Below are 71596 nucleotides of genomic sequence, written 5' to 3' on the forward strand. Positions count from 1 at the left end.
CCCGGCGAGCCACTTTGGATGTATCTCTCGGCCACGGATTCGGCTGTCAGCTTAGTCTTGGTCAAGCAAGAAGGTCAGATTCAACATCCTATTTACTTCTCCAGTCACTTATTGAAAGATGCCGAGACCAGATACACTAGTCTGGAAAAGTTGGTGTGGATCCTGGTTCTGTCAGCTCGGCGACTCTGACCATATTTCTTGTCACATCCCATTACCGTGCTGACCAACAGCAACCTGGGGCGAGTGCTCACTCAGCCCGAAGCCTCGGGGTGGCTCATCAAATGGACGGTGGAGTTAGGCGAGTATGATATTTGTTATCAACCCCGCACCGCCATCAAAGCTCAAGCTCTTACCGATTTCCTCGCTGAAATGCCCGAGGGCGAACCAGAGGAAGATTGGAAGGTCTATGTAGACGGATCCTCCACTAAACAGGGAAGCGGAGTTAGAATTCTTTTAATCTCTCCCAAAGGTGAAGAGATTCGGCTCTCTATTCGGCTAAGTTTCCATGCTTCCAACAATGAAGCCGAATATGAAGTCGTACTTACCGATCTTCAAGCAGCCAAGCGGGTCGGGGCGACTCGGGTGCAGCTTCATTCTGACTCTCAGCTAGTATCGCAACAGGTGGAAGGAAATTATGAAGTCAAAAGTGATCGACTCCGCCGATACGCAGAAGCCTTTATGAAGCTTAGAAGCCGAGTTTAAAGAAGTCTGCCTTCAGAAGATTCCCCGAGCTGAGAACATCAAAGCCGACGAACTCGCCCGAATGGCGAGCTCCCTTACCGAGTGGGTGGAAGCTGAGCCGATTACTCAAGTAGCTCTGATAGCTCAGATAGACCAGCTGGCGCGCCTGACGAACCCGCCGACTGGAGGACCTCCATGCTTGCCTTCCTGCAGAAGGGAGAGACACCTTCAGATCCGGACCAAGCTCACCTTCTCAAGAGGAGAGCATCCCGATTCACCATGATCGGAGATCAGTTATATCGCCGGGCCTTCTCCCGGCCGCTACTCAAATGTCTCGGCCCGAAGAATGCAGAGTATGTGATGAGGGAAGCTCATCAAGGCTGTTGCGGGAACCATCTTGGAGGTCGAGCCTTGGCCCGGAAGGTCCTTCTGGTCGGATATTTTTGGCCGACTCTTCAGGCGGATTCGGCAAAGCTCGTGTCGACTTGCATCCACTGCCAGAAATACCAACCTTTCACCAAGCATCCGACTGAACAGCTAAGGGCAGTGACAATTTCATGTCCCTTCGACCAGTGGGGAATGGATATAGTCGGACCCTTTCCGACTGTACCACAACAAAAGAAGTTCCTACTTGTCGCCGTGGACTACTTTTCCAAATGGGTGGAAGCCGAGGCCTTAGCGCGGATCACAGAAGAGGTGGTGCTCAAGTTCCTGTGGAAGAATATTGTGTGCCGATACGATATTCCGCACCGACTCATCTCGGACAACGGGCGACAATTTCAAGGGAAGAAACTTCAAGAGTGGTGCAAGGGACTCGGCATTCAACAGGCCTTCACCTCAGTGGCATATCCGCAGGCCAACGGACAAGCCGAAGTCGTCAACCGGGAGATAGTGCGCGGACTTAAGACCAAACTTGATCATGAAGGAGGCAGCTGGGTGGAGGAGCTTCCCTGCGTGCTCTGGGCCTACCGCACCACACCAAGGAAAGGCACCGGTATGACACCTTTTCACTTGGTATACGGAGGGGAAGCCGTAGTACCCATGGAAGTAGGAGTCACATCGGATTGGCGGTAATTTTACGATGAAGACAATGATGACCGAAGACTCATGGAGCTGGATCTCGTTTCGGAAGCCCGAGATAAAGTTGCCACCCGGCTAACAGTATACCGACAGCGCATGTGCCGCACCTACAACAAGTGAGTCATCCCTTGAGCTTTCCAAGTGGGTGACTTAGTGTGGAAGAAAGTCAAACCGGTAGGAGATGTCGACAAGCTTGAGTTGCCTTGGGAAGGTCCATACCGAGTCATCAAGAAGACAAGCACGGGCGCCTATTATTTGTCCGACTCCTCTGGCAAAGACTTGGCAAGACCATGGAATGCAACTCATTTGCGGCCGTATCGAACTTAACGAGCTCTCGGGGAACCCCATCTCTCCTTATCTTCCCTTGTAGTTCTTATCCTCCCTTGTAGTTCTTATTGTAAATGTGTCTAACAATAGAAGCATCTTTCAGGCTTCATTTCTCCCATTTTCTCAGGACTTCATTTCTCCCAAATCCTCAAGTTCAACCTCTCCCGACTCGGACATAATCGGGATTGAGCTCCACTTCTAGTCCCGGACCAGCTCCATCGGCAATTGCCCTTTTCAGGGTTCAACCTCTCCCGACTCGGACATAGTCGGGATCGAGCTCAACTTCTGGTCTCGGACCAGCTCCATCGGCAATTGTCCTTTTCAGGGTTCAACCTCTCCCGACTAGGACATAGTCGAGATCGAGCTCAACTTCTGATCTCGGACCAGCTCCATCGACAATTGCCCTTTTCAGGGTTCAACCTCTCCCGACTTGGACATAGTCAGGATCGAGCTCCACTTCTGGTCCTGGACCAGCTCCATTAGCGATGGCCCTCTTTGGGATTCAAACTCTCCTCAGGTATGCGCATCACACACTCACTCTCTCATTCTCCTCTGTTCTTCCTTCTTCTTCCTCCTCTTCGCCTGCTGACTTAAGCGTCAGAGTGGTCGCACCAGGGCACCCCTGGCCTTCCCTCTCACATTTATTTTGATTGTAGGACTCGATGGTTCAACATCCTTCAATCCAATTCCCTGCTGGTGAGACGACCTGGTTGGTGGCACGTCCCTGGGTGGTTCTCAATCGGAACATAATTTGGCGCCGTCTATGGGAAAGACCATCATTAAGACAGAAAGATAAACAAAAAAGAGGAGTCATCTATTGATTCAAAAGGGTCCGACAGGCATTACAAAGATTCATCTTTACATCACTCCCTCCCTGTCCTCTTGGATTCGGACAATTCGGCCCACACCTTCTCGATGTCTAAACAATCTAGAGAGGTGTCGAGGGGAAACAGCCCCGCCAGGAACACTTGCTTGATCGCCCCTTCAAAGCCGTGCTGCAGTATCCGGATGGTCCTCTCCTGGAATTTGTCGTTGTATTCCTCAAACTGCAGCCACGCTTCTTTGACGGCTTGTGCCCGACCGTCCTCCCCTTCCTTGTAGGCGGTCAGCTCGCCCCGAGTATCATAGAGTAAGCCCTCAAGGACCCTCTGCCCCTCGGCCAAGTCTTCCGCCTGCTTCTTCAGAGCGGCCGACTCCTCGAGTACTCGGGACAGTTCCCTGTCCCGCTGGGCCAGCTGGTCCGAGGCTCGTTGCAGCTCTTCTTGTTCCTTGGCCCGGGCCACAATCAGCTCCTGCTCCAGAGCCTCCGCCTTCTCCTAAGCCGCGAGTAATTCGACTCGGTAGTGGTTGACCTCTTGGCCGCTCTTGGTTGCTTCGACCCGAGCCTCCCCTACCTCTCATACCAACCCCGAGTCTCGAGCTCTCAGTGCCTGCAACTCCTGCTCCATGGCGATGAACTGGCGGTTCAGACGGAGCAGACGGCTGTGCATCTCCATGTGCTCGGTCCAGATCTGTGTAAGACAGAATAAGGCCGGTTAGCTATCTGATAAAATGAATTCAAAGAGGGGTAAGCAATCTTACTCTCATAAAGTTGTAGTTGGCGTGGTAGCTCAGCTCGGAGGTGCTGATCCCACGGTAGGAGTCCGCGCCCCGTATTGCTCGAACTCGGTTCATCATGCCCATTATCTCTTCTGGAGAGAAGGGTGCGTCCGCTGGTACCCGAGTCGTCCGCATTCCTCTGAAATCTGTTGCGGAAGAGGAGGGTCGTGCCTCTCCCGAACCAACAGGGCTAGACCCTGTGGGTCCTCCGACGCCCGATGCTAAATCCGCAGCAGTCGGCTCTGCCCCGGACCTCCCATCATTTGATGGAGTCGGCGCTACTTCTATCCCCCTCTCGAAAATGGGTGTCGGTTTTGCCGATCCCGACTCCACCGCTGCCGCTACTACCAGTATCGCCATCCCCGTGTCCGGATCCAGGTGGACCACCTCGCTCGTCGCCGGTTGCATTGGGTGCTCGGGCTCGGCGGCGAGGCCGGATATGTTTGTGTCTGTCGCACTCGGGGCGCGGGGATGGCCCTTGGAGGCGCGTGACTTCTTAATCCACCTCTCTTCTCTGCGGGGAGAGTGTGAACAACGATGCTTCTTCTTGGACCAGGAGGATGGAGGCTTTGGGAGTTCACTCTCCTTTTCAGTCAGAAGCTCTCGGGCAACCGGCTCTTCCTCCACAACAATCTATTTTCCTCGAGTGGAGGTCTTGGGCTCTGCGGACTCGGCACTAGTGCCTACATCTTTGGGTACTGTGGCCGCAATTGCCCCTTCAGATTTGGGCACCTGAGCAGCGGCTGATGTAGTTGGCGTGATTAACGCCTCAAGCGACGCCCGATTCCACTTCAGGAATTTGTTGACAGAAGCAACCATCCAAACGTTGTCTGCAGGTAAAGAAAAGAACTTGAGTTAGTTCTTATAAAAGTCCGAGTGATAGTGAGACTTATCGAGTGACTGGGAGAGCTCGGCTACAATCAGACTCAAGCGCGCTCTGTAAAGCAATCCTTCCTCGCCCACCAGTTTGTTGACGTCGAGTTTAAGGCCCTGCAGTGACTCGGACGCTTCCATGAAGACCGAGTTCTTCTTATAGGGCTTCAGAGGTGGCGGACTCGGGAGCTCGGGCTGCCACTCGGTTGGGAAGTCAAGCGGACTTGGGGGACAGATAAAGAAAAACTTGGGCTTCTAGCCCATGTGAGAAGTCGGGTACTTATCTAAGAAGTTGAAACCCGACTTCACGTTGAAGAAAAAGATGTCATCTTCCTTTTTCTTCGAGTAGAAGAAAAAATGGAAGATGGCGGGGTCGAGAGGAATTTGATATAGATGGAATACAAGGACGACTCCATATAGGAGTCGGAAAGAATTGGGAGCGAATTGGTTCAAAGGGATATTGAAATAAGAGGAAATTTCTTGGAAAAAGGTAGGAATCAGGAATCGAAGGCCACCTTCCAGCTGGCCGTGGAAGAAAGCGAGACAGCCATTCGTCGGAGCGTTGGGTCTCTGATGCGGCTTGGGGACTTTGATCCTATAGTCATTGGGTATCTCATAAGTTAACCTAATGCTAGACCTCGACTCGGAGGTGAAGGAGGAGACGGTGGACTCATACCAGTGGCTCACAGGCTCCTCAGACGCCATTCCTAACCTTAGTTCAACCTCTATGGACGCGAAGGAGGGAAGAAATGAAGACAAGAAGGAGAGTAGAAGCTTACTTGGTGCAGGGCAAGGAAGAAAGCTAAGAACGTAGAATCGTTGGAGACGAAGGTTGGAGGAAGACGAAGCACGGAGACAAAGATGCAGGTGCACGGCGCCTGCCCCTTCACGCTACTTATACACCAAACCCTAACAATCCTTAACCGTCCGATGGGGCGGCGGAAAAAAAGGCAGGATCTGCTTACAACCGTCCGATGATCATGATTTCCCAGAAGGATTTTACTCATCATGATGATGATCCACTTGTCCCATTGGACGTCACGCCTCATTAATCCACGTCTTGGAAAAGACCCCGGCCATGCTTATCACGTGCCCACCACCACAGTGAACCACTGTCACGCCAACATGTGATTGTCTCATGTGCCCGATAAGCAGGGTTGACTTGCTCGCCTCTTTCAAAAGCACCATCTGTTTGTGTTCGACTCGGACTCGGGCACAACTTGGTTTAGTCAGTCTGGCTCATGCTTCCTTCGACTAGACTCGTGGGGAGGCTTGTGTTATGGGTGTTTAGGAGTGTAGACCGACAGAACAAAAGGGGCGGCTCGACCTCCAACCTAAGTCCCTTGTCGGCCCAAACCTACTGACTTTAAGGTTGGACTGAGTCAGCCCTCGACTCGTGATCCTCTCCCCTGAGACCTGAGCTGGGACCTTAATTGAGTCGCCCATCAAGTCGAATCCGTGCTCACTCTGAATCGACTAAATCGAGTCAAAGACCGAGTCTGAGTTTCCCGAGATATGGTCTCCCAAGCCCGAGCTGAATCCTTACTCGGACCCTCTTATGTAGCCGAATCCTCTTATGTGGATGATTCCCCACAAAGCCGACTCCTTGGTACCCCACGCACAGCTCCAAGCTAAATCCTCCAATCGGCGTGGCCACCTCACCCTCAGCCGAATTCGGTTAAGGTCCATGCAAAATGGTCATCACAGTGCCCAACTACGTCGATTCCCATCATTTCGTCTAACAAGTCCCCTACGCTGTAATTATGATTGCCGCCCTGACATCCACGTGCGACGTGACCTTACAAACGTATGTCAGAGATGGGACTTGTAATCTGATCATTACATATCTTTTCTGACAAGGTAATAACTAACGATGGGACACTTTCCTTAATTAAGACATGACCTCACACCCCTCCCCTGTATATAAGTGGCCACTCCCCTCCGCCCTCAAGTATGCGCACACACGCGATCACACACTCACTCTCTCATTCTCCTCTGTACTTCCTTCTTCTTCCTCCTCTTCGCCTGCTGACTTAAGCGTCGGAGTGGTCGCACTAGGGCACCCCTGACCTTCCCTCTCACATTTATTTTGATTGTAGAACTCGGTGGTTCAGCATCCTTCAATCCAATTCCCTACTGGTGAGGTGACCTGGTTGGTGACACATCCCTGGGTGGTTCTCAACCGGAACACTAAACTTTGGTATTAAGTTAGTTGAGTAAGTAATTTCTTTAATCGATTTTGTCTTAGAATGTGGTCCCTCCAAAGAAGGCCCCTGAGTCTTGCCAAAAATTGAAAGTCAATTTCAGAAAAATCCCCTTAACTAATTCAAAACTAAACTTGAATCTAATCCAATGTTAAACTTCCTTCCCAATCATCACTAATTAATCAAATAAAATTGAGCATCTCATAAAACTCATAAGGTTACCGTATTTTTGAAAATTTAAAATTGATGAGATGTAAATATAATATAAATGACAACTTGAACTCATAGGATCTCACAAACTAATTACCTATACCTTATGTGTAGGAACATAAAAGTCTTAATCAATGGATATTAGATAGTGGGTACTGTAAACATATGATCAGAGATTGCTAAAAATTTATAAAGTTATAACTCAAGAATTTAGGATTGGTAGTTTTTGAAAATAATGGAAAACTTAAGGTAATTGGGTCAGATGATATTGAACTTAAGTCAAATTTTATCATTCATAAAGTATTACTTATTGATAATTTTGATTTTAATTTACTTAGTATTAATCAATTGTGTGACATTAGATATGCAATAGAATTTCACTCTAATGAATGTTTAATTAATGGTTTTGATATAACTCTAAAAGAATTAGATAAAATAACATCTATACAATTAATCTATCTAGTTCTTCAGTTAAGTGTCTTTTGACACAGTAAGAGAAAACTTAATTATGGCACAGGAGATTGGCTCACATCCACTTTAGATGTATATTAAAAATAAATAAGAATGGAACAGTTAAACATTTATCTAAATTAATAAATTTAAAAAATAAAATTTATAATGCTTATCAACAAGGGAAACAAATCAAATCCTCACATAAACTAACTAACCAAAATTGAACTAACTCTATACTTCAACAACTACACTTAGATCTATTTGACTTACATGGCTAAATCACTAATGATAATCAATACTACTTAGTAATAATCCATGACTTCTCAAGATCTATTTAGGTAAAATTCTTAAAACATAAAGATGAAATATTTAAACAACATATTAATTTATGTAAATTAATAGAAAATAAAAAGGAAATGAAAATTCAAAGAATTAGGAGCTACCATGGAGGAGAATTTGAAAATCATAGGCTTAATAAATTTTGTCTATAAAATAAGTATCATCATGAGTTTTCAAATCCTAGAGCTCCTCAACAACTTGAAATTGTAGAAAGAAAAAATAGAACATTACACGAAATGACAAAAACTATATTAAATGAATATAAACTACCTAATCACTTTTGGGCGAAAGTAATATGTACATCATGTTATATACAAAATAGAATTACAATCAATAAAATCCAAAATAAAATACTATATGAAATCTATTATAATAAAATTCCATTATTAAATTATTTAAGTATTTTTAACTGTAAGGTACATATATTAAACAATAAGGACTATTGATGTGGTCTATTTTGTATGAGGTTTATTTATTTACATTTATTCCCTTATTTATTGTCACTCACACCCATCAAAATTATTTATTTATTTACCAAACTCCTAATTATTGCTAAAGTAGTACAGAGATGTCCGGGTCTTCTCTCTCTCGGACTCAATATGATGAAAGTCATCCTGACAGTTAGTACAGGGGTTATCATCTTTATTCCCTCAATTATTTACAAAATTTAAATCCTACACTGTACAATAACAATCAACAATCAGAGATACATACTATACAATTTACACACTAATCCTAAACAATTAAAAATATATGTAAAACCTAACTTGAGATCCACACAACCAATACACAAATTTACAACTAAAATTCATTCCCACAACTTACAACATGCATTTTAAATACAAACATGCACAACATCGGTTTACAAATCATCGTTCAAGCATTATTCAAATCTACACTTCCTCATAACTAATAAAACAATTACACTCGTATAGTTACAATGATTTACAAAAAATACAATTTACATATGTCTATTTACACTACAAGCATACTCATACAACATACACATCAAGTTGTAGATAAACATACTAATTGTTATACAACGTATACAATCAATTCCCAATCTAATCTACATCTACACACAACAGCGAACCATCATAGTATACAAATTATTCATCCACATCAAAGTAAACATGTTCAACACAATCACAACTAAATTACAACATTCTATCTAAATACAACAAACAACTCTTTATTCAATTAAAGAATTCAATTTACAGATTGTTGCTATTTATAAGGATTACTGAATAAGGATGTTATATCTTCAATCAACCACAAAATCTCAACACCCGATTAACATCAAAATGCATCAACCGAAGACCATAACTATCACACAGAACAAAAACAGATTTACAAATAACACTCTGTTCTGTTCAAACAATCGAAACAACACAGTTTCACACTTCAATTAACATGGGGGAATTGCAAGTAAACGGTAATCACAGAATAACCAAGCAAGATCAATTTGTAATTTCAGCATAGGCTTACGGATGGATCAAGATCAGCTAGGGTTAGGGATGAATAACTTCCCTAAATCAACCCCTGAAGACAAGCGGTCAAGGACAGTGGTGGAGGGTGAACTCGCCGGAGCAAATCGCTCACGGAGAGCGTGAACGGAGAAGCTCAGCGTCGGAGGAACATCCCAAGTCCTGCTCCCTGCTACAAATCGCCGCCAGAGAGTCAGAAATAGAGAATGAACTTCTTACCTGTTCCTCTCCGGTGGTGGATGGAAGATGGAAGGCGCGCGGTCATCCACTGCTACAAATCGCCACCAGAGGATTGGCCGCCTCTCTGCTACAAATCGCCGCCAGAGAGGTTAAACCGCCGCACGCCACTGTGGTGCGAGATCTGTTGTCGTCGGCTGCCTTTCAAGGTTAAAGGGAGAAATCAGAAGAGGGATGCGGAGAGTGGAGGCAGGATGGAGGTCGGAGATGGATGGAGGAAGAGGGAGATGGACGGAGACAGTGCGATGGGAGTCGGAGACGGCAGCAGAGAAAATCGCGTGAGAAGAGCCTTTGGAACCCTAGCGCCGCGCGTCCCCCCTCATCCGATCGAACCTTTTCCTTTTTATTCCCTCATGAACCGGTTCAGCTCAATGTGATTGGGCTAAACTTGTGTTTTGGTTTTGGTTGAGTCAATTTAAATGGTTGAGCTGAACCAAGCTTTGGGTTTTGGTTGAACTGAGCTGATTTAATTGATTGAGCTGAATTGAGCTTTAGGTTGCACTCGAGTTAAATCCAACAGCTGAAACCAAGCCAATTTCGCAACTGACTGAACCAATTTGACTCCGAATTGACCCGGACTCTAATCAAAATTGCAATTGAGCCCTCCAATTATCATTTCTTACATTCTAATTCCTGCAAAATCAAAGATCACAAAAATTAATATCAATAAATACCAAAAATTCATGAGAAAATAGAATGAAGGCATAATTTCACCCAAAATACGAATCAAGCTCAATAAACCCAATTTAGACATGAAATGTAATCAATTTAGTCAAAAATAATCTCTAACTGACCCTGTCAAATAGCAACCTGTCAAATCCCCCACACTTATTCTTTCACTTCTCGTGAAAGTAAACCTAATGAATAAACTTTCCACCCTAGCAATGATCCATCAAATTAAGAGTTCATAACAATAAGCTAAATAAGAATACCAAATCTTAAAGATACAAGCAATCTAGAACTCATTTCATGCATAGATCAACAACACAGAAATTTCAATCTACTCTGAATCAATTAAGAATAATGACCATAACCTCACAGGGGAAATAATGAAGTAGCTCATCCTCATAAACGAGTAGCAAGTGGAGTGCTCTCAAGCTACTCATGGATCCTGTATTACCATAGGCTTGCTCTTCTTCTTATCTCCACCACTATGTATACACAAAGTTTCACAATCATGAAGGCTTATTAGAATTTCAAAGATAACATGCTAAAAGGAATAAAGCTCAACAATGATGTGTAATGAAAGATGGAAAACAATGCAATAAAGAAAATAAGTGGAAGAATTGGAAACACATACTATGTTTCATAAATGAGTATGGTAAGCAATGCCCAAGAGAACATATCATCCAAGCTAGCATGGGGAAAAGTTAATAGCAAGAACATATCATTTGATCTTCTCCTAAACTCAAACCATCTCTAATGAAGCTCATAATAAGAGAATCATAAAAAAAACCTTGCTACCAACCATCTTCCTATGCATTTTCACTCATTCCAAACTTTATTCTTATTTCCCTATCAATAAAACACAAACAAAATAAAAAACCTATCTACAACCATATTATTTTTTTTCAAAGAAACAGAAGTTTTTTTCCTTTTTTTTCAATTTTTTTTTCAAATCTGTTCTTTTCAATTTTTTTAATTTTTTTTCTTTTTTCTCTGTTTTTTCCTTTTTCTTTTTCTTTTCTTTTTTTTAATAGAATTTGTTTGAATCTTTTTTTTTAATTTGAAATTTTTTTTCAACAACCTACACAACAGATAAAAAAATTACATAAAATAAAATAAAAAATAAATCTACCAACAAATAACACAACCATACTAAAATTACTAGCTTGTTCATGATGAAACATGTAAGCATACCCCCACACTTAAATTATTGTCCGTCTCGGGCAAAAACTCATCTCAATAATCAATGTTTCTAATTCCAAGGGAATAGAAAATCAAAGCATGGTATGGAAAAAATGAAACACATGATGGAAGAATTTATTGAGCTACCTAAACTAAGAAAAGAGAATGGATGTGAAATAATGGAATAGCCTTCATAATTCATGTAACCCCATGTTAATATGATTTTAACAGAATTAGAGCAAGTTCTAGCTTAACATTCTCTTTCCCGTGCCAAGAGCTCGCCTCTTTGACCCTCTCGGACTTCCCTTTTGCCTTACGTCTGGTCTTCTCACCCGCAAGGACTTTCCTCCATTTGCCTTACCTTGTAAGGACTTTCGCTCATCAAGTGTTCGGTCAACGTTGACCCACTTTGACTTTCCTCTTGCCAACTTCCATATTGGACTTTCCATCTCGTGCCAAGTGTTTGGTCCTCCATGACCTACTTGGACTTCTCGCCATTAAGTATTCAGTCAACCTAGACTTACTTGACATCTTATCAACATATTGATCAACATCAAAATCCAACTCGAGTCAAACCAAGCTTGGCCAACTTGATCAACATTGACCTGAGGTTGATTACACCAATAATCTCTCCCTTTTTGATGTTTGATAATATGTTTAAGTTAGACTAACTCTCCCCTGTAGGATCGAGATACGCGCTAGAGGGGGGGTGAATAGCGCGTATTGCTTTTTGAAATTAGTTCGTTATCTATACACAAACTTGCAGCGGAATATTAGAAAACAAACAGAAGGACACGCGGGATTTTTACTTGGTTCCTAACCCCCCAGGGTTAGTACGTCCAAGGCCTAATTCGGGAGGCGCCCGTCCACTAATGGTCTCCTTTTCGAACAACGTTCGGAGGCGGAGCAACCCGTCTTACAGTCCAAGAAATACAAACAATATAAGTGCAGAAAGAACAAGTAAGAAAGATTAAACCAAGCACTTGTCGCCGATCTGGAAGTCCGAGCGCAGCGCACTCCTCCTGGATCTTCCCCGGTTGCAAGCGTCTGGTTTTGTTCGCGTTTGGTAGCAGCTCTTGTCGAAATCAAGGCGTATCAATTGTTGTCCTGGCTGCTGCTCGCGGGCACCTTTTATAGCCTTCCTGAGTCGACTCAGATCCCTATCTGGGTCGACTCCAGATGACGTGGCAGATAAAGCTTTATCCCGTTCGCCGATTTCCTCTCTGAGTCGACTCATCTTAACTCCTGGGTCGACTCCAGCTTGTGTGGCGTCAGCGGCGATAAGATCTTGACTCTGCGTCAGCCTGAGTCGACTCAAAACCCGATCTGAGTCGACTCCAGTGCCGAGTCGACTCAAAACCCGATCTGAGTCGACTCAACTCCGGTTTGACCAGAGTTGACTTTGAGCTTGACTTTGCGTTGACTTTATTCGCTTCACCTCTGCTTTTTCCTCTTGCTTCCAGCTCCTGGTTCCTGCAAGACAAGCATACAAGCAAGCAAATACAACGACCTAAAGTCTTACCTAGTGGGTCTAACTTCAGATTTCTACCGAAACCTTGGGTTAGCCTAACCCACTCCATTCTGGAGAATTCATGCCAACCAAGTCCTCCAGACTTGTTGGACTTGTGCTCGGCTCTGTCCTAGCCCCCCAGGATTTTTGCTGCGGTTCGGTTCTCTCTAACCAACCCAGACTTCTGCTGCGACTCGGTCACCTAGACCAGCCCAGACTTCTGCTGCGACTCGGTCACCTAGACCAGCCCAGACTTCACCTGGTGCACTCAGGACTCTGCCAAGACTTCCGCCTGATCCTCCAAATCAGGACTTCCCTTTGCCTAGCCTACAACTAGGACTTTCCCTTGCCCAGCTTCACTCACCAGGACTTCCTTGCCCAATCGTCCAGATCAGGACTTTCCTTGCCTAGTCTAACCGACCAGGCCTTCTCGCTCACTTCCACACATCCAAACATCAAGTCCTGTTTGGATCAACCCTTGGTCAAACTGACCAGACTTAGGTGTATTGTCAAACATCGAAACTCTAGGCAAGATCTTAGTGCATCTTGCACCAACAATCTCCCCCTTTTTGATGTTTGACAATTTCTTAAGTTAATATAGGTCAGGATTTAATTTTCTGGGAGAAATCTAGATTATTAACTTAAGGTCCCTTCTCCCCCTTTTCATACATCAAAAAGATTTAATATTTTAAGTCCACTCTCTCTTGCACCAACAATAATGGTAATGCCTATGGTCACGTCTAAGTCTTGATAATTCTTGAAAGACCATAGTAGATTGTAAAATTATTTTTCAGGGTGATTTTCAAATAAGTTTGGAAACATAAATTTTGTATTAGATTTTCAAAACAGTTTTCAAACTTAAGTTTTGAAAGATTTGTTTAAAATAGTTTTTCAAAAGAATTTTCAAATAATTTTTCAAAACCCAATTTTTGTAATATAATTTTGATTTTCAAACTAGATTTTGAAGATGTTTTTCAAATTAGGTATTTTTGAAAAATACGTATTTTCAAAAGTGTTTTGCAAAATATGTGTTTTTTGAAAAACTAGTTATTATTCTTTTAAGTCCGAATCTCTGTTGAAGATCGTGAGATGGCTAGAGGGGGGGGGGGGTGAATAGCCTTTTATCGCGAATCGAACGTTTTTCTCCTACAAAATGTTAGTACGCAGCGGAAAAATAGCAAACAAGAAGAAAAACCAAAACAATGCTAACACAATTATATACGAGGTTCGGGGATAACTTGCCCCTACTCCTCGGCGTGTCCGTGAGGTGGACGATCCCTTGATCTTCGGTAGATCACACCCCGGATGAAACCGGCTAAATAATGTCTCCTTCTCGGTGGAGAGACCTCTCCACAACCAATCTCAAATATACAGATCAAGCACAGAGATTATAAGAAGGAGAACTCAAAGAGGCACAACTAAATGAAACTTACAGCACAGCCTCAATGAACTAAGGAAAACAACAGAAGGCTTCCCGGAAGACAATGTAGGAGCAGAAGAACACACAGCCAAGCAAGCACAAGCACACACAGCTTAGGGTTTTCCGAGAGTAAGTGACTCCTCTCTTCTTCTTCCTCTCTTCCTTTTAGCCTGCTTGTTCAAACGGACTCTGAGTCCACTGCACCACGATCAGTCTGAGCCACTGAGCTTACCAGCACCATGCTCTCCTCTCAGCTCACTCACTGATCGCCTTCCCGTGCAGCTCAGGTCTCGCCATTGTCGTTTACCTGAGAAACCAAACTCGACAAGCTGACAAGGATAAAAGGCAGCCCTTGACTCTTCCTCTTCTTAACTTGAATTCAAATTCGAGCTGCAAGCTTCAGAGATGGTTAGCAAAGCATATCAGAACAATCAGAACAATCAGAAATCAGAGCAGAAACGATCAGGTATCTTAATCGATCAAATAATCGATTAAACATCGTAATTTTTCCTCAGTAAGGCGTGTAATCGATCAACCAGTCGATTACCATTGCTCTTAATCGATCACCTGATCGATTAAGTCATGGTAATCGATCAGGTGATCGATTACCATCCGTAACTCGGTTTCTCAATAAAACATGTAATCGATCACCTGATCGATTACAGTTTACCATAATCGATTGCCCAATCGATTATGGTACGTTCTGTGAGTTTTGCGAATTGTCACAGAATGCTCTGTAATCGATCAACTGATCGATTAAAACACTAACGCTGGTCTCACAGAATGATCTGTAATCGATCACCAGATCGATTAAAGGACTGTAATCGATCATCAGATCGATTAACCCACTTAACCTTGGTTAATCGATTCACTGATCGATTAAACCAGGCTAAACATTAAATCTTGATCAGGTTAACTTGGGTCTCACCCGAGCCAACCGCGCTGGATCACGTAATCAGAGAACAAGCTTCCAAACCTCCTCTGATACTGATCCGATCCGAAGACAGGCTACCATACCTTCTTCGACCATAGTCCGGCACAGAGAACGAGCTACCGAGCCCTCTCTGACCTAGTCCGGAGAACGAGCTACCGAGCCCTCTCCGACTCCATCCGGTCCAGAGAACGAACCGAGCCCTCTCTGACCTAGTCCGGAGAACGAGCTACCGAGCCCTCTCCGACTCTATCCGGTCCAGAGAACGAGCCTAGTCCGGAGAACGAGCTACCGAGCCCTCTCCGACTCTATCCGGTCCAGAGAACGAGCTACCGAGCCCTCTCTGACCTAGTCCGGAGAACGAGCTACCGAGCCCTCTCCGACTCTATCCGGTCCAGAGAACGAGCTACCGAGCCCTCTCTGACCTAGTCCGGAGAACGAGCTACCGAGCCCTCTCCGACTCTATCCGGTCCAGAGAACGAGCTACCGAGCCCTCTCTGACCTAGTCCGGAGAACGAGCTACCGAGCCCTCTCCGACTCTATCCGGTCCAGAGAACGAGCTACCGAGCCCTCTCTGACCTAATCCATAATTCTTATACAATTAAACTGAACTTAAATCTGTGTCAACATCAAAACAACAATCGGGACAAGACTGCATCAACATTTTGGGTTCTGTTGATTGGATGCTATTTCTTATCTCTTGTGAAATCTAAATGTGAAAGAATTGGGCTTGATTCGAAGAAGAAATGCAAAATGGCACATTTGGGCGATGAAGAGAAAAGAAGAAGAAGAAAAGAGGAGTTTGTATCAAGAAATGGAACCTCAAGAGAATTTTGATGTCTGATGATTGGTTGTCATTTGTTAACTCTTGCAAAACCTAGATATGAAAGATTTGGATTTGATTTCAAAAGAAAAACGAAAATGGCACATTTGTGGTGATGTGTTGAGGAAAAGAGAAAGTGTGAAGGAGTTTGTATCAAGGTGAAGGATTTTGGAGATTTAGCTCAGATTTGTTTCATGGATTAGTTGAACACACCGAAACAAATGGAACTCAATAGGAAGCAAGAAGAAAGAGTGGCAAGGATCATTGATTTACATTTAAACATACTCATGTCTACCACTTCATTCACTCTTCTCTTGAAATTTCTTTTGTCTTAAATTCTCTAATTCCTTTGTTTCACTCATTGATTCCTTACATTTTCAGTAAGCCTAGTATATGTGGATTCCAAATCATGAATGGTAGTGGAGAGTAGAAAACACACAAGCCTATAGTAATGCATGAAACCTAAGTGCTTGAGTGAGCTCCATCTCCTTTTTGATCATGAATTAGAATTAGGGTGAGAGCCACTGATTTATCTATTGAAAACAACCTCGTGAGATTTTGTGTGATGCATTTTTCTCAATTAGTCAAGAAGGGTGAAACTTACTATGCGGTTAACCAAATACAAGTCTAATTCATGGATTTAAGTTTTTGAGACTTTACAAGCTTAGATAATTTTCTTTTAATTGTTTCTAATCATGATTGAGGATGATCTAGGGGGGTACAATCCTAGTTTATTTTGTTGACTTGAGCGGGACGCTCAAGGGTAAGTGTGGGGGAATTTGATGAGCTAGGGTTTTATGCATTTTTAATCGATTCAATTTTGGGTTTTTACATGAAAATAAATTACAAAATGAATCGATTTGATCTTAATTGTCATTTATTGCATAATCTGAGGCTTGATTATAATTTTCATGATTTAATGGTAATTTTTCTATTAATTTGATTTTAATTGATTTTAGGGCTCGAACCGGACCCAACTCAAGCTCAACCGCGGTCAAATCGAGTCAAAATTGTCAAATTGATCGAGCTAACACGGAGGACATGACTTAGATCGAGCCTGATCAAAATTTCGAATTTTTTGGAAACCCTAAGAAGCCCTAGAGCTCAGATCAAATGTGCACCGTTGGATCAGAAATGAAAGGCCCAGATCTGTTGATTAATCAGAGTATAAAAACAAAAACATTAGGGAATGAACAGTGGCTGGCCGCCACTGTTCACCTTCGTCTACCCGCGTCTTCCCCTGCCCCGCGACGTACCAACCAGGCCAGCCCCTTCCAATTCTTCCAATTCTATCGTGTTCTCTGATCCTTGAGGAGGCCGGAACCAGTTCAGTGGGCAGCAATCGGCGGCTGGAAGCTCGACGCCGGAGAGGGTTTCATCGGCGCGGCATTCCTCTGATTCCTGAAATTCCGGTGAGTTACGGCGTCTTCAGCAACCAGAATCGGAGGAGGGGTTCTCCGAAGGTTTTGGAGCAAGATTGAGGGGCCTGAGACTTCACCGGCGTGAGGAGAGGAGCACCATTCCAGTTTGCAACTTCAAATTTTACCGGCGCCCGACTCTATTGCCTGGGAAAGGGTTTTTCTCCGGGTTTTTGGAGCTGTGGACGCTGGCACGAGCTCATTTGATTGCATTCCAGCTTCTTGAAAGAATTTCGGAGACTCTCGTGGTTAATGGCGGTTTGTTTGACACCAAACCGAGGAGCACGAAGAGGAGGAAGATGCGGATGCGTTTCTGAACATTTCCATTTCTGATTTTCTGCTCTCATTTCTGAAATTTCCAGCTTTGAATCTTTCTGTTAACTCAGATTTTTAATAACCTGGTTGAATTAGTTCTTCAGTTCATGTTAGCTGTTGTTGTTTGGATTCAAATTTACTTAGGATTTTCTTAGCTTAGTTGAGCTTTTCTTTCAAATTTTTGTCTGATTTCAGTTTCTTCATACTGTTTCGTGCCAAAAGTATACTGTTCTGTGCCAAGTTGATTCCGTGTATTAGTTAGATAGGTTAGATTAGCTTAGTCAGTGAGCTTGCTATTAGTCAAGTGGAAGTTGATGATTGGATTGCATAATTGCCTTGCTAGTTAGGTTTGTTGCCCTTAAAAGCAATTGGTGTAGCCTTAGCTTAATTTTTGCTTTTCCTTGTTCTTGAATTGCATGTCTTGTTTCATTCCCATTTGTTTCTATTCATTGATTGCGAATCCACGATTTTTCATTACTTGCCAATTTGCATTTGTATTTCATTTGAAAAATACCAAAACCCCCCATTTTCATAGAAAACCCCAAAAAAGAACGACACACGATAAGTTTATTATTATTATACATTCCCCTTTATTTATTTGTCACTTACACCGATCAAAATTAATTATTTATTTACCAAACCTCTTTATTATCGTCCTAAATAGTACAGAGAGGTCCGGGTCGTCTCTCTCGGACTCAATGACTGGATGTTTATTCTAGATTGTTGGTACAGGGATTTTATTATGCCTTATTCGTTCCTAATTAATTATAATTCATTTATTCATAATTTAACTTACAATTAACAAAGAATCCTAAATATACAGAATATACATTCCTAATCATGCATTTATTTGACAATGATACAAGAGTAACATTATTACAAAATTCAATATACAAATGAATTATATACATTTAATATACAACATCATACAATCTATAAAATTATTAAGTATCATACAAAAATATACATTATTCAACCTGCACAACTATACAATATGAATTCTAAATCATACAACATGATTTGTTCAGGAATTTTGTCATTCATGCATAACCGGTTCCCATTCAATTCTACCAACTAAAAACATGAAACATTCCAAACAGGCACAACATGTCATTAACCTCACAAACAACATATAATCCATGGCCCATGAATCATAAACTATACAAAATCACATGGCTAACATTTCCATAAAACATATCATCCATGACATAATCTACACGATTCTAATCATTTATCACAACAACACAATCTCCCTTACTGTTCATATCAAGCCTAGTGGACAGCTTTGTTCATTACAAATACTACAAGATGTTCAATTCAATTCCACTCCTACAACACCAACAATTCTCAAGTCACTACAATTGTTAACAACAATTCAACAATCAATATTCCCCACATAACCTGACCAAATACAAGAAGAAAGGTCCCATTCAATTACACATTCCAACCGTGACAAGTTATCCACTATTCGGATCATCTAAACAACACAACCAAATGACAAGAAACTCAAATCAGCATGCACCATTAAAAAGGGGAATTTTGAATCAATGAAAGCAAATAACACAGGGAAAGCAGGAATGAATCTAAGGAAATAGAGGGATGAAATTGAGCTAGAGTTAGTGTCAGGGTATCAATCCCTCCTTTATTCAACACCGAACAGAACCAACGCCCAAAACCTGAGCCATTCACTTCAACAGGACTGCTTCAATGGATACAACCTGCTAGCAAAACAACACAAATAGAACACATTAGAAGTTGTATTAGAAACCAAACAGAGGTTAGAATCAGAGTTAGGATTAAAAATGAAGTTAGGAATTAGTGTTAACAGTTAAGGTTAGTTGGTATTTACAGCATTTACAGCAGTTTAGGGGGGTTTTCAGTTGAATGCAAAGAACAGAAAAGAAAACAGAACAACAAGGAAACAGCAAAAAAAAAGAATAAAACAGTGGATGACAGTGGAGGATTAGGGTTCTTCCCTCTCTAAACCAACACAGAGCAATGAACCACAACCATCTACGGTTGCTAGCACCCACGGGACGGCGGAGCTTCGCTGGAGAACCCCTCACAGCTTGGCACGATCGGAGAAGACACAGGCGGATCCTTCAGCCGCTGATCTGACACCTTGCTGAACCACAGACAAAGCATTAGGAATAGGAATCTGGAAACCGATCCTTACCTGGCCCCATTTCCGGTGACAGCGGCGGCGAAGACGACCGGTGACCTCCGCTGAACCCCAGACGGAGTCCGGATGCATTCCCTGCTACAATCGCAGACAGGGCTCCGACAAACCTCCGGCGCTTCTGAGGAGATGGATGAGTGGGCTGTCGCCGGCTGCCACCGCTGGAGAACCCCTCACAACGGAGCCGGCGACAGAGGGAAGAAGGGGCGACGTCGATGCTGCAGTCGGAGGAGCTGTTGACCTTTATCTTGCGCTGATCAGAGGAGGAAGAGGGACGGCGGTGCGCACGGCGGGGGCTCAAAACCGCGGCGGCGACGAAGAAGGGAGAAGAGAAACAGTGCTCGCGTGAGATCGCGAGAAGCCCCCCCTTGCATCACTGAACCGGCTGCCCTTTAAAACACTGCTGCTTTGCACCGCTGAACCGGCCTGTGTGAAGTGAACCGGCGTGGTGTTTAGGGTTTAAATAGAATGGACCGGGCTTTGTTGGTTTAATGAGAATGGGCCGGATAAAGGAAAGTGGGCTGGGCTTGATTAATGGATTGGCTTGATTAATGGTGGCTTTGGTTCAGCTCAATCAACTTGCTGAACTTGAATCTGAATTGAGCTTGGGTTGGACTTGAGCTGAGCTTGGGTTTAGCTGATTTAGATTTGGCTGAGCTCAATTAGACTTGAGCCGGATTGGATTGGGTGCAAGCTAAACCCAATTTGAACCCTGATTGAACTTAAGCTGAGTCCAAGTTACACTCACATGGATCAAAACCAATTTTTAACCTGGTTGAGTCAATTAAACTCCAATTCAAACCCGACTCGAACCAGAATTAACTTTCCTTCAAATTGCACCTCCAAATATCATTATCTTCATCCTAATTTCCTGCCAAATTAATTACCACAAATTAATATCGATAAATACTTCAAAATAATAGAAAATAGAATGAAGACCACAATTAATCCAAGATAGAAAAACAAGATAAAAGCCCAATTCATGATATGAAATAGAATCAAAATCAGCCCAATATAATTCTAATTTACCCGGTCAAATAGGCAGTTATCAATAAGCTCGAATTAAATGATTTTCTACTAGTCCTTGGAAAAATACGACTCGAGGCCCCTATACTTGATTTATTCGGATTAATTGTGGGTTTTCGATAAAATCTATAAATTCTAATTTGCAGCCCTACTCGTGACATTGCATAGCAAATCTAGGGTTGTCAATAGTCTTGTAACATCCACGTCATCAAATTAAAGATAATATCCATAAAAATCATAATAATAATAGCAGAACAAGGCGAACAACATAAACAAAAGGAAGATCTAATCCTCGCCATCTCTATTAGTTGGGGAGGAGCTTGCTCCTTCGGATGCCAAGAATGCAAGAACTTGAACATCTCGAGCTGCTATTGTCGGATAATGTCAACACTTTTGTTTAATTGTGAAAATTCTTTGTTTAATTGTGTAAACCCTTGATCAACCAAGGATTGAAATTGTTGATGCTCCAAACTAACCTCCTCAAAGTGTGTATCGATGAACTCTTTGAACTTAAAAAAATGAGACTCAAGTTGGTCGAATCAATCATATAAACTGATCTCAGTCTCATCCTCTAACATAGGCTCTGCATGGTCCACATGTCCTATTGCATGCTGGCCACCCCCAGGTCCAGTCTGGGTCTCTCACCCACTTGTCGATGATCAATCCACTTCATTTTTCCATGTACTTCTATCATCCCTGCTAAGGGAGAATGTCCACAACGACATATTTCAAATTTAACAAGTTGCAAAAAATGCATATAACATAATTTTATTCTATAAAAAAAGGTTGACATATCTTATATACAACATGCATGATATTCTCGATTAAATGTATGCTTGAACAACGTTTAGCATCTTGTCTTGCAATTTTTCCTTTCATATTTTTAGCTTCTTGTCTGAATAGGAATGATAAAATGATCCAAAATTTACTTCCAAGTTTTCCTTTCTCTATTTAGCATCTATGAACTTAAACAAAACAACTAGTTTCATGAAGTAAACGTTCAAGTTTTATTTGTATCTCTTTGTACCACTGGTTGACTTCTTACTGTCTTGATTTCAAGCCTCTTGTTTCAAATCCTTTTACTATCCTTAGTCTTTTGCAAAAAGAGATAAATATTCTATAAATAATAATTAAAGAAATTCCTATTAATTCACAAGAAAAAAAGAATAATTCCTCAAACACACTCAAGTTAGTGCATAACATTCACTCCAAAGAAACATCTCTAACTAATATAAAGTCACCATTTTTTTCCTTTGTAAATGATGGTATATTCACATTCATTGTAACTTTCTTTTTTTGATATTTCTCCATCAAGATGTGAGAATCAATAATTTACAATAATAATTATTGAGAAACATAAACACATATCCATTTGTGATGGTAGTAGCTATTAAGTCATGTTTGCTTACCTAAGAAAAAACATTTAAATATGTTGTCCAAAGCCTCCCTGAGCTCCTTGTATCCTTTGTAAACTTTGAGATCAATCTTCTTCAAGTAACCCTCAAAACAACCCGGCAGCATTCACCTCCGTCTTCCCCTTCCTTGCTTGGAAGTTGTTCTTCCTGTATGTCTGGATCGACGACCATCCAATCAATTGCACCTTGGCATTTCATCAAATAACTATCGGTCAAAAAAATAGGACCACCCTAAAATAGATAAAGTTTGCATATTTGATCCGAAATCAAAAACTCACTTCACCGCCTGGGACACACTGACATTCTTGCGACCAGAATCTCCCTCCAGCTCAAAATTGATGAAGTTAGTCTCATCCTCCGAAAGTGCTCATTTTTCGCCTTTCGTGATCAGCTTCTCTGACGCGTCAATGCCCGACAGACCAAGCCACAGCTAGATGTCTTTGACATAGCTTGCCACAGCTTCCATGTTGCTTGTTTTCTTTCAAATCTCAATCAAAAATACCACTAATTCTGAGAGGCACCACGAATTGATTCAAAATTTTAGGCTCTAACTTGATATCAAATTGTCACCGACTTGTCGTATCTCTTTGCGTCGTCAAACGGAAGTGAAGGGGACAATGACGAATAGCCGTCGTCAGTGCTCCTCCAAGCGAATGACGATGGAGGAAATTTATCGGGACGAAGACGAACGAGGAGGGTTGAGAAATTAAGTTTTTTAAGGATAAAATAAAATAATTCACTTTTTTTCCAAATGAACACGTGAGAAAGAAAAGGATATTATAGGGGGAAAATATATGATTTGAAAATTTTAAAATTTAGTATATTAATTTGAGTATTTCTTCTGTATTTTTTTAGTGATCGGTGTCATGATACGATAAATCCTACGATCACATAAAGTATATCAACAAATATAATTGATAAAATTAATTTGAGTATCTCAAAATTTCATTTAGTGGTTCAGTAAATTAATGGTGTTTAGCAATAATAATATTATTTCGACGTACTAATGGTGTTTTGAATCGTGAACTCACAACGTTTACGATACGCCACGTGTGCTTCATAAAGCGCTTCCTACGCCGAGCAGCACCACGTCACGTGCATGACACGCAGTCATTAAAGTACTGGATTCGGGATTCCCGTGGAGAGAGGCGGAATAGTAAAAAATAAAAGAAAGCGGAGGAGCGAAATCGGCGGTAGAAAGTATCGGATCGTTCGATTTCTCGCTCTTCCCTCTCCTTCTTTCACTCGCTGCTGTCCCTTTTCACTATATGTAACTGGATCTTCAATCCGTCTGGATTGCTTTACCAGGGCGTGGCTACGATTTCTGCTCCAGATTTTGTGACCCCTAATCGCTGCAAGTTTTTCCTTTTTCCGCCGGTTTTTGAACGTTGGCGATGAGGTATTTCTGGACGAAATTCCCTCCTTTGCAGTTGTATCTTTTCTGATCTTTATGCTGACCTCTACCGATCTCGAAGTCATCTTAGTTCAATGTCTGCAATCGGGAAGTCGACGAACATCTTCTGGCAAGAATGCCAGGTCGGGAAGGTCGATCGGGAGAAGCTGCTCAAGCAGAAGGGTTGTGTCGTTTGGATCACTGGGCTCAGCGGCTCAGGTTTTTCATTATACATGCAATGGATGTTTTATTTTTAATTTTCTCTTTTGCTTCGTGGAAATTGAGAAAGGAAATTGTACGAGTTCTTAATCGAGTAACAATTTAATCTGAAAGTATCGTGTTTCTTTTCTTTTTATTATTTTAGGAGTTATGATTTTCCTCCTTCAGTGATACATCTGGTACATTGGTTGTCATTTTCAAAATATCAATTTACTTATACTTTGTAGGGAGTAAGACTAAATCAGCATATTACATATTATGCACCATTTCTGCAATTGAAGACTGATCTTCATTGACACTTCTTAAGCACCTATCCATCACAATTTTCATGATTGTCATGACATCATGCATAGGTAAGTTTAAATAGAATTTTCAAATATCAACTGAACTTTTTTTTTGAAAGGAAAAGAATCAAGAGAAATTTTTAACTTAGTGATCTCTGTTTGTCTTCCGTTTAAAGCCCCATGTTCAAATCATAAACATCTAGTATTACTATGGACTAGCTGAATATCCCATTTAGTTTTGCTTGGGGATGAAAGTGTGGTGAATTCCTCATCCATCTGGTTTTCTCTTCACTTACTCCACCGGTATACTTCCCTTCCTCTTGCAGTTAACAAAGAGGAATGCAATAAAAGCAGTTAAGAACTTAGTAATGTGATAAAAGCAATTAAGTCTCACCATCTAAACATGATAATATCAATCTATGCATTCTGAACTCAATCTTTCTAAGGAAAATAAAAAGGAAAAATGCAATCCAATTAATTGATAAAGGTGGGCTTCATTCTGTAGACCACTAGACCTTGTAGGCACTTTCTTTTGTTATTTGATGGTTAAGATTGTTTAAAAAATAGTGGGGGTTGCTATTTCTAGCCTTGCTTGTGTCTGAAACTGTTTGATTTTGTTAAGAGTGTGCATTATTTTAATTTTGAAATGGATCAACTAAAGTTTACTAGAAGATCTCATCTATTTCTCTCTAGATAAAGAAAGAATAAACAGATAATATTTTTTTCATAATTCTTTTCTCTTAAAAAATATTATACTTCTAATTTGCTCTAGAAATGTTCAAGTAGCATAGTATATTCATATAAAAAAAACAATCATTTGAGCAGTTATAGATGTGAGTGTTTGTACATTTCTCTCTTGTTGTTGTTGCCTCATCTAAAGTGTAGTCTCCAAAAGATCATTTAAGCGAAGAAACAGGGATGTCAGTTTTATTCTTGTGATTGCGATCTTATCTAATGACGAGTTTGACTTGAAACCATTCATGTGCAATCTGTGACAGCTTTGTGTAGGCAGCTATTGCTTGATGCATCAGAAACTGTGCCTTTCCATATTATGAATAATGAAAGGTTGACTTCTAACTTGTTTGTGGATCTATATATGATATTAATAATCATTTTGCATGACCATCCATATACCTAGGTCAATTTCTTTGCCACTGCATGACAACCTCATTTTGCATGACCTTATGAAGTGCGACAATCAGATGGTGAATTGTGATAACATTGGTTTGCTTATAAGCTTCATTTTCCATCTAATTGGTTTCTTGGCGATGGGAAACCTCAAATGAGGTGCCATCTTTTAACAAAACCAAATTGTTTCCTGTATAATCATTTTAAATGTAATACTTCCAATTCATCCAGGAAAAAGTACTTTAGCATGCACATTGGGTCGAGAACTGCATTCCAAAGGAAAGCTTACATATGTACTTGATGGAGACAACCTTAGGCATGGGTTAAACAAGGATCTTGGCTTTTCAGCAGAAGATCGTGCTGAGAATATACGAAGGGTTGGTAAGTTTTTCTTTGTAATGACTACTTTTGGGGAAAATGCCATTAGTTGTCCCATAATTTCTTATCTAGACAAATTTCTTATTTTGGTTTTTCCCCTTTCCTCCTGGAGTCTATTAAATGCTTGTATATTTAGGTGAAGTGGCAAAGCTCTTCTCAGATGCAGGTTTAATTTGTATTGCAAGTTTGATATCTCCATATAGGAAGGACAGAGACTCTTGCCGTGCAATTGTTCCTGACTCTAGATTCATTGAAGTTAGCACTTCCCCATACAACTTTTTTTTGTCACCAGACACTGAACTTCTTTTCAGTTATTTATGGTTTATTGCTAATATCTTATAGGTATTCATGAATATGCCTTTGGAGCTGTGCGAAGCAAGGGATGCAAAAGGCCTGTACAAACTTGCTCGAGCAGGAAAGATAAAAGGTATGCTTTTATGTATGCAGGTTATAGATAGATACAAAGATTCTCAGAGTTAACATCTAATTGATGCTAGCTTAGTTGATTATTGTATAGACTATACTAGGATATTCTACTTGACGCTTCACTTAGCATAAACCTGAGTTGTCCTGGTCTTTTCATAAGTCTTTTTCTTTTTTACTTATCTGACATATTTGCTCATGTACTAAGACATTCAACGTGCAATTTCCATGTAAAAGTTGGAACTCAGCTTGTGTGCATACACTTTAAACCTGAGTTCTATGAATGGAAGAATAAGTATCCTTGCAAGCAGCTTATGATAACTATTATCTGAGGAATGCTATTGTTCTTAGGGATGAGAATATGTAAAACTGATTGTTTTTAAACGTCTAATTGTCATTTATAAAGATACCCATCATGAAGAATTCCTGTCAACAATGAGAATATTAATTCTTTGAGACTGTTACTGAGAGTCTGTGGAAAACCTTGACCATATAACAATTTCAGCCTAAATTTGTGAAGATATTGTGTGGCCAGATGCTAATAAATTTTGTTATCCTTATGCTAAAGGTTAATCTCCTCATTAATCATATTGTACTGGAAAATTATGATATCAGTGCAACTCATCACATAAATAAGCAAATTGGCTATAGATTTATATGCTGATAACTAGATTCCATGATTAAAAAATGATCAGAATTGTTAAAGGTTTCACGCCTTATATTTGCATTTCAGATAGGGATGGAAAATTGGTCATTGTGTGACTAGGAGTTCATTTTTTCTGCATCATCGATCCTTACAGAAGTTAGATTTGCATGCAGGTTTTACTGGGATAGATGATCCATACGAACCACCTCTGAACTGTGAGGTACACATCAATTGCTTACAAATGTTACCCTTTCGGCATTACCCCAGTATTTTTTTATATAGAAAGTTCATGCGCTTTTAAAATGGCAATCCAATGTAGACATGCTAGTTGTTTAGTAGCATACATTAGACAATTTAGGCATCGTTATGGCTCAGGTAAAAACACACGTGATATTTTGTAGATCATTCTTAGTATCTCTTGTAGAATTGTTCAAGTAGTCCTGGGTTGTTCCAGCTTCCATGCAAGTTGTCCCTTTGTGAACAAAGTAAGCTTGATGCTGTACTGAAACCAAATGCAGTTTTTATTTTTGAATTATACTGCATATTGTGCTATCTGTGAAGCAATTATCAAACCAAATGGGTGAGTTGTGGTATAGATATGCTACTTGTGGATCACCTCCTTCATTCCTGAATATAGTGTGTTATTATTAAGGTCTATATATCTTAAAGTTGTCAAATATGGTCTAAAAATAAATTGAGAGGAATTCTAGATGTTTCTTTTGAATTGTAATCGATTCATTTACCCAAGTTATGCCAGGAGTTGTCATGGTAAGGAAATTACTACTTGAGAACCAGAAGTGACTAAGTTGTCTGAGTTCAATTATTCATGTAAGATATAATATCACAATCCCTACTTTTGTTAACATATGCTGTGCTACAGTTGGAGCAAATTTAAAGTGAAACTTCTCAGTTTGACTTAGATTTTAGTTAGTAGGATTGATGACAGATATATCTAGTTAGATGTACCTATATCTAGTAAAGTAGCACAGTTCTCCTTTCCATCACAGGTTTACATATAGGTAGATAAATTTAGCACCATCACAGTTCTTCTTTCCAGTATATTATCTTTGGTTGAAATCTTTTGCTTATGCTCATACATGAACATTCCTTTGCTGATAGATTTGTATATGCATATAATATGTACTAGGGGTAAACATGGGTTGGGTGGGATCAGTTCGTGACTAAAGTTTAACCAATTTAAGTTTTCTGGATCAAGGAAAATTGATCCAAAAGCATGTCCAAAACCCAGTATAGTAAATTCGACTCAATCTGAGTCAAGTTGGGTTGGCCAGTTATTGATTTTTAGGTCACTGTCAAAATATTTATTATGCCAATACCAAAACCTTCGTGCAACAAAACTTAAATTCTAATAAAAAGTTCAATGCAATGAAATTTAAATCTATATTATGAGAAAATTCCACAACTTAAGATATCAAAAGGCTTGCCAAATGCAATATGATTATAAATCCAGACTTAAAATATAACCATTACAGTGGTACGATACTAGAGCCTCCAATACTAAAATGATAGGATTTATAATTTGTAATAGTGCTCTTGCATTATTAGTATTATGGTTTTAGTTATTAGTATAAACAATTTTCATGGAGTAAATTACTACTGTTACTGTGATAGGGGGGTAATGAGTGACTGGCTATTTATATAATTAAATTTTGAGTAGATTATGTATTTATATAAACTTGGGTTACTTGGGTTGGGTCGGGTTAGTTGGATTTTGAACAAGAATCCATATCTGACCCCAGTTGAAAATACATTATTATTATTATTTTTGGCCCGTAAACAACCCGAGTCCAAATTAATCTGAATTTTGGAGTTTGACTGGATATCCATTGGAACAAAGTTGTTTGCCGACCTTTAAACTGTAATTAATATATTGGGTAGGTCAAGTGATTTGCCATGCAGTGTATCCAGATTCTTTACCAAATAGAAGATTATTTCCCTTACTTTATTTTGTAATCTGCATAAAATAACCATATGTGATTAATATAACATTGTATAATTGTAACTCAAACACAAGAACAGTGACAAATTATCCAATTTGTGTCTCAATTATTTGGGATAGGCGTTCAGTGTCTAATTGTAAAATGAAATAGCTTTCTCATATGGATTAATAGACGATCATTCTTCTTTGTTATAAACTTTAAAAGCCTCTATTGTTGTTTATCATATGTAGACTGTACTAGTAAACAATATTGCAATCAAACCATAAGATGCTCATTGTTTCTGTTTTACTAGATATAAACTCATTGGATATCTGTAAATTCATATACCGTCCTTTCATTGAGTTCACGCCATTACTTAAGAATCATACATCAATTACCTGTATAGATTTTAGTTTATCTGAAAGGTTAATTCGTCACCTTTAAATAATTGGATAAACATTGTTTGATGACGACGACAACTAAAGATCATGCATATATCGAATTCTCTACCAGAAAAAACCAAGTAGCTGATACTAATATGCTTGCAGCAGTAGCGTGATATTACATTTCCTTGCAAATCGCAACGAGCTGCTGATGATCCTCCTGCTTCTCATGGCTTGAAATCTTAAATGAGTGCTTGTTGAAGAGTAGAAGTTTATGTATAGTTGTCGTAGGTCTCATCTTGAAACATACCACTTCATCTTTTTCTCTATGCAGATAGAGATCAAACAAGAAAATGGAATCTGCCCTACCCCTTTTTCCATGGCTGGTCAAGTTGTTGGTTACTTGGAAGAGAAAGGCCTTTTGCAAGAGTGATAAAAGGTTCATGAAGTCTCTTTGTAGTCGAATAATACCCCCTCTTTTATTTGCTGCAAGGCTTAGCATTCTACTTATTCAAGTCTCCAATTTATGGATTAAAGTTAGTCCATTAATTGATTTGTTTGTATGAAAATATTAATCAGAGATCATTATTTCGATCGGCCAGTTGTTCACCCAAATAGATATGTGATGGGCATGTGAAATCCAGCTCAGGGAAGTGGATTAAGGAGATTTCTTTTGACCTTTAATATTTGGTGCTCTAGCATTCAATGGATATCCTAAACAACAGTTTTAACAAACTGGCATACAACCAACAGCAGCTATACATAGTCTTACAATAAGTTATTAAAACATTGCAGGTATTTTAAAAGAACACACGGAATCTAGCTGTTAACAATAAGAACTTAATTATACAAAGAGAAATTGTCTGATTTATTGACTGGTACTTCCCTCTAGATAGATATGTTTGCACTCATGAAACAAATTTAGACATATAGTTAATTAATTCAATGGTTGTCATTAAGCTGAGATTAATGGGTTAATAATTATGTAGCTGGAATTTATGGTCATAATCTTCATTAATGGTTAGGCAGCTCAGGGTCGGATTAATCTAGGATTAACTGATATTAATAGCTGATTTAAGATGGGAAATTCCTATCAACTCTCTAAATTAGAGTTGTCAAACGGACAATTCACAAGATCAATTAATTCATCAGAAATTTATCATATGGCAAGATTGGACCAGTCAATCCACTAATTTGATGGGTTGAAAAATCTCCAATCCAATCTAATTTAACCTAAAGCGGGTTGAGGGTTAAGCAGGTCTGCCTATGAACTTGTCAAAAAATCAAAAAATATTAAAAATATTAAAATTTTTAAATTTGGATTACAGTTTAAACGGGTTAAATTAAAATTGTTAAGTTTGAATTGCGATTTAGACGAGTCAAGCCCACTAAACGACCGTGTGGGGCCACTAGTACATTGAGTTTTCTATTTTAATTTTAAATTTTAAAAAAATAAATAAATTTTTTCATCCCAAGCCAATCCAAATCCGTCATGGGTTGATCCACACGTGTTGCAGACCTAAGTGGATCGGCTCATCTGAACTCATCTTAAAATGGGTTGATAAAATTTCAATCTAACTCGTTTAAATTATTTTACAGGGTGGATCAATCCGACAAACCTAATAATTGACGATTATACTCTAAACATTTAATTTAATGAGGTATTTAAATTTATTTATTTAATTAATTTTATATGTATTAAATAAAAATAAATAAATTTATATCAAGGTGAACATCAAACTTTGAACATTTAGTTCGTTTACACCAAACTTCAGCCCATGTGGGAGCTTGGATTGCACCAATTGTAAGAGGTAAGTGGCTAGGGGAAGAACGTGTGCACATAGTCTCGCTCTTTCATTTCTCTATTCTTTTACCACCCGTGTCAGTCTAACTTAATTGTTGGTGGGATTTTACCGACTATTATCGATGCCCTCTTATCGGTGTTACTATGTAGGAAGCGAGACAACAGAGATAGCGAAGTAGCTAGCTTTACCGGTCAAAATCCAAGAGGAGAACAACCGCATCATGAACTCAAAATTATCTTGAAATATAATATACACAAATTACAACTAAATAGTTGTGAATTGGTTAAAAAATATAGAATTGAAGAATCATTTGGGAAAATAATATAAAAGAAAAGGGTCGTCAAACAATAAATGAATAGGGCATTCATAAATAAATTTATTGTTCGACTAGATAACACTTATTTATATAACATAAAAATTAAACATGTTAAAACATTAACAAACTTGATTAATTAATATTTTATTTTATTCCTAAACAATTATGAATTTATTTTTATTTTTTTAAGTATATAAAAATAATAATAATAATTTATAATTTTTTATAATTTTAAATTATACTTAATATACTAAAAAGTAAGAAAATAATATAAATTTTATATATTAAATAAATTTTTAATTTAATTCAGCTGGAGTTTGATATATAAAAAAATTAAATATAATAAATAAGTTTAAATACGAGTAAGCTCGGCATGGCCCTACTTGCTGATGCCTCTACAGTTGCTAAACAAATGACTGACTTTTTTTTTATCAAACAAAAAAATGTTGTCGTTGAAGAAACCAATACCTTTATTTAAGTCCATTAATTGATCGATGATGTCAGTTGCCTTGGACTTCCCAAATATGGCATCGACCTCTGTGGAAGTCAACCAGAGCACTAGTGTGACATGAATCTCGTAGGTGTCATGCATATTTACTCCTCCATAAAGTACCATTTAAATCCTGCACCTAATTTTGGTCCACAGTATAATTAATTCCCTTCCCAATCTGCCACCAACTTTGCATGCATTGCATTGCAGCACACGCACTTTCCCATCTATAAAAGCCGGTTCCGGCCGCCTCTTGCATGCATCGCATATGTACTGGAGTTGGTGATTACGAAGCTTGCTAGCTAGCTAATTGAGAGGTTTGTTTAATTATAGTCACTGAAGAGAAATGGCAAGGCTTTGTGAGGGTGTTCCGTTCGCCGTTACACTTCTGCTCATTGTTGCTCTTGCATTAGCACGAGCCAGCGCTCGGAACGTGCCAAGTCAAGCCACGACGCCGTCCGCCGCGGGCCTTGAAGAGAGCAAGAACCTCATCTTCGGTGGCGGCTACGCCGGCGGCGCTGCCATTGTCGCCATACCGGTGGTTGTCGGGGGCGGTGTCGGCGCTGGCTACGGTGGAATGGCTGGCCTAGGTGGTCTTGGCGGTGTTGGTGGCATCGGTGGTCTTGGAGGTGCGGGTGGCGTCGGTGGTGGAGCTGGTGGCCTTGGCGGTGTGGGTGACGGTGCAGGCAGCGGCACTGCTCCCTGACTTAGAGGTCAAAAATTACATGCATGGTTTCTCATTAGTTTAATTTAGATTTCTTCATGTTCGTGTTGGTCGTAGTGACTAGCTAGTCAGTTATGCGTCTAAATTGTCTTCATCAGTGTCCTTTTGTCTGCTCCAGTTTGAACTGAGAAATCAATGCATTATTGTGTAATGATTAGATTACTGGTGCATAAACTTTATTCATATGTCAAGCTTAATGCATGCAAAACCTCAAGCCACTGCACATGATTATCTATCAAATCAGTCTTTGTAATGACAAATAAGCATCAACAGAAAGTAGCAAATATGACCATTCATATTGATAATATGTTGATTCTTCATAAGATGCTGGGTTACGAGGAGATAGAAAAGGGAATTGTTTGCAAAAGGAATCCCAAACCACATTCCGCAAATGTTTATGCAGAAGCTATACAATGATGTAAGTAGTAGCACCATGTTTGACGACTCGCACAAAGGAGGAAATTGCTGAGATTGTTGCATATCGATGCTCATTAGCATTTGAAGCCATGACAAACGGACAAAACTATGATGAGAATCAGTGCGATGATGATGCCCAGGACGATCAGCTTAATCTTCATGTTCTGCAGCCACATCTTCCTCCTCATTGTTGTACCTTGCTGTCGAAAATCTTGGGCCTGCAGCATCATGCAGCATATGTTCCAAAAGTAGTGGATGTTAATACTTCCACCAATATAAAGTCCAATAGATAAATTCATACAAGAGTTGAGGGATGGATATCTTGGGATTATAGTTTCAGCACCTGGGATCGAAGGCTTTCGGTCTTATCGACAAGCAACTCAATTTTCTCACCGCGGTCAAGAACCTGAATAATGAAAGGTGATCGAGATAAAGCACCAATGATATCAGTGTAGGTAAAAAATACTGCATAACATGAATTGAAGATGACAACGGCCAAGCACCTTCTCGATATTTTCCATCATAACTCCTTTGACTTCAGAAACCTGAGCTTTCACCTTGGAGAGCTTGCTGATCTCTTCTGGGTGGTCGACACAGTATTGCATGTGCTCTTTAAGCTTGGACCTGATACAATAGTAAATGTTTCAATATTACTTATGTTTTCTGCTAAGAGATCATAAGAATGACTATCGGCAGCCCATTGTTAAGGTACCCAAACTCGCGGCTGAGGCTATTTGCTGCAGCAGTTGCAGCTTTTCCTCCCCCATATCTTTTGCTAAAGTCCTCCTTCACCCTCTCCAAAAAAGCAATCGGAACTTGCCTACCTAGAGATTCAACAGCAACTACACAATATGCTGCAATATTCACATTTTCCAGTTAGCCACTGAACTAAACTAGAAAATATCAACTCTCACAATGCTCAAGTAGTCAACGAGGATACACAAGGTCAACTCTAGGAAAACCAAGTCAGTGACAATAAACTGTAGGACTGAAGAACGCAGAAGAATCAATCAGAAAAATATTACCCAACAAGAACCTACAAAAGCTTATTGATTTAACTTCATAAATTCTATGCATTAGGCAGACAAGTAAAAAGGCGCATGCCACCAACTTCCAAATTAATGCTAGAAAATGCACAGTATCAAGCATGTTTATAAACTTCAAACTGTCCTCCAAAATACCATGGGCTGAAACCCTACTAAAACATTTGGTACTGCTAAGAGTGAGTATCAATCATTTCTCATGCAACATACTTTGCATGTTCCAAACATTAAAATGTAAGTAGAGAACTTGTGCAGAAGACACCACTAAATCATTTGGTATTGTTAAGGGCGAATATCATTTCTCATGCAACACACAGTGTCAATGTTCCAAACATTAAAAATGGAAAGTAGAGGTCCTTCCACTGCCCTCAAAGCATACGACATGGCATCTAAGAAACATCATACAATTTATTTATAGGAGCTAAAATAGCTCATAACCTCCACTCCAATGACCATTCCACTGCCCTCAAAGCATACGACATGGCATCTAAGAAACATCATGCAATTTCTTTATAAGAGCTAAAAATAACTCAACCCTCACTCCAATGAAATTGCTTTTCTTTACCCAAGATGTTATACAAAACGTTTTCAATATACCAAGATTGTACTGGTTTTGAGCTAAGTTACTACAAGATGGAACTATATCTATTTACCAATAACATAAGTGAGCACAACTAAAAATGTGGCATTCTTGTCAAGCAGGGTGAGATGGCATTCCCCTTAACATATACCATGACTTCATAACTAGAACAGAAGTATGAAGTCTTGCATGCAAAAGATCAAAGCGACATAACATACAAATATAACTTAGGAACAATCATGAACTACTTATACTAAAGGAAGTTAAATTAATATAATTTGACCAGTAACAAACAAGGTTACCAAGGCTTTTCATCTTAGGCATGCTATCATCACAGTTCCACATCTCATTGCATGTAGGGTTGTAAACAAGTCAAGCCGAGCCAAGTTTTATGGTGTTTAAGCTTGTTTGATAAGGTAACCAAGCCAAGTCAAGCCTAAAATGAACCAAACTTTTGAAATGATTGTTCAAGCTTGGTTTGATTTCTTTTTTATGAGCTCGAGCTTGTTTCAAGCTTGGCTTGAGCTTAGTCCGTTTAGATGTTATCGAGCTCTCAATTCAAGCTTGTTTGATTGTTTGAAACTTTTACATTTTAAACTTATTTGGTTGATTATCGAGCTTGATAATACAAATTTATTTGTTCATTTTGAAACTTTCTTTCTTTATTTAGCATATTGATAAGAGTTTTATTGATGAACATGATTCACAAATATTTTTCATGAACGATGTTCACGAATGTTGTTCAAGAACATTAATGAGTTGAACACGTGTATTAAAGCTTGTTTGTTTAGTTTAACGAGTTGTTCAAGCTTGTTTATTTAATTTATCTTGTATGTATTGAACGAACATAAACAAGCTCTTACCAAGTCGAACACCAAGCTTGTTCACGAACGTTCGGTTCATTTATAGCCCTAGCCTTAATTGCATGTCAATCAGCACAATCAGAACAATACCTTAGGCATGTTATGATCATGGCGGAAAAAGTCATTCAATGTAAATCAATACACATTAAATGTATCGTTCCATTTGAAAATTAGGTCAGCATGAGCAAGAATTACTTGTTTTGTACTCATGATCAAGGTTGAGAATCTCATCACTGTTGGTCAACACAAGAAAAAGGTATAGTAACATTTGAAAACCAAAATAAAAACCAGGATGAGTATTGTTGTTTTGTCGGTGTTGGAAAATACCAATGCATGCTCATATTGAATGATACAAGCCTTTGTTATGGCCCATATTGGGCAAGACAAACTTTGATGGTAGCCATGAATTCTTCTCCCTCTAGTTGCTAGCTCAACCTCATGTGGATACGAGGGAAGAAGACAAGGAGAACAGTACCTCATCCTCATCCTCATTTTACCTTGATCAACAATATTCTTCTCCTAAATTTACTTGGATCAAATCATAAAATTAATTTGTTCATGGTTAAACTCGATTGAATTAAAAGATGATTACAACCCAAACTAGAATTCTAGATTAAGCCCAATTCAAGCCCAAAAGCAAAGCCTGAAAGGATGAGTACTACCATCAATTTTTCTTCCTCCTCTTCCTCGTCTTCTTCCTCTGCTTCTTCTATCCCTTATTCTTTTTCTCATAATTCTTCAGTTCGTTAGACCCATCACTGTTCCTCATTACCATCCTTCTAATTGCTCAATCTCTCTCACACACACTCAATCTAATGCGAGTCTATAGGAAGAAGACAAGGAGAAAAATATTCTCCCCTTGATTTTACCTAGATTAAATTATGAAAAAGCAATCAGTTCACAATCAAGCGCAGCTCAATTAAAAGATGATTCAACCCAAACTAGGATCCTATATTAAGCCCAATCAAGTCCCAATAAAAGCAGCCATAATCAATAAAAGCACAACTCCATGAATATTGCTCAGCTAGGCTCAGATATTAGAATAGTTATATAAATAAAATATAAAATTGTAACTATATATAAGTATCAGATTGCATAATATTATACCTTTCCAAGATGTGTTTGTAGATAAATAGGCCAAGTTAGGAGATCAAAGAGGTGAAGCTGGTCTAAAACTAGAAACTAGATTGTCATAGTTTGACATGCCAATCTTTAGCAAGACAGAGATGGAAATTAGCATGTAAAACTTTAAGATTGGTTGTTATTGAAAAATGCAAGTACTAAATAGCAGGAATTACAGAAATTTTGAAAATAAGATGTCTAGCAGAGACATCACATCAAAATAATAATTAGTATACAAGTATAACTTTCCACAAGCCTGAAACATAACAGGTGCACACCGAAAAATATGAACCACTAAGGGTCCATTTGTCTCACATAAAATATTAAGGATGTGTAATATGTTTTTCAAGCGAAGCTTTTTGGCTTGTTACAAGAAAAATATTTTTCCATTCCTCTCCTTCGTTATCTTCCTTCCAAAGCTCGACCAACAATTCCTTCTACCAAGCGACAAGCCAAGCAGTGATGTGTGATGGCAGGTAGTGGTCTTGGCGGGCGACAGTCTTAGTGGGCAATTGCAACTCAGTCTCGGCAAGTGGTGATTAGATTCAGGGCGGCACAACAAATTCAGTACAGCCATAGTAGGAGCACAACCAACAGGTCCTTCGGTCAGGCGACAAGCGGCATGACAAGCACTGATAGGCAACAAGTGACAGTCTAAGGCAATGGTCTTGATGGGTGAAGACAAATGACAGTTCAAAGAGCAATGGTGGCTTAGTCTCGACTGGCAACAATGAGTTACTGTTTGTGAGGGAGAGGAGTGAAGAGAGTTACTGATAAAGGAAAATCACTTCTGCTTGTTTTAGGCGAGAGTAAGTTTCACCTAAAATAACTTGTTTGAAGGGGAGCCTTGGCACAATGGTGAAGTTGTTGCAGTGTGACTTGGATGTCATGAGTTTGAGTCACGAAAATAGTCTCTTGCAATGTAGTGTAAGGCTACGTGTAATAGACCCTTCCCCGGGACTCCACATTGACGGAAACTTCTTGCACCGAGCTGCCCTTTTCAGTTTCATCCAAAATGGCCACATTTTCCTTTGATGAGGAAAATATTTTTCCCATGGCCATGATTTTCCATGAAGCAAAATACTACAAAACCTAGAAAATAGTTTTTCTAAAAATACAAATAGACCCCTAAAAGTAAGTTATCATTCACTGTGAAGCAGGACCAAAGCTCAATATGAGAAAGCCTCTCTCAGATCCAATCGACATCACAAAAGGTTCATAATAACAGGCAAAGGCAAGATATAAGATCTCCATTAAATAGAATGGCTTGTCTAACTTAAATATAGAGAAAGGAATTTCCACTTTCATATGATAATATTCCTTAATCAGAAACTTGTGGTATTAGTTCCAAAAGTGAGCAAATGACGAAGAATCAAAAATACCTTTATATCATGATTCTTCAAGGTTAATATAAAGATACTTCACAGAAGAACATTCAAACTTAAAACTAAAATAATCAATAAAATTAAGAAAGGTTCTGAAACACAATTATCACAGATCACATACATTTTCTAATTCATTTATGCAAGCATAACATAGATGAGGCCTTTTCCAGATCTTTCAATTCTCTGTTGTCTTGGTCTCAGTAATATTTTTACGATGAATAGAGCAAATATACTGATCTGTCCTAACTGACGGTCAAGTTATCAGATCTTTGGATGAATCAGCTTCTGCACCAGCACTGGTTTCACTAAAATTGCATTTTTCACTCAAAAGTAAACCAATATTGGCCAGAAGCATCGGGTCAACAAAACTCTTCATTTAGAAAAAAACAAAATATAAGCAAATAACTAAAAGATGCAACAAGTTTCCACTTAATATCTTCGAACTACACTATGATCCAGCGAAGCAAGACAACGACAGAAACCCCGACATTTAGAGACCCTAGATCCACCGCACCAAATACTATAAACAACAAACCTCAGTCAAAATCCATCGTTCTACTTACCAAAATCATCGAAAAATCAAATGATCCAGCGAAGCAAGACAATGACAGAAACCCCGACATTTAGAAACCCTAGATTCACCGCACCAAATACTATAAACAACAAACCTCAATCAAAATCCCTCGTTCTACTTACCAAAATCATCGAAATCAAAACTTCATCGAGATTCGACCGAACCAGGGAAAAACCCTTAAGTCAACAATCAGGCACAGAGACACGGGACTCACTGTATCCATCCTCAACGAGGTAGTTGAATGTGTGGTCGTCGCAGTTGTAGGTGAACTTATTGTTGGTGGCGGGGAGCTTCTGCAGGCACTGGGCAGCGATGCTGTTGAAGTTGCCGGTGAACTCCGTGTACTCCGCCAGGATCACCGTCCCCCGCGAGACGAAACTGTAGATGAGCGATTGCTGACCCATATTCCGATCGCGCGAAGACTCCTTAGCGCTGGACCTTGGTCGAAGCGAGATCGGAGGAACGAAGACCGATCTAAACGGCAAACGGTGGCGAGAGAGAAAAGGGACAGTGCGAGTGGAAGGAAAGCGATAGAAATTGGACTGTTACCGTACTGGAATGTCGAAGGGGCCAAATTAAAAAAATGCCCGACAAGTCTGCGTTGGTTTCGGAACTTTATACTCAGAACTCCTTTTCTTTTTAAATATTAAAATAATATTTTTTCTATTTATCAAACGAAAAAAGATCATTAGAATTATTAAAAAATAATGTCCGTTTTCAAAAGAATTTAAAATACCATGTCAGCATAAAATTTTTATACCAAAATAATTTTTTATTAACTTGAATAAAATTATTTAAATATATTCGAAATAGTAATCATATTAATAATTGTTATAATATTATAACAATTAATTAATTAGTATTTATATGTTGTAGAAACTAATTAAATGGCTACTACAATTGTTTTAGAAGTTATTAATTAGCTACCTTAATGTTATAGAAGCCAATTAAATGGCTATTATAATTGTTGTGACTCCTTCAATAATACTATAATGATTTTAATCATGTTGAAACTATTTTGATTAAGTTTTAAAAATTGTGACTAAGTGGTCAAAGAGTTTTTTATATAAAAAAATATTTTATGTATAAATTTTTTTATTAAGTTAAATTATTATATTTTTATATGGTGTAGTAGTTAGGAATAGTACTAAAATAAATGTATTTTTTATATAAGAAATGGATGGAGTTGCTATTTTAAAGTACTCTACTCTTTTAATTTTTACCCATTATGAATAAAAGACATGTATTAACTTACTTACTTTAAAGGGACTCTTACACTTTAAATTTTATTAAAAAGCATGTTATTATTTAAATTTTTTTTTCAATCCGCTTCATCTATTATCACACAATTAGATTTTAGCCTATTCAGAACATATGTAAAAGTACTTGACAATAAAAATCTCTTAGATATAAATTTAATATAGGATGAGTATATTATATTTAGAAAATTTAAAAAATTTATGATATTAAATTATCCGTTAAAATTCATCTATATTTTTTGATTACTCGAATAGTGTATTAAAAACTTTCGCAAATATCAATTAATTATTCTTAGTTTATATTATTGTTAAATTACATAAATTTGATTATTTAAGATAAATAATTATTAAGACACTCTAATCCTGATACTTAAATTTTTTAAATAGTCCCCGGGACAATGGTGCAACGGTAGGACATCCGGATTGTAACTAGGGACCCGCGGTTCGATCCCTAACTATGGTGTATTGGCCGCCGTATATTTATCCTGGTGGTCGGTGGGAAACTTTAAGACACCTCTAGATGTGGCTACTGGGATTATCATTTTTTTTAAAATTTTTTAAATAGTATTCTGTCTCCGACTACCATAATGGCCATTCAGCAGCCATCCCCCTCTGCAATTAATAGCGTTAACAAACTCAAAGCGGCTAAAATCATCAGTGTTTATAGTCCAAGTTCATTAGCAACTTAAGATACAGTGATAAAATATTTAAAAGAAAAAATATAAGGACTCAGAAAATACCCTAAACCCTAAATCCCCGCCTACACAAGCAAATTGTTGATAAAATTCCAAAATAGCACTTTCTTTTGACCCAATCTTTTTTTCTCCTTATCAAAAGATAAGAAAATTTCATGGTAACAAACATTATTCAAAATTTCTCTTAGATTCGAACCCATAGCCGACGATAGAACTAGAATAGATATTTTTTGTTTCCTACTCATACAGGCTCATATCCTTGATTTTCTATCAATATCTAATTCTGATCCCCCCCCCCCAATCTGATATTATGGCCCCCCCCCCCCCCCCCCCCCCCCGATATTATGGTGCTGGTATAGACAGAAATTCCGTTATGGTCCAATTCTGAACGGTAGTAAATACCAGGACTTTGCAATATTTGATTGATCACAATTCTATATATTCCATTTATTATAAAGGTTCTCAGGGAATTCATTATTAACATATTTAAAATAATGGTATAGCAGTCGGCACCATACTTCCTCTCAACTTCAGAAAACAGAGTTCACATCCCTTAAACGCTGATTGATATCTTGGCCATTGCCAGGGAGTAAACAAGGCCAAGCAATGCAAACGAGTCAAATACTTAATCTACGTCCATCAAGCATGAGCATGATGGATAACATCAAGTGATGTCTAACACCAAGGAAACAGCTGACTTCATACTAACCATGCAAAAGACATGGGAAAACCATCAAAAAAGAGAAAGGTGATCTTGCTCAGGCAGTGGTTTCAGCTGGGGGCAAAAGTATTATCTCCACATTGTCATGAACACCCTGAAGCAGAAGCTCTCCGTCATATTTGACGACTTTTCTCTTCTTTGCCGCTCGAAGGGTTCCCACCAGTGCTTCGAAGATGTTAGCACACCTGTCGTCGTTGAACAGGACCCCAAACTTTACCTGTGGCATCCCAGAGGTTGTTAATGTTTTGATTGAAGGTCAAGAAAAAGAAAAGACTTCTGTTAATATCTCCACGAGCAGTAAAAAAATTGTTCCATTCACATATTTGTAATCGTAGATGAGACTTAGATACACTATACAGTTGTTCCAACTCCATAGAATGGCAGCTTTAGATGCAAGTCGAAGCAACAGGTCATCTTGCTGGGGTACCAAATAAATTTCCTTTCCACCGAATAAATATTCTTAGAGTGAAATGTAAGCTAAAGAAGATGGTGACATTCCTATTTGTTTGGTACTTGATGAATACTGTTGAACTTTTAGATGCTTGTTCTAAGTTTCTTAGTTGAGGAATAGACTAATAGAGATAGTTCACCAAATCGACACTGATCATGAAAAGCTATGTCAGCATTCTATGAACTGTTCTTAACATGATTCTCATGTTTTGAGAAAGCTCTTAATAATTATCCTAAATTGTTTTGGATTAAACTCACGGGAATTAGATTCACCATGGGCTTTGCTTGAGACAAATTAATACTACAGTTTTAATAAGCAAATATTACAGAGGTAACCGAAATAGAAATTTAGATCAAGGTTACTCTGTTTCCATGGCCATCTCATATTCTCATTCTTAAAGAGATCAAGAAAGTGGCCTTCCTAAAACTGCAATCAAGTTTCTCCCACCACACCTGACCTCTCGCAAAGGCTGTCCCCACTTCAAGCAGAATGAGGCACATGAAGATGGCCGCCTCCTCCTTATCCCTCCACAGCTCTCTCCCTCTTCCATCTCCAATCCAGAACAAACGACGCCTCTCTGCCACCCCATCTACCATCCTTTGCAGCCCAGTAGTTCGTCTCTACCAACCATCAAGGAGCGGACACCCGTCTCCCCTGTCTCCTTCCTCCAATCACAACAATGGACTTTCTCCTCCACCACCACCTCTCCTGTATAAAAACCTCTCCTTCCCTTTAGACTAGAGCAGCAACCTTCCAACCACCATACACTGCCCCTTGTTCTTCAATAGCAAGCTGACAACTCCTCTTCCCCCTTTTCACTAGGAACCTACAAGCCCTTCTCTTGTGTGTGGTTAATCAATAGCGGGTCACACCAAGTGAGTTACATGCAACAATCACTTCTTCCCTTCGCCATTGTCTAAGCACTGCAGGCAACGAACACTCCCCTCCAATGTGATCAATCTTGCAGCTGCTTCTTTTGGAGTGTAGCGAGCTTCTGCAACTTGAATCGATTGGGAGCATCAAGGCGAGCAGGAACTCCACTCATGCATTCTTCCCTGTGAGTAGCAAGTTTCTTGCTTTGCTCCATTGAGTAGAGAATGTAAATAGTCCTTTTGGGATTAAAAAAAATCCAGCGTATTCAAATAGAATGAGGCAGCAACTTCTTTAAGTTCTTTGTTTTTTCTCTTCATGAATTCCAGCTTGATAGGCTCCACGTGAGATAGGATTGTTCTCTGCTATATGAATTTTTCTTGATAGATTTGACCAGGTTGTTTTGATGTACTTGACAAAACATTTAAGTTAGTTCATCACATGTTTCTAATGTAGACATATGTGTGCAGGGACTTATCATAATACACATGAAGCTTGAGAAACTTGTTATTTTGGTTTGTGCTCGATGACTTAAAGGTCTGTAATGAGGTGAACTCGCAGGCCAGTAGAAGGTTTCCATGGAGCAAACTTGTAGGACTCGGTGCATTTAAGGGACCATAGGCCTAACAATGGTAAACTCTAAGACAAGGAACATGAAGTGGTTTGGGTTCGATGGCTCGAAGGCCCATAAACAAGATGAACTTGAAGGCAAGACGAAGAATGACATGAAGCAAGCTTGGAGAGTATGGTGCATCTAAGGGATTGAAGGCCTAGCAAGGTGAACCCTAGGTGACTCGTAACAAGGTGAACTTGAAGGTGAGATAAAGGATAGCAGAGGAATAGGCTTAGAGAGCTTGGTGCTTTCAAGGACTGAAGACGTCAGCTCATCGACAAGATTGAAGATTTGAAGGCATGAGAGATTAAGAGATTACGTGAGTAAAAATATAAATAAAGCTTCTTGTCACAACAAATTCCTGTCACAAAAGATTGACCGTTCAATTTTAAAATTAAGATTAAATCCAGGCCGTAGATTGAATGGGTGATTGTGATGACTTGAATTTAATCTTCTATTTTAAAATCTAAAGATTCCTGTCACAAATTTGTGACAGGAATTTGTTGTGACAAATCCCAACTGTAAAAATATATGCATTTGGACAACACGATCAGGTGATGAAGTGTTTACCTAATCATTTAGAGATGATGTGTCTAGATAGGTAACAATAAGCTACCTAGTGGTTTGAGTGAAGCCTTCGATTGGGTATTGATCGGGTATTGCTTACCCTAAATTATAGTTGGTGGCTTAGTTAATACTTGGAACCTTGTGTAGGCTCATGGGAGATAAGCTAAGTGAAGGAAGGACCTTCGTCTAGATTCAGCCAATTGGAGTTGACTGGAGGTTGAATCCAGTCAAATAGATAGTTCAACCAGCTTAAGAGTTGATTGCATAGCTTAGTCGATTGGGGAGTTGACTGAACCACTAAACGCAAGGGTTCAAAAAAAATAGAATGCTTTAATTTGGGCAACAACCTACTGGATTGCATTGTAATTGACCGGAGGCATGGCAATCAACTAGAAGAATTTTCAGTTGACTACCCAAAGAGTCATTAGTTGCTCAATGACTATGTCCGTTTTATTAGTCAACTAATAAATTTTCTAGTCAACCAACGGTGCGCAAAATAGAACCATTACAGTTCGTCTGGGAAGAGGTGAGGGAAAGGGAGAGAAGGGTAAGGAAGGGGAAAGAGAATTTGAACTCTTGTTTGGGATGGAGTGAGTTAAGGAGGGGAAGGGTAGAGAAGGGTAAGCTTTCCCCTTGCATGCTCATGAATCGACATAATTCCTTACACCCCAAATCGGGATATAAGGAGGGAGAAGAAAAATTTTAAAAATATTTATTCCAATTTTATCCTTATATTAAAATATTAATTATTAAAATAACTCATTTATTAGGTTTTTGCACTATTGCTTCGCATCACATAACGCAGCCGTCACAGAATCTCATCGCTCGCACTACTCGATGTCGACCTTTGTCGTAAATTTCTCCGAAGATTCTATATAAAAATATATATAAAAATATTGATTTATCCTTTGTCATACCAAAGTGTACAGATTTTGTATTTCACATATTTATTATATGTCTACTTATTATTTCTTTAAATTTTTTTTATTTATTTAAGTCATAAATATTAATTTTTATTGGTCTCATGAGCTATATATATTTTTTTCACATGTAGATTTATTTTAAAAAGTAAGGATATTTTTGTCATTTTATATATTTAACCTTCATTCCCTTTCCTTTCTTCCCAAATAAGGTAACACATGTTACGTTAATGAACCTTCCTTTCTTCCCAAACAAGGAGAATATAAATACTTCTCTTCCCCTCCCTTTCCCTCCCTTCCCCTTCCCTCCCTTCCCCTTCCGTTAATGAACCTTCTCTTACCCCATCCAAACAAGCCATTAGAGTTATTTCTTGCAAAGTATTAGAGTGCGGACTAAATAGAGCCATTGGAGTTGCTTCTTATATAAACCTTAGAGTGCTTTGGGTTGTTAATAGATTGCACAAAGAAATCCTAAAATCTTGTTTCCCGTATTAATTTTGCCCAAGGATTCAAAGGGATTGGATAGGGTTAAAGGCTTAACTCAAGTAGGAGTGGGTCTTTGAACCATATTAAATCTATATATTAGTGTGTGTTTCTTTTGTATTTACTATTCCTACTACGTACGCTATATACTTGACACATACGAACACACATGCACTCTTGAGCAACTAATGATTTATTTATTTGTGTATTTGCAAGAAATTTCAATTTAGGTAAGCGACTATTCATCCTCCTTCTCTAGTCTGGATCAAACCAAGCTATCAATGAACTTTTATAACTTACTACCACTAAACGGCACTAACTTTCTAATTTGGATAGTGAAGTTGGCCATTAAAATGGTGTTGGTCGGTAGATGCCGAGAGAATGCAAACTAATATCAGATCGTCAAGGCTAGTGTTCAACACTATCTCCAAGATACAGCATGTGGCAACTACGTTGTTAGATGGCAAGACTGTATCCGAATCCTCCTGCAACATGTTGAGATATGTACGACGTCAAAGTAGAGAATAGCACGAAAAGTGAGTTTCGCGTTTTAAGCAGTTTGATCTCTTCAAGCACGAAACTTGATGCACCACCAACTTAGCTCTTACCTCTACTAGATCCCCCTATATAAGCTCCGGCTTTCCAAACTATCACCATGCCGAGGGATTGACGGCAGGCGTGTGAACAAGACAATGCGGGAATGAGAGATGCCATTGGTAGGTTAGCTCGGAGAGGTCGTGTATATATTTTTTTCCTTTCTCTTCTCTTAGCGGGGGAATGAGGCTAGTGCTTATAGATAGCTGCAATTCGTTTCCCAAGATACAACGACGACGTCTCGGAACCAAAACCAACGAACTTTTTCATAGGCTTTTTGGACTCTGAATGCACAAGATGAGATGAAAACTTTTTTGTAGGCTTTTTGAACTTCAAATGCACAAGATGAGATAAATTCTTCAATGATTTGATGAATCGATGATTCGATGAATTTTCCAGCATCTGGAGGAATTCAATGCTCCAGATCGCGTCACATACGATCCATCACACTTCTTTGATCAACGGTTGTCATCCGTTCACCCAGTCAGAAGTCTAATCATCTCTTACTGCCACATAGGCATTGCGTGCGTGGCAGGCCGCGGGCTCGCAAGTGTAAGCACCTGCTCGCCGTGAGAAGAGAGCACATGGGCTTTTTGTGTTAACTCCACTAACATAGCAACATTAATAAGGAAAGGAAGCTCATCGAATTTTACCGATGTGGGACTATTCTCATGCACTTCCTTCTATAGCATTAATTAATAATTAATGCTATTCTAGGTTTACTTTGACCAATTAATTTCTCATTCATCCTTAATCGGTTTTGAGCAAATTAATAGTCTAGATCTATCTACGCCAAATATAGATTTCGATTTTGAAGTCAATCTTGACTTTTATCAATTGATGGCACCCTGATTTTTCACAAAACCGTATTGGGCCTTAAGGCCCAATATCCAACAAATGGTAACTACCTTTGGAGATTATAGAGATACTAGTGAGCCTCATTAGAAACTCTAATAGATAGAGGAAGTAGCCTTTTGACCTTATTTGTCGGCATGTGCTTGGGTTGTTTTGTTAACCTTTGAGCTCTTATGCTTTTTTCTTAGATCATATGCATCATATTAGATGCAATGTGTTTCGTTCTTACTATTTGCTTAAATTACACACAATTATTGCTTAGTGCAACTACTATACCACCATTACATGCTTAGGTTGCTTAAACTTAATTATCATGCTGATGATATAACTTGTTTTTACTGCTTTTGCTGCTATTATTGCTATTAATTCATAAACAAATTATATTTTATTTGCTTATCAACCTCTCGCTAGATCATATATATAGTCTTAGGTACTCACTTTTCATAGTCTATCACACTCAACCGAACATTAGTGTGTGAGTTGTCATGCAGGATAGTACCCATGGTGTCATGCCCACAGGGTATCACAAAAATATTAAAACTAGTTCTACAAATGCTTCATGATGTTATTAACTTAACAACATCATACCTCATTTTTATTTTGCTAGCTATATTATTTCACACATTTTCTGCTATTTTTCATCTTCTTGATATTATACATGACATCCTGTTGCATTCCTACCATTTATTTTCATAGCTCATATCTTTATTGTCTTGTCTCTATATTTACTTGAGGCAAGCATTGAGGGTGTCTAACAAGTACATCAAGTTGCTCTGTGACAAGCTCTCCTACTGGACTTCTTTAGAGATGTATTCACTTCTCGGTGAGTGTAACTTGCTTGCATTTTTTATTTCCATTATTTACTAGTTCTTTTATTTATGGCTTGTCAATATTTTTAGACATCATTTACTTGTTAAATTGTGTTTATTTCACTAGCTTCTCCATGTTCAATAATTGATACTTAGCATTGAGCAGCATCGTGTGAGTTGTCACGTAGATCAACATCCAACACAGAGGATGCCAATATGTCTTGACAACAAGAAGATTTCACCTCACACATCAGGGTTAGGAGTCATTTTGGTCGTGACCTCAGGCCTTTCTTAAAGATCAATTTTTGTTCTCACTAAACAGTCCATGAAGTTTACAATAACAACCCCAACCCCAAGGTCCAACAATGACCCTCATTAGTTTTTTCTCTTAGCCATTGAGCTCGGTGTTAGGTCTTGTCTCAATATCAATGACAAAAGTTGTTTATTCAGTATCATTTAGTTAATCCGAAATTATTCAAGTTCCATATGCTGAGTCCAGCCTTCAAAAACTTCTCTAGCAGGAAAGTCCAATTTCAGCAATTGCAGAAAAAAAAACTAAAACCTAAAAAAAAGAGAGAGAAAATTCTATCTGTATAATAATTTGACAGTGCAGGAAAATCCAATTTCAGCAATTGCCTTCTATATTGAAGAACAAAATAAATTCAAAATATGCAGAAGCACGATAAATCTCGCCAAGGGCCTAGATGAAAATACAATGTACTCCGAAACACTCAACTCAAGAGAAGACAACTTTCTCCTTCGATCTTTATGCAAGATCCATCAGATTTTGGCAACACAGACAATAAACAAAAAAAAAGGTAATTGGCAAGGAAGAAGTCCACAACAAATCGATTTCAGATAATCAGATCGAAGCAACCGATGCAAGCAAAAAAGAAAACGAAAAGAAAAAGAAACTACCTTGTAGGAGCCATCGTCCTGTGGCTGACCCAGTCGTTGTATCTCTTCCTTGAGCCGCACCACTTCTTCCTCCACATTCAACGCCATTCCTCCCCTTTTCCTTCTTCAACAAATGGAGGCTTCTGAAACCTTGGCTCGTGGTCTCAATCTTCTACTCTTCTTATCGTCAGCTCCATGATCCGGATCAACTATCTGGGACGAGAGAGGAAGAACGCTGATTGATCCTTGACGGGCGCTTTCTCCAACCCCAGGATCGAAATATGGTTTCGGATCTACAATCTTGGTCAGACACCGAGCACAAAATTCTATCGTTCTATTGGTCCGCTACAAAGCGGGGAATGCTGTCTTTCTATCCATGTAAATATAATTATTATATTTTTACCCTGTACTCTTATGGATATTGTAGATTCGCCCTTTATAGAAAAAAATGCTGGGTAATGATAATAGTAAAATTATACATTTTAGAAATAACAATTAAAGTATAAAGCTAAATGTAAATTTTCCACCATCTCTGCTTGTTACATAACCAACGAACAGTTGTTCCGCGAATGGATCGGCCGATCGAACACTTGTTCCACTCCCTTCTCCCTCCCTCCCTCCCCCGACAATGGATCGGCCGATCGATCGCCATTGTCGGAGTTGAGCTGTTTAGGGTCGGCATTGCCTCCTCCGGTGCTCCCGTTTGGATTTGATTCCCCATGGACTGGTTCGCCCAAGCGAAGACGGTGCGGCTTCGCAGCCACCAGGAGAAGTACCTGGTGGCAGAGGACGACGGGGAGCACGTCACCCAGGAACGCGACGGCTCCGGCCTCTCCGCCCTGTGGGCGGTCGAGCGCGTCGACGACGCCCCCCACGCCATCCGCCTCCGCAGCTACTTGTACGGCCGGTACCTCACCGCCACCGACGAGTCCTTCCTCCTTGGCGTCACTGGCAAGAAGGTCCGCCTCACACTTCCTCCCCGCCTCGATTCCTCCCTCGAGTGGGAACCCCTCCACGAGGGCGCCCATGTCAAGCTCAAGAGCCGCTACGGCAACTACCTCCGCGGCAATGGCGGCCCCCCGCCCTGGCGCAACTCTGTCACTCACGACGTCCCCCATCGGCACCAGGACTGGATTCTGTGGGACCTCGAGATCGCTGAGCTCCTTGAGACGAAGCGGGCGTCCCCTGCATTGTCAGAGGTCGAGGTAGGTTTCCGAAGCACTAATTTTATCGCGATTGAGATCCTATTCCGCATATGCTGTTCGAAATGAGGCATCTTGATTTCGATTTGTGTATATTGACTTGCTATAGAATCGCTTGCACAAAACAATTGCCGGATTTGGCTACCCTTTGCGATCAGCAGGGTTGTTGATCAAACTGCCCTAAAATGATCTCTGTTATCTTGTTCAAATGATAAATAATGGTGTTACTCTTGGGCTAAGATGATAAAGCTCAATTACAAAAATTAATTTTATCTATTTCAAACATCTCATTGCAGGATCTTGATTATGTACATATTAATATGAATTGAGGTTACCCCAAGATCTTGGTTATTCAAGTATGCTTTCAATGTCATATCTACGCTTCAAACCTCAAGCCTTCTTTGATATTCTCGCACGACTCAACTTTGTAATAGTATATTCTATATGTGTGCACACACCATATATATTGGATTAAAAGTGCCCCCACGGGCGGGGTAATAATTATACACAACAGAATGAGGTGAGTGGTTTGTATTTGCGATAAATCAATCTGGTGTCCTGTATCGGGCCTCGTGCTCTGGCCAGTCCCGCATTCACCGTGATTTACCTCTCCACAGATGGTCGGGGGGCCGATCGTGTGGGGCCTATATGGCGGACAATAGAATGGATTAAACATAATTATTCTATATAATAATATAGAATAATTATATTCTTATCATAGTTGGGTTAATCAAATCATATCATATCCAAAATATTATGATAAGCTTTTTTTTTAAAACTTTTCCTAGATAAAGATTTGATAATTACTTATCATCACTATCAAGTATCTTGTCATGTGTACAATAGCCCCAGGGTAAGGTTGAGTTGGCTACTGTGGGGTAGATATTGCTACAATGGGTAAGGATCAAATCTCGACGAAGTCGAGAAAAATACCCTCCCATAGTGGCCAACTACAGCTTCTTGATTTACCTCCTACAGATGATCGTGAGGCCGATCGTGTGGGGCCGCTGAGGTGGTAGATTTCACCTTTTTGCTATAATGTGTACAATACATATGCCAATATTAGTCTAATATATTTTATTTTCTACTACAATTTGATAAATTATAAGAGTTATAATTTATTCAAATCTCACTGAGCCACCAAATGGACTTGATCAAACCCAATTAAATCAAACTCCAATAAATTAATTTTGACTTAGTCAACTCTTTACTTGTCAAAATAATTTATTAATCTCATTCTATTCCATTAAAAGAATGAGATTGCACTCTTAATCCAATTGGAATTACTAAAGCTTATAATCAATAAACATATCCTCTAATTGATCAATGTGAAAATCGATCTTCTATTTCTTTCCATTTTTCCAACCTTGAGGAAATCGATCTTCTATTTCTTTCAGTTTTTCCAACCTGTTCTACTTTTATCACCTTTCTTCAAATTCTCAACGGTGACACCATTCTAATTTTACTCAGTTGACCACTATATCACTTGTGAATTCCAACATGATCGAATTAAGATTGTTAATTTTCTACCATGCTAAAAGTATTTACCTTTTCAATTTTTTTGATTGATCTATGATGTGCCGGAGTTCAGTTGTCGAAGTGTATGCTGAGAACAGTGTTTATCTATCTTGCTACTTTATGGAATCAATTCACCAGGATTGATGATGCTTAATTTTCAAAATCATAGATTTTGCGTGTTCTTACATATGTGCAAAATGTCTTGGTGGTATGTACCTACTGTGTTATTTTAGTTCCCAAGTATTTCTGTTCATTTGTTTTAAATTTTGGTTCCAGCAAGCTTCTTAACTGTTTCTTTCAAGCTAACTGTTCTAGTTTGTGAGGAATTGCAAGCTTTATACAGTGGCATTGCAATCTAGTTGAAAAGAATTTGTTCACATCTGAATCTCTGAGCACATGAAGCATGTTTGCTTTGCTCGTGCAGTCGTTTTCTTCTTCTGCCACACTGCACAAGGTTGAAGACCGAAGCATCTATTATGCTGTTGCGGACGACAAGGGAAATGTGGATGATGCTGTTGAATGGCTGTCTTTCACTTTCAATGGGACAAGTGTGCCAGAGCTGACTGAGAAATTGAAAGAGGAAACTCACCTTGATGATATAATTGTTTGCACCAGGAATCCACTGAATGGTCAACTGATTCCTCTTCTTCTGCACCTGCCACCAAACAATACTACAATGCATCTTGTGGTCGTTGAAGCCAATTCAAAAGGTGAGTCTTTTGCATCACTGGATTTTCTATTCAGTTCTAGATTGCATTACTAATAATTCCTTTCATCCAAATCATTTTTTGTCAGAGATTTACTGAAATCTTGATACTGACTCAACATTCCTTCCCCTGTAATTGTTTCATCTAAATTCTGCCATTTGATAGAAATATATCCTCTTCTGTCCATTTTCAGTGGCAAAAAAGTTCAGCATGTAAAAGGAAGGATTTCAATATTGCTGGCAATGAGCACCCATTCACTGTATCTGTCCGGTTGAGCTGCTATGCATCTTTTGGTCCAGCTATTTCCCTGTTATGTTCAATTATTGAGGATTGCAAAGATGCTGGATGAGACACTGTCAATCAAATCTTGAAGGATTTCATTCTATTGTTCATTATTTTCTTGACAATCAAGATATCTATACTGACCGACCTGTTATGCATCTGGATGTGTTTCATTTTCGCTAATATCATGTGTATCATAGTCTACATGGGACCTTGTTTAAACTACTAAATAGAGATTTCTGTTCCTCTCCTGCAAGATACTTTCCTTAGTTTCTTTGGTGTTTTATATTTATGATTCCTATGATTTAACTCAAGTTGACCATTTTAACTAAGTTGAGTTGAATGAAGTTGATTTAATCCAATCAAGTGATGAAAATATGGCTTAATAATAAATGAAGTTGACTTAATCCAAGCAAGTTGATCAAAATCACGAGATGGATCCAGGGTATTTTGGCCATAGTCCTTTGACATGCAATAGTATGAACAATTGGATTGTGTTTTAAGATATTCAGCGTAATTTTCATCCTTAAGAATCAAGAATGATAGATCGTGATCAACTAAGTTTCTCATTTTATTTCTCACAGTTGATCGTGGAGCCGACCGTATGAAGCCGCTGGGACGGCGGATTCTTCGTTTTGCAGAAAAAAATCAGGATCTGTGTTCTTCACAAGGCAAGCAATGGAATCCTCCTCCTCCACTTGCATCAGAGCCGTCTTCATCGCTCTCTCCACCTCGTACTTTTCCACCTTCCAATCACAGAAACGAAAATTTAATACTTTGAAGGTTTACCTGGAGAACTGCCAAAATCCATAATTTGCGAAGCACTGCTATGCACCAACCTCTGTCCCAATGCTCACCTCCATCGACCAATCCCGGCCGCCGGAGCTGCTCCGGACGGCGGTGACCTCCAGCTCCATCTGCTTCAGGCAACGCAGAGCAGCGATCATCGAGCCGATCGGCGACGAAGGATTAGCAATGCAAACTTCGACTGAAGGGGCCTTTGGACCGGTCGCAAAATTCCTCGACGCCGCCATCTCGAGCTCCTTGTTTCGCCTCCGGAGCTTCTCCCTCGCCTTCTGCAGCTCCACCAAGTGCTCCCCTGCCTCCTGAACTATCGAAACCTTGTCTCCCTGATGAGAAATCGATCGAATCTGGAATCGATTATATCGAAAGTTAGAAAAAAGTAGAACAAAAAAAAAAAATTCGCACCTTTGTTTTAGAAGATAGAATGGAGCGGAGGTCGGCGTAGCTTTGGCTGAGGCTCTCCCTCCTCTGCCTCTCCCGCATCATGTGCCGGAATCCCCGGCTACTCTCCATCCCCGTGTCCGAGCTCCGGCGCATGTTGGTTAAGCATTCGGACGACGGCACGCTGCTGAATGCTCTGTGCTCAGCGATGGCAAATGAGGAAGAAGTTTGCAGCGCGGACAGCGGCGCCGGCGAGCTGGGGAATAATTCATTGTGACTGATGAGCGGGTCATCGAGCAGTGGAGGCGGCGACAAAGAGAAGGTCCAGTGCGTGAGATCGTCGGGATTCATGGCTGGCTTTTCTGCGTTCGCTTTGTCCCGCGAAATTTAAATTATGGTTGGGAGGAAAGGGAAGAAGAAGGTTAGGTCGTCGTCATCGTGTTCGTAGTCAAGTCTCGGGTCACGTGGGAACATAGTCAACGGGGCATTAGTTTGACAAACTTGGTCAATCTGTTCCCATTGACCCACTAATTTTGTATTGCCATGTCGGTCGTTTAATTTTTGCATGTCGTTTGACCAAATGTTTCAAAATTTTATTGAAGGTAAATGACTTCAAGAGTCCCTGTCCGCGTATGAAAAGCACTAGTCTACATTTTGAGAAACCGTTGACTAAATCTTATGGTGTTAGTTGATCTAATCTTGGTCAAACACAATAATCTAGTACATATACAATGTATGTGTTCTGCGCGTTGCGAAAGATACATAACCGAAATAAATTTGTAATTAAAAATTAAAGTAACTTGGAAATACTTTTACCAAAAAAACTTATGGGTAAGTTGATAAGCTTAATTTTTTAAAAAATAATCTGGTTCTAATAATACTTGATTAAATATTTTTAATAAATATTAAAAATTAAGTTTTGATGGTATCCATCCGTTCAGGGTCGTCCTCTCTTTACTCGAGTCAATGCCTTCTCAAGGCTCTCTCTTAGACCTAGCACTTCTATGCTCAAGCCTTCTCTGACCATAACCTTCAACAACACATGAGGGTGATAGTCGTCTTATACTTAATTGGATTTCATTCGACTTCACTCCTCAACCTGACTTAAAGGGGGGCATATGGTGATATTTAAAGTTACTCCCGAGCAACTAACCTCACTTATTGACCAACCAATCTCCTTTCCCGAATACTTTCGACTCGCCAATTTACTCACCCGAGTATTCGGCCTTCGTCCTACGGTTTCCCACTCAAACTCGTGATCTTATAGTACCACGAATGCTACGGTACTACGAGAAAGTCATTCGAAATTTATTTCTCCCAAGCACTCGGCATTCATCCCGCGATTTCCCATTTCGACTTGGGAAACCCGAAGACTCGATCTCAACCTCCTACAATTCCCAATAACCCGACAACCTCTAACAACCTGCCTACTAACAATTCGACAATGTCAGTATACAATGTAATGATTGTTGACGTTTGGCCCTCCCCCTAACGCCTCAATAATGTCAAGTACTATGTCAAGAATCTCTTTCATCGACTACATAAGAATTGATAGAGATAAATGAAAGGGATGATAGTTTTTTTATCGCACATGGACACAATTCTTCTTCACCACTAATCTCTCTTCTCTTTCTTTTAAGCATTTCTTTCATCGCATTTTTGCAAACTTCATCTTTTAGTCTAGTACTAACTTGACCGTTGGAGGAATCGTGCCTACAATGTCGCCTCCACTGATACGCTTTGACTTACAACCCACCAACAGCATAACCAAGGATCTAAGTTTCCACAAAAAAAAAAGATAAATCCCAATTAGCCTCATTGATTATCCCTGGAGTAATCGATCCGGTCCCACGGAAGTTTTTCATTGACCATCAGAGTAAATCGAAAAGTACATGCAACGGTAAAAAAAAAACAAAAAACAAAAAACTACAAGAGGATGAGCCATCCCGGAGACAAGGAGGAACCATCACCAACGCATCTTCCATCGATCTCCTTGAGACCAGCACTTTGTTTCTTCTCAATGCTTATCCCATCTAGTCATTGTCGCCACAATGAAATGACATTCCATGAAGATTGGCCACATTAATTTCATGATAGCGAAAGATGTAGTTTGATAAAAAGAAAATGAGAGGGACAACAATGCAAGATTTTATCCACATCAATTCATCCATCAAATTTTTTTTTACCATTTGAAGAAGCAACATCCAAGCAATGGTTAACATCCGCTTTAAAGGTAAATGGACAAAAGCTTGTCAAAATCAAAACACCATTAATAAAGGATCGTTAATGAAACACACCATTAACTGATGGTCACTGTTCCATTAACTAATGGTCCATGCTCCCAAGAAAGCTAGTGGTAGATCCTGTTCGTAGCCATGAAAAGAACCTAAGAAAGTTAGCTGTCAAGCGGCGTTGGCAAAACAGGCAAAAGTTGAACTTGGACGTTAATGGAGCAGATCAAATCAAATCTTTCATTAATGTGAAGGCCGACCTGTTTTCTTCCCTTATCTAATTGGAGTATTAAAGTCGCTACTGTTGGCGATAATATAATCACATACTTAGAAATTTATAAAGTACTCCTTTATATCCCAAGCACCATTTCCAAAACATAAGACCCACTCCTTTGTATCCTTACGACCACTCTTATCTCGAGCATCATTGCCAAAGATAGGACCCACTAAGTCAAAAGAAATAGCAATGCCGAGCACTTCATCCATTCATCAAAATGGGGCCTACTTAATCAAAAAGAATAGTAATGCGAACACTTTATGCATTCATCAAAGATGGGACCGTTTCGGTTCCAACGTCATGATCAACTGTAATTTTGGGATTTACCTAATCAAAAGGAATAATAATGCCGAACACTTTATGCATTGGTGAGACAGCTTAATCAAAAGGAATAGTAATGCCTTTAACAGAAGAAAAGATGAGACCGCTTAATCAAAAGGAATAGCAATGTCAAGCACTCCATCCATTCATTGAAGATGGGACCCACTTAGTCAAAAGGAATAATAATTCTCAGCACTTCACGCATTCATCAAAGGTGGGACCGTTTAATTCAAATGAATGACAACATTGCCACACACTTGATGCATTCCAAAGTTGGACCAGCTTTGATAGTATCATATCCCACTTCATGCATTCATTAAGCTAGAACCCACATTGAGAAAACCAACAACATTGCGGAGCACCATGATGTTCACCCAGCTAAGCCATCCTCTTCCACGAGCATCCAAATGCTCATCGCCTGAGTGCTTGACAGTCTGCATACTCGGAGCTGAGGGTTTGGGAGCCCAAACTCAAGTACATTCATAGTCAAAAACTTTAAGAGCTCAAACTCGAGCACAACAATTACAAAGGTGGGAAGAACAATGGTTATATAGATGCACCCTTTGAGAAAACGCAAGATGTATCGTTACACAACCTTAGCCTTGGTCGCATGACCTAACTATCGTTATTCAATGGTCACATGGCTTGATAGTCTGACTTTGTTGCTCAACCCCTCAATGGGTGCACGACCTCACTTCAATTAACATGTGGCCACGGGGCTCCAACCTCAACCACTCCTAAAATTGTTGCTCTTTCAATTAATCAATGGTTGCAGGACCTCAACCTCTGCCGCTTGGCCTAAAACTGCTATTTAGCATCAAGTTACTTAATTGTCACATGACCTCACTTCAATTAACCAGTGATCTTACAATCCCAACTTTAGCCGTTCAACCTCTCACTTTAGCCCCCATCCTCATAGTCTACAAGATCGAGCTCCTCTCCCTAACTGGGGCGTGATTGGTGTGCACTATATTTTAATAGCCCCTTGGATTATATTATATTATAACAACCCCTAAGGGTATATTTTAATAGCTCCTCTCACAATCTAATTGCTTGACTATTAGGTTCACCATTTTTTTCTTGTGACCTTCAATCCAAACTTTTGATCGTGTAATTGATGTATCTATAGGACTTATTTTTTCCTTAAGTATGAGACATATATAAAAAAAATCATTACAATATTACTAATTAAGTGTATATGTGAAATTGAGCATCTCTTCTCGATCAAGGCTGGATTGGTCTTCTATAATTTTGATATTCTTGACCTTTTGATATTTATCCTCGTGACCGAGGGATCATCCTCTTCGGTTGGAGTAGGATTGGTATTCTAGACATTCTTAGTGGTCCTCTAAGGTGTCTACTCATTAAGTTACATCTCCAATTCAAGAAGACTCTCGATCCTTACCCTCTTAGCGGCATTGCACTTAATTGGGCATCATTCAATTCTATTCTTCAGTCCGATTTGAAGGAGGGATATGTCATGGTATCTAGGGTCCCCGTCCAAGTTGACTACCTCCCCATAGCCCAGTACCGCTTGAAAGTCCTTCTTTGGCCCGCTTAATGCAGTGATCCTTGTCAAGCTAATCCTTTTTAACCTATCACTCTTATTGAATTTCATTCGACTTCACTCCTTAGTTCGACATCAAAGGAGGGATATGTGATGTATCTCGGATCAACCCATTCAAGGTTGTGCTCTCTTTACGTGGGTTAACGCCTTCTCGAGGCTCTTCTTGCTTGAGCATTCTTTGATCACAACCTCCAACGACACCTGAGGGTGACAGTCACCTCATGTTTAATCGAACTTCATTTAACTTCGCTCTTCAATTCGACTTGAAGGAGCAGACATGTGGTGGTATCCGGAATTACTCCTAAGCAACTGACCTCACTTTCCGACGGTCAGTCTCCTTTCCTAAGCACTCTTGACTCAGCAATATTCTCACTTGAGTATTCGACTTTCGTCCTACAGCTTCCCACTCAAACTTGGGATGCTACAGTGTCCGCAAAGCTATAGTACTAGGGATGCTATAGTGCCTAGGAAGCCGCAGTTCTCGGGATGTTGTAGTTCCACAAAACAGCAATACTCAAGATACTATAGTCACCCAAGAAGTTATAGTACTCAAGACATTATAGTACCAACTCCCAACGACCCGACAACCTCTAACAACTTATTTGTCAACGGTCTGACAATATCAGTATACGATCTAACGACTATTGCCCTTAACCCCCAACAACTCAATAATGTTAGGTACTACGTGGGAGATTCTCTTCCATCGACTATATAAGAATTGATGAAGGTAAGTGAAAGGGATGATGATTTTCTTATCACACACGGTGACAACTCTTCTCCACCACTAATCTCTCTTCTCTTTCTTTTGAACATTTATTTCCTTTGCGTTTCCGCGAACTTCATCTTTCAACACAGTATTGACTAGATCGTTGTGTTTGATTGAGTTAAACGCTAGAGGAGGGGTGAATAGCGCTTAAGCATTTTTTCGATTTTCAAAAATTTAAGCGTTCGATTAATCAGATTAGCTGTAGTGGAAGACTTAGTAAAGTAAAAACAAGAACAAGAACAACAAGCCCCCGGGGCATAGGTGAGTTGGTTACGACGCAGCAGACTTGCAGAAGAGGACAAGAGTTCGAATCCTGGCGAAACCAGGCAATACCCTCCTGCGTCATAACCAACTGCACTTTCTCGATTTACCTCCTCACAAATGGTCGTGGGGCCGACCATGTAGGGCCGCTAAGATGGCGGATCCACCTTTTTTGCAGAAGAACAAGAACAACAAGTTCTTTTACTTGGTTCACAGCCGAAGACTGCTACTCCAATGCCCATGATCTGTGATCGCTTTCGTATGGACAATCCACTAATTAACTTATTTCCTTATAGAAATAAGTTGTAACGAATTACAAAAATATCACAATAAAACACAACTTTTTATCGGATTACTAATTTAAATACAAGATTCGTTACCCGACACACTGGAGCTTTGTAGATCTTCGCTCTAGCGTGAATCCGACATTACGACGGCTTGAATAGATGCTGCTGCTCGCTCAGGACGCTGTCGGCTCGATAAAACTTGATCGTGGAAGTATGGAAGTTGATGTTTAAAGCATCTGATCGAAGTTGCTTTTATAACTCACTCAGGTCGATTGCAATGCATCTCAGGTGGACCCCACGTAGACCGCGATCCTCTTTCTCCACGGCTGACTTCGCCTTCAGGTTGACTGGAATCCCTACTCAGGTGGACTTGAATCTAGCGTGGAGGGTGTCGATAGACTTCGACTTTCGCTACGCTTATCCGAGCCCAGGTCGACTGGAATCCATGTTTCGGTCGACTCAACCGTCCAGTTGACTCGAACCTCGGCTTAAGTCGTTCAGAGTCAAAGACTTCAACTTCCCAATCTGCAAGACAAGTTAGTTCCAAATATACAAAAATGCAGATCGAAAAGTCAGTTCTCTGAACTGATTTTTGGTCTTAACTTCAGGTTTCCAGTGAAACCTTGGGTTAGACCTAATGCTTACAGTTCCTCTTCGGGAACGCGTCTTGACCCACTCCTCTCAGGAGAATTTACTTGATTGTCAATCAAGTCCTTTAGAATTGTTAGACTTTCCTACTCATTTTTGTCCTTGGCCCTCAGGAATTTGTTGCTGTGACTCGGTCTTCCAAACTGCCCAGACTTCACCAATCCTCTGGTCCTCCTGATCATACCCGATTGGACTTTGGCCATGTTTCCTAGTCCTCCGACACTGCATGGGCTTGCACTTGGTGTACTTGACCTGTCAAGTCTTCCGCCTGATCTTCCAGATCAGACTTGTCATTGCCTAGTCTACAACTAGGACTTTGTCTTTTACCAAGCCTCAACTAAGACTTTACCTGTGCTCCCTGCACACTAGATCAACATATCACTCCAATAACACACTTAACTTGAACCTGATGTCATTATCAAAATCAAGGTTCGATTATCTAGTACTTCTTGCACCAACAATCTCCCCCTTTTTAATTATAGTAACTCAAGTTTCAAGTTAAGTAAAAATAATACTAACTTATAATAAAAAATTAAATATAATATAGTTTGATTATAATGTTTATATGCTTATATGATTGACGGAAAGATAACATTAAGGGAGAGCTTAAGATTGTAAATGAGACAAGTAAAATTAAACTTTGTAGTATTTAAATTTATTTGATAAAGTAATTAAGTAAGTTAAGTTGAATTTAAAATGAAGCCCGTGAAATAGTTATTCAAATTTGACTTATTCTTTTAACTTGAGCTTAATTTGTTTAGATGTTATTAAGTTTATAATCTAAGTTTGTTTGATTATTTAAAATTTTTATATTTTTAAATTTATTTGATTGGTTGAACTTAATTTTGTAAGCTTTTTAAATTTATTTTAAGTATTTTTTTATTTATAAATTTGATTAAAAAAATTTATTGATGAATATGATTCACAAATTTTTTTTCATCTATATTTTTTATGAGCATTATTTATAAATAATTTATAATTTTTATTTATGAACATTAATGAATTAAAATTATATGCATTCAAGATTATTTATTTAATTTAATAAATTATTTATTTATTTTTATTTGATTGATGTTATGTATATTAAACACACACAAATAAATTTTTATCAAATATAATATCAATCCTTTCAATAACATTTAATTTATTTACTATTCTAATTTTCATAATGTTGTAATACCATCTATTGATTTTAATTATCCCTTATTTAAATAAATTATCAATTAAAAAATTGAAAAAAATTGTTTAAATAATTATTCTTTTCTTGTGGTTAGGTCTAACCATAATATTATGATAATTTGACAATATAATTTAAGTATTTATATTTGATAACTTGCATAGAGTGTAGGTTTATTATAAGATTAAATTTATCAAATTTGGACTTCACAAATTGAGCGCAAGTCACAAGAAAGCCTGAACTTGTTGAACTTGTAAATAATGCCTCCAGAGCGTAATTGAGTTGGTTACTATAAAACAGAGTTACTAAAGCTGGTAAGGGTCGAATCTCGATGAAGCCAAGGTAATGTCCTTCTCCGTCGTGGCCAACTGCAACTTTTCGATTTACCTCCTCACAGATAATCGTGGGATCAATCGTGTGAGACCGTTAGGGTGGTGGATTCCACCTTTTACTAGAATTTACAAATAATCATCAAATTTAAAGAAAAATCTAAAAACTATACAACCCTTTGTTTTGAATTTGTTTTCGAGTGAAGTTCTTGTAGTCTAAGTATAGTTTAAGTTAGCTAGAGAATGTTTCTTTTGAAATCTTACACATTAGAGTAGATAGAGCTGTCAAATGGGTTAATCCATAGTGGGATGGGCCAATCTACTAAAAATCCATTATATAGCAGGGAGATGACCCGACCCACCAACTTAGCAGGTTGAAAAATCTCCAACTCAACCCAAGGTGGGTTGTGAGTTAGACAGACCAACCCACTGACCTGTCAAAAAATAAAAAATATTAAAAATTTTAAGATTGGATTACAATTTAAATTGATTAAGTTAAAATTTTAAATTTGAATTGTAATTTAAACGGATCATGCCCACTAATTTATTAAATTTTCTATTTTAATTTTAAAATTTAAAATAAATAAATAAACTTTCTCAACTCACGGGTCAACCCAAGTCCGTTGCGGGCCAACCCACGCGAGTCGCAAGCCTAGACGGGTCAACCCATCTGAACTTATCTTAAAATGGGTTGATAAAATTTCAATCCAACTCGTCTAAATTATTTGGTGGGGCAGGCCAACCTAGCGGGTTCAACTCAAATTGACGGCTATAACTCTAGAAATACTTTCAAATCATATTTTTATCGATAACTCAAGTTTTAGACCTAGTAAATTGATCAAAGGAGGAAGTTTTAAGGATGCAATGGTTTAAATGGATTTAAAGGAATAAATTTGGTGGTAAAGAGTAATGCGGGACTCCCATTCACATTGCATTGGTAAATCAAGATAGGAATATCAATGGTAAATCTATCCGGATTAAAATTTTTTAACAAAAAAACCCCTGAGCTATAATATAGAATTCATCACTTAATTTTTTTATTTTACTTCCCTCCCCGGGCTAAAGCTCGGGTTAATGTACATGGCTCTGCCCTTGGAGACATGCCCGACGGTGGAGGCTCTGGTGGAATCCGGCGAGGGCGAACGGACCATGCATCAGACCACCGAGGAGGGGCAGGGATTGATGGCCAACGGTCCAACGAGGTGGCCAAGATCCTGAAGCGGCCCAGGGCGGTGGAGGAGTTGTTGGACCGCAGCTTGGTGGGACTGCAACCGTAGACATGGCGGTGTTGTGGAGGCCAACGCCGGCCGCGCCAACTACTCCTCCTCCTCCTCCGCCGCCGCCGCCGCCGCCATCGGTTAACTCTCATCGTAATCTTGACCGATCACGCCACCGTGGCTGCAATTGACATTACATTACTTCTGGATTTCTTTGTATTATCCATGTAATCCAATGGACCAATCATCTTCCAGAATTCTGCCACGTACGAGCCTAGTCAACCTTTGCCATCAACGAAAGATAAAGGTTGTTTTTTTCCCCAATTCCTCTCCGCTGTTCCTCCATTCCACCACCACCAATCATCATGCCGCTCCACTCACTCTGCGCGGCCGCCGCCGCCGCTGGCGGCAGCGGCGAGGGCGGCAAGTTTACAGCAAATCCACGGCCCATCAAACCACCCTCCCTCGTCGCATCGCCTTCCCCGACCCCCAACCAAGTCCACTTCCCCCTCCCTCCTCCCGGCCTCCCCCGCCACCTCAAGGAGAAGATCCTGAGCCTCGAGGTGCTGGGCGTCGACGCCGGCCGCGCTCTCGCCCTCAACCCCGCCTTTCGCGCCGCCTCTCTGGACTCTGTCCACGCGATCATCTCCTTCCTCCTCTCCAAGGGGCTCCACCACAAGGACCTCCCCCGCATCCTCGGCATGTGCCCCTCCGTCCTCACCGCCTCCGTCCCCGCCGACCTCGCCCCCGTATTCGCCTTCCTCTCCCGCGACCTCGGCGTCGCCCCCGCCGACCACCGCCGCGTCGTCAACAAGTGCCCCCGACTCCTGGCCTCCAGCGTCCCGCACCAGCTCCGCCCTGCCCTGCTCTACCTCCGCCGCCTGGGGTTCCGCGACCTCGCCTGGCTCGCTCACCACGAGCCCGTCCTCCTCGTCTCCAGCGTCGACCGCACGCTCATGCCCAAGCTGGACTTCCTCGTCGGCCTCGGGCTGAGCCAGGAAGACGCGGCGGCGATGGTGTTGCGCAGCCCCGGGCTGTTCACCTTCAGCATCGAGAGGAACTTCAAACCCAAGTTCGAGTACTTGGACAAGGAGATGGGGCGGCGGGTGGAGGAGCTGAAGGAATTCCCCCAGTACTTCGCGTTCAGCTTGGAGAAGAGGATCAAGCCGCGGCACGAGGAGCTGTGCCGGAGGGGGATGCATACGATGCCATTGCCAGTGATGCTGAAGAGCACCGACGAGGAGTTCAGGGATCTGATGGAGAAGAACACGCAGCTTTAATAGGCTCACCTCGTTGTGCATAATCAGTTGGTGTAAAGAATTCTTGTCTTTATCGTGCATATTCCTCAGATTGAGAGGGTTCCACTGTTCAAAATATTTTGTAACCAAGATTAAAAAAACAAGACCGAAGAGGAGAGATAACATAGTATGCTGGAAAAATCATTTTTCTAAAGCACATGAATTCTAGAACAATACAAAATCATATATTAGAAAACAAAATAAGTAAAATCTAATTACGTCAATATCTATAACAAAAAATAAATACAAAAAAGAGACGATAAACTTAATTGTAGTAGAAAAGTTATTGTCCTTTTATGTCATCCAAGAATTTGAGAATCTTTCGAGAGAAGAGAAGAGAGAGCAAGGGGATGACATTCTTCTCGAGAGAAGAGAGAGCAAGAGGATGATCTTTAAATTGATGGCACCGTAATCTCTTTGCCAATAGGGAGCAAAGAGATCTATCAGAATACATAATCCAACAGGGACCATTCCTATATATATAACCTAATATGTTATCAACTCATTAATAATAACTGTTCGAGTTAACGGATTCTACATATGTAAATCTGTCACATCCAATAACTCAAACCCTCCGTATTAGTTAGATCACTTAACATATTTTATTTTCTTAATGGCATATACCTGCATGTCACAAATAATATGCAAGCTCACTAAACAGGATAAAATCTAACAATCTTCTATTTGGGTTATATGTGATTTGTATATGACATACGATTACACTTTAGTTGACGTCAACAATAATGCCGAACTTTATGAGTATTATTCTGGCCAAATATCATAGATGGTCAAGCTATTGGTCAATGAACGGGTTGACATGCACGTTCCCAGAGATTACTATTGAGGAGGACAAAAGTACCTAAAAAATACTTCAAAAGATAGTTAGAATGATACCAAGAGTAAATCTCGACAAGCCCCTCCGAAGCTTAAGTTAGGGAAAGAAGATGACTAACGCTATGTTTGGATGGGATGAGAGAAGGTTCATTAACAGAAAGGGAAGGGAGAGGAATGAAGGGAAAGGGAAGGGAAGTAAAGTATTTATGTTCTCCTTATTCAGAAGGGATGGAAGGTTTATTAACGTGAACTTTTCAAAGGCCTCAGATTTGTATTTCATTAAATGCATATAGCCCAATCATGAATGATCATCGATAAAGGATAATGAAGTAGTTATAACCTCCTCATGTTTCAGTTGACATTGGACCAGACACATCGATATGTATAAGGCCAAGCAACTCTCCCACTAGTTTACCTTTTCAGGTAAAAGGTAATTTAATCATCTTGCCATTAAAGCATGATTCCAAATGATTCCAAACTGTCAATCCTTTGGAGTTCAGTCATGCATTTTTTGCTTATATGGTCTTTTCGAGCACGCTTGTTATTTGTTTCGATATTGAATGTCTCGTTGGAAATATCTAACACATAGATACTATTACTTAATGTTCCGATCATAAAGAATTTCATTTAAAATTAGGTAACAACAATTGTTACTAAAATCAAATCGAACCCTTTCTATTTAAGCAAGAAATAGAATGGATATTCTTTAAAACAAAAATATAGTAATAATTTTTTCAACTCTAAAGATGAGTCTTTTACTGTTCCTTAGACCCTATATATTATCACATATATAAAAGCCGCACCCAGCATCCAATATTCGAGTGTCTAAAGAAATAGTATGACATTCAATTATGAAATTACCTCAAGCAGAAGAAGTATCACATGTCTACTTTCCTTTAATGGATTCTAGATAAAACTTACAATTTCAAATTTTGAGAATAATTCTCAAATTCCTATACCAGTCCTAAAGGTTAAAGTCAATCAAATTGTTAGTTTCCTAAATTATGCGCAATAAAAGATAGCATGCGTAATCAATTAAATCTAGAAATACAATCGAGTCTATAAGAGAGATGATTTGCAATGTATTTGTAAATAATTACATACATTAATTAATTCTAATAATTTTACAAATTCAAAAGCTCTTACTCTGAATTCGGGAGATAGTAGGTACTCTCCAAATGGGTTGATATCCACTTATAGATAAGAACAATCTTGGAGAGAGTTCAACAAACCATTCTTAGCTACAATGGTAGGTATCATATACCGATTATATATCACGTATACATAACTATCACATTATACTATCAACTACTTGAATGTTTACATAAACATCAGGTTATTAATACATTAACATGTATACATCATATGTATAACATCCAATTTCACCTCTATCCATATTGACCTTGGAGAGAATCCAACAAATAAATGCTTTAAGTTAAAGCTAATCCGCTAATCATGAGATCATATCTCGATTGTTTAAACATATTTAATTTCAAGTCGGGCTTGGAGACAGTCCAACAATCCAAACAAGAACTTAAATTCTGGTTCTAACCTTGGAGACAGTCTAACAATCCAAATATGAACTTAAATTCTGGTTCTAACTATATTAACGGAAGGTATTAGCCTAATAAATTTATAAGAGATTTTCAGGTCGCATCCTCTTTTCATGCAAATAATAAAATTATTTACATGACATGACAATAAATGACATGACATAATTAATGCAATTAATCATGACAAATGATATGACATGACATAATTAATGGAACTAATTATGACTACTTCTAGCCATAGTCATCGTAAATCTTATTTAATTATTTAATAAAATAAATTTTTTTAATTAGATTAGAAAATAATTTTTTCATATCAAATTTATATTTTATTTTTAAAAATAAAATTCTTTAATTAGAAAAATCTAATTAATTAAGAAATAATTTTTCTAATTTAAAATTTTTAATAAATTAGAAAATTCTATAATTAAAAATTCTAAATTAAATCATAATATTTTATTTTAGAAAATAAAATTTTTAATTAAAAATTTTAATTAATTAAGAAATAAATTTTCTAATATAAAATTTCCTAATCAATTAGGAAATTTCTATAATTAAAAATTCTAAATTAAATTATAAAATTTCCTTAATTAGATTTATGGCTAACTACGACACGTAAAACCATTTCACGTGTATGCCTTGCACTATCAAACTCTGATACCACTATTGGGATCGTCCCGGTGCAATGCATGTGTTTACACGTTTTGTAAACGTGTGCAGCGGAAATAAACAAATAATTACACCTAATTATTATAACATATGCATGCAAATACAGGAAATAACAGAGTATAAGACATGACTGAAAATTAAAATTTTATAGAATAATAAATTATTTAATGCATACCTTATTGATGGCGTTAAGCGAAGTTGGCATCAATCGAGCAATCCTTATCGAAGTTCCACCTCTACTAGTAATCCACGCTAAGCTCTCAACTGGACGACTTCCGAAGCCACAAGTCGCGTCATCGTTTTCGGTACTAGTCGATGATTGATAATGATCAATTCAAGAGAAAACCTTATTCGAGAAAACATGCAACAACGTTTGTCGCGATCGTTTCCTAAAGTTTTCTAACTATCATTAGAAATCATATTCTCGATGTAGTTTTTGGTGGTTAACATTTGACCGCCGATTTAGGGCAAATGGTCAAAACCTTTCCGACATTGATGAAATGATTTTCGGAAGCTTCACAAGCTTCCGAGAATATGGTGGATGGTCGTCGGACGATTAAGGATTTATCGACAATGATCGGACAGCCTATCCAATGATCAAAAATAATTTTCGACAACTGTATAGAGTTCCGATGTCAAAATCTGACGGCAACTCTATCAACAGCAAACAACCTCTCCAATGGTCAGAAATAATTTTCGACAGCGGCTGAATCATTCGGCTAAAGATAGCAAGTCAAATCGTCAATCGTAACTTATATGCCTTGCATTAGTTTCGGGGTTTTCACAAAACCATCGGGCATGACCCACACCCTCTGTTGGAAACCGAACGGTAAGGGTGGAGAAAAACTACCATTAGACTTCTCCCTTCCGGTGGACAACACGCACGATAGGGAGACGACATAAGCCGTGATCGGCAGGGTTGGTCGGTGGTGAGCTCCCTTTCCTTGCGGTTGATCACAAGAAAAGGAAAACACCACATGCGGGTGGTGCTCCCCTATTCCTTGCGGTGCGAGATCACCTTGACCGATGGAAGGTCGACGGTGCATGCAATTGGGAGAGGTGAGCGCGATGGCGGCAGTGGCTCTTGTGCTCGGGCTTCTCCTCCCCGTAGCTAGCGACACTTGTGCAGACGGGGAAGCAGCAGATGACACCTATGCCCTAGTTTCTCCTCCCCACAGCCGATGACACTCGCATGAACGGGGAAGTAGCAGATGGCCCCTGTGCTCATGGGAAGAAGAAGAATAGGGGCAGAAAATCACGATTCACCATTCCTTTAAGAAGTTATAGTGCCCCTTTTAAAACTGGATCACGTGATTAGGGTTTTAGGTGAACCGGTGGTTGGCTTTTTCCTTAGTAGTAAATTAAACCGGTTACTGTAGCAAATCGGGTTTAATTTGGTTCAAAACTAAATCGCTTGGTTCAAAAATCAAACGACCTCCGATTTAACCCAAACCAATTTTGTTTATTTCATCTTCACAAGACAAAATCAATCATTACTTCCGATCTGCCAAAATCTCTTCCATCGTGAACCAAACTAAGTTGGTTCAATTGATTCAAAATTGAATTATTTGGTTCAATAACCAAAAGACCTCCGATTTGAACGAACTCAATTTCGTTCATTTCATCTTTATAAAACAAATTCCATCATTTTTTCTTTGTCCGATCCAATCAGACTTTATTTCTTTCATTCTGAGAATCCAATTCTTAAACTCGTTTTAAGTCTTTTCGAAGAACTTGTAGTGCGTGTGACCCAATAGGTTCTCGGTTATGTTGGTCGTCCGTAATTAATTATTAATTGCAGAACGATTATGAGTGACACCTAGTAGTACATCATGATCCCAAATTGATCAAAAAATCAATGATTGATTCTAGAATGATTTTAAATCCTTCAATAGTTTTAATGAAATGTGTCTCTTTCCTTTCACCGTCTTATACTCGCTTGGTTCAGGACATGGTTTATGTATCAGTTCCCACTAGGCTGACTACGTCACACCTAGCCCAAACTTGCTTTCTTATCCTGTGGATTCAAGTTACTTGTACATGTGTCCAAGAGCCCATACTCTTGACATGTGATGCTCTGGCCAAAGACTTTTAGTAACAATCCTAACAAGTGACCACAGGGTATACGTCTCCTTTTCAAAAAGCGGTGAATCCTCTGTGTGTTATTCAAACATCTTCGGGCACTTCGACTTATACCCAATCATCTCGGGTCTACACCTCCTTAGAGATGTTTGCTTAAGATGTCAAAGTATAAGCCTCCATAACCAAGGTGACTTGAATATCACAAGTCAAAGGAAACTTGCACTTAAGTTGCACTAAGATCTTCATTGACATATATATCGAACCATATAAAATCTCATTGTAGGTCACTCCAATGAACTAGTTACCTTTAACTAGCATCCATGTTTAACTCTCAATATCCAATGTCTCCAACTAGTGAGAACAGTTGCTTGGCAAACCAAGTAGTTTAAACGTGCTAATTTCAACAGAATCGATGACATCTGTGCTCATTAATTCCTCGACTAGGAATAATTTTAACACATTCATAATTGCACATGTAGAGATGCTCACCAGTTGTGATCCAATCACAAATTCTCTTATATTATGAATCGTATTGCAAACATTCAATAATTGAGTTTAAGATCCAATTAAACATACACTACAAAAAAACAGGGTATTTGCGACGAATTTTGCGACGAAAAAATAAAAAATTTTTGTCGCAAACTATATTTGCGACGAAAATGGCGACAAAAATTTTTCCGTTCCGAACAGCGTGTCGCAAGGCCTGGCGACGAAAAAATTCAAATTCGTTGCTAATTTGGCGACGAATTTGAAATTCGTTGCAAAATTCGTCGCAAAATTTTGCGACGAAATTATATTTTCGTTCCAAAAAATAGCAACGAAAATTATCTTTCGTCGCCAAATTTGCGACGTAAAACTTATTTGTCGCTAAAATTCGCGACCCCGAACCAAAAACTGCAACCAAAAAAGGTCATATTCGCGACGAATTCTCTAAATTCGTCCCCAATTTGGCGACGAATTTAGAGGATTCGTCGCAATTTGGCGACGAAAACAGTGAATTCGTTGCCAAATTTGGCAACGAAACATGAATTCGTCGCCAAATTTGGCGACGAAAAAAGATTCGTCGAATTCGTCGCCAAATTTGGCGACGAAATCCACTTTTTTCGTCGCCAATTTTACGATATCAACAGTATATATTTTCGATATTTTGGCGACGAAACCCTGTTTCGTCGCAAATTTCGTCGCAAAACAAAAAAAAAATTTCACAGGATCAATCTGTTTTTACGATATATGAATCCTGTTTACAATAATAGATCCACAAATAATTCCAAACTCATAATCACAAATACATCCACACACATAATCACAAACACATCCATAAATATAATCACATCCTACTTAAACATCCATATAAACACATCCTAATGATTGAGGCCAAAATAAGTGATCTTGCAAAACCCCAAAAGTCTTAACGACACCAAAATGCCCCCATCAAACCACCACCATGGGCTTCCCTAACAAACAATTCACGTAACAAACACATAGGCACACACAATCTATTTTCACGAAATAAAAATCCATCAGGCCTATAGAACTTACCAAATACAACCTTTTCACATACTTTGAACACATCAGAAAATCAACATTGTTAGCATATAAATCCTTGATATATTCAAACTAAAGTAATTTTGCATCCAAAGCGGCAAATAAAGCATACCTTTGAGATAAGGCATCAGCAACCATGTTCTCTTTGCCATGCTTGTATTTGATCACATAAGGAAATATCTCAATGAATTCCACCCATTTTGCATGATGTCGTTTCAACTTACGCTGACACTTAAAATGCTTTAGAGATTGATGATCTGTGTGAATTATGAATTCTTTTGGTCATAGGTAATACTATCATGTCTCCAATGCTCTCACCAATGTGTACATCTCTTATCATATGTGAAATAGTTGAGAGTTGCTCTACTCAACTTCTCACTGAAGTAAGCAATGAGTCTCATCTCCTGTATAAGCACAACACCTATGCCAATACCAGATGCATCACATTCGATTTCAAATGTTTTAGAAAAATCTAATAGGATTAATAAAGGAGCGAAACTTAGCTTTTTTTCAAAGTATTGAATGCTCTCTCTTGCTCCTATCCCTACTTGAATGACTCATTTTTCTTGATGACTTCAGTAAGAGGAGCTGCAAAATTATGAAAATTATGAAAATTATGAACAAACTATCTATAGAAGCTGACTAAACCATGAAAGCTCCTCACTTGGCTGATTGTTATAGGTGTTGACCACTCTTGGATTACTTTCACCTTTTCCTCATCCATCTTAATGCCTTTAGCACTAACAACAAAATCAAGAAACACAACTCTCTCCGTATAAAAGGAGCATTTCTTGAGGTTAGCAAAAATCTTCTCTTCCTTCAACACACTCAAAACAGATCTTATATATTGGTGCGGGAAGCACCAGATGATCAAATCTTGGTTTTGATAATGACACAAGGTTCAAGTTAAGTGTGTTATTGGACTAACAAGTTGATCTAGTGTGCAGGGAGCACAGGAAAGTCCTAGTTGAGACTAGGCAAGATCAAATCCTAGTTGTAGGCTAGGCAAAGGCAAGTCATAGTTTGGAGGATCAGGTAAAAGACTTAGCAGGTCAAGTGCACTAGGTACAAGTCCATACAATGTCGGAGGACCGAAAAACGTGGCCAAAGTCCAAGCGAGTAAGGTCAGGAGGAACAGAGGCTTGGTGAAAATCTAGGCGGTCAGGAGGACCATGTCCTAGAAGCAAAGTCCTAGGGGCTGAGGACCATAGCTGAGCAGAAAGTCTAACAAGTCTGGAGAACTTGGTTAGCAAGTCAAGTAAATTCTCCCGAGAGGAGTGAGTTAGGACGCGTTCCCGGAGTGGAACTGTAGGCGTCGATCTAACCCAAGGTTTCACTGAAAATCTGAAGTTAAGACTTATTAACAGTTCGTTGAACTGTTATTCAATCTGTTTATCTATATTTTGGGACTAACTTGTAAT

The 71596-nt window shown here is 39.3% G+C and overlaps 6 protein-coding genes across 7 annotated transcripts; 3 read left to right on the top strand and 3 right to left on the bottom strand.

Annotated features, from left to right (window-relative positions):
* The first annotated feature begins 23539 nt into the window (after positions 1–23539).
* Positions 23540–29771, top strand: LOC141842946 (adenylyl-sulfate kinase 3-like). Of its 2 annotated transcripts, XM_074730940.1 has the most exons (8): positions 23547–23575; positions 23684–23774; positions 23851–23987; positions 25631–25780; positions 25914–26032; positions 26120–26204; positions 27020–27066; positions 29504–29771. In XM_074730940.1, the coding sequence occupies exons 2-8, from the start codon at positions 23770–23772 to the stop codon at positions 29600–29602; spliced, it is 642 nt and encodes a 213-aa protein (XP_074587041.1). In that variant the 5' UTR covers positions 23547–23575; positions 23684–23769; the 3' UTR covers positions 29603–29771. The 2 variants fall into 2 exon arrangements, with proteins under 2 accessions (XP_074587042.1, XP_074587041.1); XM_074730941.1 differs by having other exon boundaries at positions 23540–23774; positions 23860–23987.
* Positions 29772–32782: 3011 nt separating this feature from the next.
* LOC141842945 (vesicle-associated membrane protein 721-like) lies at positions 32783–39051 on the bottom strand. The gene is made up of 5 exons (XM_074730939.1): positions 38703–39051; positions 33634–33775; positions 33425–33545; positions 33265–33327; positions 32783–33139 (listed from the first exon to the last, which is right to left on the bottom strand). The coding sequence occupies exons 1-5, from the start codon at positions 38890–38892 to the stop codon at positions 32996–32998; spliced, it is 660 nt and encodes a 219-aa protein (XP_074587040.1). The 5' UTR covers positions 38893–39051; the 3' UTR covers positions 32783–32995.
* A 1891-nt stretch (positions 39052–40942) lies between these two features.
* LOC141843512 (costars family protein-like) lies at positions 40943–48517 on the bottom strand. Its single transcript, XM_074731563.1, has 2 exons — positions 48244–48517; positions 40943–41380 (listed from the first exon to the last, which is right to left on the bottom strand). The coding sequence occupies exons 1-2, from the start codon at positions 48328–48330 to the stop codon at positions 41201–41203; spliced, it is 267 nt and encodes an 88-aa protein (XP_074587664.1). The 5' UTR covers positions 48331–48517; the 3' UTR covers positions 40943–41200.
* Positions 48518–48941: 424 nt separating this feature from the next.
* On the top strand, positions 48942–51941 carry LOC141843622 (uncharacterized). Its single transcript, XM_074731669.1, has 3 exons — positions 48942–49427; positions 51367–51652; positions 51843–51941. The coding sequence occupies exons 1-3, from the start codon at positions 48942–48944 to the stop codon at positions 51863–51865; spliced, it is 795 nt and encodes a 264-aa protein (XP_074587770.1). The 3' UTR covers positions 51866–51941.
* A 568-nt stretch (positions 51942–52509) lies between these two features.
* LOC141843499 (transcription factor BHLH148-like) lies at positions 52510–53467 on the bottom strand. The gene is made up of 3 exons (XM_074731553.1): positions 53141–53467; positions 52782–53061; positions 52510–52691 (listed from the first exon to the last, which is right to left on the bottom strand). The coding sequence occupies exons 1-3, from the start codon at positions 53465–53467 to the stop codon at positions 52510–52512; spliced, it is 789 nt and encodes a 262-aa protein (XP_074587654.1).
* A 9084-nt stretch (positions 53468–62551) lies between these two features.
* On the top strand, positions 62552–63545 carry LOC141843554 (transcription termination factor MTEF1, chloroplastic-like). The gene has a single exon (XM_074731613.1). It carries the CDS (start codon positions 62563–62565, stop codon positions 63475–63477), a length of 915 nt encoding a protein of 304 aa, XP_074587714.1. The 5' UTR covers positions 62552–62562; the 3' UTR covers positions 63478–63545.
* Positions 63546–71596: the final 8051 nt, after the last annotated feature.

This window comes from Curcuma longa, chromosome 12, assembly GCF_044706935.1.
Source record: "Curcuma longa cultivar G26 ecotype Majalengka, Jawa Barat chromosome 12, ITB_CL_G26_1.1, whole genome shotgun sequence".
Lineage (NCBI taxonomy): Eukaryota > Viridiplantae > Streptophyta > Magnoliopsida > Zingiberales > Zingiberaceae > Curcuma > Curcuma longa.

Excerpts from the sequence above, each read along its gene's own strand:
- LOC141842946 (XM_074730940.1), top strand. Across the intron at positions 23,988-25,630 it reads CACTGGGCTCAGCGGCTCAG|GAAAAAGTACTTTAGCATGC; the intron begins GTTTTTCATTAT and ends CAATTCATCCAG. Across the intron at positions 25,781-25,913 it reads TGAGAATATACGAAGGGTTG|GTGAAGTGGCAAAGCTCTTC; the intron begins GTAAGTTTTTCT and ends TTGTATATTTAG.
- LOC141842945 (XM_074730939.1), bottom strand. The coding sequence starts at position 38,892 with ATGGGTCAGCAATCGCTCATCTACAGTTTCGTCTCGCGGGGGACGGTG. Across the intron at positions 33,776-38,702 it reads CCTCGTTGAGGATGGATACA|CATATTGTGTAGTTGCTGTT; the intron begins GTGAGTCCCGTG and ends TGAATATTGCAG. Across the intron at positions 33,140-33,264 it reads CCGAAAGCCTTCGATCCCAG|GCCCAAGATTTTCGACAGCA; the intron begins GTGCTGAAACTA and ends ATGATGCTGCAG.
- LOC141843512 (XM_074731563.1), bottom strand. The coding sequence starts at position 48,330 with ATGGCGTTGAATGTGGAGGAAGAAGTGGTGCGGCTCAAGGAAGAGATA. Across the intron at positions 41,381-48,243 it reads AGGACGATGGCTCCTACAAG|GTAAAGTTTGGGGTCCTGTT; the intron begins GTAGTTTCTTTT and ends GGGATGCCACAG.
- LOC141843622 (XM_074731669.1), top strand. The coding sequence starts at position 48,942 with ATGGACTGGTTCGCCCAAGCGAAGACGGTGCGGCTTCGCAGCCACCAG. Across the intron at positions 49,428-51,366 it reads CTGCATTGTCAGAGGTCGAG|TCGTTTTCTTCTTCTGCCAC; the intron begins GTAGGTTTCCGA and ends TTGCTCGTGCAG. Across the intron at positions 51,653-51,842 it reads CGTTGAAGCCAATTCAAAAG|TGGCAAAAAAGTTCAGCATG; the intron begins GTGAGTCTTTTG and ends GTCCATTTTCAG.
- LOC141843499 (XM_074731553.1), bottom strand. The coding sequence starts at position 53,467 with ATGAATCCCGACGATCTCACGCACTGGACCTTCTCTTTGTCGCCGCCT. Across the intron at positions 53,062-53,140 it reads TTCTATCTTCTAAAACAAAG|GGAGACAAGGTTTCGATAGT; the intron begins GTGCGAATTTTT and ends ATTTCTCATCAG. Across the intron at positions 52,692-52,781 it reads TTGGTCGATGGAGGTGAGCA|TCTGTGATTGGAAGGTGGAA; the intron begins TTGGGACAGAGG and ends TAAATTTTCGTT.
- LOC141843554 (XM_074731613.1), top strand. The coding sequence starts at position 62,563 with ATGCCGCTCCACTCACTCTGCGCGGCCGCCGCCGCCGCTGGCGGCAGC.